Genomic DNA, 64403 nt, shown 5'->3' on the forward strand with positions numbered 1-64403 from the left:
AGCTTGATCCCCTGGTTGTCCTGCATGTACCATGTAATGGCACTCAGGATGATCTCTTCCATAACCTTGCCCAGAACTGAGGTCAGGCGGACAGGCCTGTAGCTCCTTGGATCATCCTTCTAACCCTTCTTGTAAGTGGGTTTTACATTTGCTAATTTCAAGTCATCTGGAACTTCTCCAGTAAGCCACAACTACTGGTAGATGACTGAGAGTGGTTTGGCAAGTTCTTTTGCTAGTCCTCTCATTACTCTGGGGTGGATCCCACCAGGGCCCATAGACTTGCACATGTCTAACTGGCATAGCAGATCACTAACCATCTCCTCCTGGACTGTGGGGGCTTCGTTCATCTCCCCATCACCTCTCTCCAACTGTGTGAGCTGGGTGTTATGAAGATAACTGGTCTTGATATTAGAGACCAAGGCAAAGTAGGCATTGAGTGCCTCTGCCTTTTCCTGATCCTGTCATTACACTGCCCTCTGCATTCAACAAATGAGGAAACTTTTCTTGACCCTCCTTTTGCTGACAATGTATTTAAAGAAGCTTTTTTTGTTTTATTTAACCGTAGCTACCAAATCAAGTTCTAGTTGGCCTTTGACCTTTCTAATCTGTTCCCTATATATAACCTCGAGACATCTTTATAGTCCTCCCAAGTTACCTAACCCTCCTTCCAAAGGTAATACATTCTCTTTTTTCATCTAAGTTCCAGCCTAAGTTTAACCAGGCTGGTCTTTTTCCCTGATGTCTTTCTACACATAGGGACTACCTGTTCCTGAATATTTAACAATTCCTTTTTAAAGCAGATCAAGCCTTCCTGGATTCCTTTGTCTCTCAGGACTGATTTTTGCTACTCTCCTCCTAGCTTGAGGGCCACGTGTCTGTGTAAGATTAACTAATCTGATTTTTCAAATAGTAGTACCAAATTAATATTCAGGCAGAGATTTTTTATAAACTTTTAAAACATTGTATTTTTGATGGAATTTTGTACTCTAGGCTCATTTCTTAGTGATGTGAACCTAACTGAAATCAGAAAACCCACTAGAGACTGAAGAGGAGCAAATATTTTTCTTTAAAAAAATATTTTAAATCTGTGTAAGAAACCATAAATATAAAGGAATTTTAAACAGAGAGCTGGAGATTGGCTGAAACAATACAAGAGAATAGGTGAGAAGCAGTGTCTTAAATGTAGTCCAGGAGAAGATAGGCTCTGGTCAGCTCTCTCCAACTCTATGAAAGTACACTGCTGTAAAATACTGCACTATATGGTGATAACTTAGTAGGTGACAGCCTTCTTTTGAGTCTAACCCGGTTGTCCAGCACATAGGTAGGAAGTACTGTGTTGTTCGAGGTACAGCATGTTACATGAGATGAGAGGAGAATTAGGGTTTAAATAACTTGCAGCCATTACATGTCTAGAACTGTTCAAGAAAGATAGGATGTTGGCCTTGGCGTAAAAGCCAAGTGATAATATGAATCAGTAACAACTATACCCATACAGATTTCCCTTTATAGTTGCGTCATACTTACTGATGCAAAAACTATTTATAACTTACTTCCTTGTCAAAATAATATATCTATCATGTATAAGCAAACAAACAGAATTTTGCAAGGCTGATACGCTGGTAGTATTTATAATTCACTTAATCTTCACCTATAGAAATAAATTCAAATTAATAAGTTAGCAGAATAGTGGTTTTAATTGTCCAACAATTACGTCCTGAAATGTCCTCAGTCTAAATTAAAGAATTTTTATATAGTCTAAACCAGACACAACTCTATATAAAGCTTTATTATACCTGTAAATGGTACTTAGATTTTCTGAGGGCTGCTAGCAATCTGATGGTCTGTGATTTCTCATCAAGATAATTCTGTGCTCCTGGCTCAGTTGTAGTTGTCCAAAATAGAAATTTGCTCTGAACTCTTTATCTTTTTTGGAGTATAAGGTATTGAATATTTTATTTTTCACATCAGTTCTTTTTTCTCTGGCTACTCACTCCAAGTGTGCATCTCTGTTAAGCCATTCTTTGAAACTCACTTTGTCCCAGCTAACAGGACATGATTATTCCATTGTTTTGTACTACCGTGCTGACAATTCCATTCCCACAATTTGACAATGGAGAGTGCCACAGCTGGTGGCCCTGCCATTTCAGGCTTTCAGTCAGTATGAACTACTTCCAAAACAGGAACTAAAGCACTAGCTACTTTAGTTGGCTGCCCAATTTAAAAGGAAAAGAACATTACTCCCAAATATTATTGCAGTTCATAGTCAAAGTGAAGTTATTATTTGTGAAGCAAAACTCATCTGTTTCAGCTAGATCTGCAAGGATGAGTAGCTAAATCTACAAGGACAAGATGGGAGAATTCTCAACAAGCAATATGAAGCAAGAAATGCTGGAGCACATAGTCTTGTACTAGTATAGCTGCCATGCTTTCACCTCATTTTAGGACAGGACGTGATGCTATGCATCTGTGGCTAAGTTTCGCTTCTTTTCTTGCATAAGGGAAAAACAGGTATAGAGACTGGAAAACTAGAAAAAAACTAAGCACTCAATGTTTGTCAGAGTAGGTGTCATTTTATGTCTAAGACAAGTGAATAAATTGCAGTTTCCCACAGCCTCCTCCTAGAGGATAACTGATATGTTATGGCCCTAGACAAGTGGTCCATGCAGTGGGTGGGTAACTGGCTGCCCAGTCGCACCGAGAGGGTGGTGGCAAATAGCTCCTTTTAAAATGTCAGCCTGTCACAAGTGAGGTCTCACAGGGATTGATATTGGGTCCAATGCTGTTTCATAGTTTTGTAAGTCATCTGGAAAATGGGATCAAGTGTACCCTGATAATGTTTGCTGATGATTCCAAACTGGGTGGGTGTGTGGACACTGTGGAAGAGAGAGCCACCCCTCAGGAGCCATAGAATTAAACAATATGCCGAGTTAGTTTATATTGTGGTGCCCAAAACTGCATGTAGTTCTCCAGAAGAAATGTAGAGGCTAGATTAGTAGGCTAACAAGAATCTTGTGAAGTTCAACAGAGACAAGTGTAAGGTCTTGCACCTAGGAAAGCATAATCCATGAGTACAGCATGGGCTGGGATCTACCTGGCTGGGACTTGGAGATCCTAGTGAACAACAAGCTCAATCTGAGTGAATTGTCCTGCTCTGGCAGAGAAAGCCAACAGAATGCTGGGCTGCATCAACAAGAATATCACGGGCAGAGATAGAGAAGTCCTTATCTCACTCAGCACTTGCCAGGCTACACCTGGAATACTGTATTCAATTTTTGTCCCCACTATACAAAAAAAAATGTGGGCAGGCTAGAGAGGGTCCAGTGAAGTGATACAAAGAACCAGGAAGCCTGCCAGTTGGGAAAAGGCTTTGGGGAGACCTGATAACCATGCTTCAGTATTTAAAGGATGGCTACAAAGAAAATAGAGACTCCCTTTTTAAAAGGAATCACATGGAAAAGATATTGGGTAATGGGAACAAGTTACTCCATGGGGAGATTCCATTCAGACACTAGAGGAAAAATTTTCACAATGAGAACAATCAGCTATTGGATTCATCTCCCCAGGAAAGTGGTGGATTCCCCAGCACTGGAGACTTTTAAGATTTGGCTGAACAGATTTGGGCTAGATGATCCTTGATGTCCCCTTCCAACCTTCTATGATCATTCTATGCAATAGCCAGTAATTCAGCTGCTAAGTAAAACTACTACTTAGTAATTTAATTATTTCTATGTATTTAGAAAGTATTTCTGTTATGATTTCAATAAATTGAAGGTACAAAAAATTCCTGACGTAAGGAATCATCACTGTATTTTAATAAAGAAATTATTTTGATTGTAAACATTCCGGAAAAACAGACAAATAGCAACTCTACTGCTATGAAATTTAACAGGTTGACAGCCATATAACTGTCCATATAACTACTCCAGAAGAATTCATAGCGGAGTCCTCTCCATGCTTAGTCAATTTGCCCCTGTCCTGACCTGAAGACACTCTGTAAACTGAATTAAAATACTTTGTACTTAATCTACTGCATCTCTCTTTGTGTGCCAATAAGTACTAAAAACAGGAGAGGTTTTATTTCATATATACGTTGAATGACCCAGTACAAATCACAAGTCAGCAGGAAACTGTCAGACAAGTTTCTTTAGGACAGCAACCCTTTCAAATATATTGGCTAAACATATCCCCTTTTCCTCTTTCAAAAATATCTTTTTCTCATTCCTCCTGTAAGTATCTTTTACTCTGCTTCTGTTTTGAGAAATATTGAGGATCTGAAAAGGCAAAAAGAAAGGAGACTAGGAAAAATAAATGTCTCCTAGAATCAAATATATGAGGACCAAAAACCTTTTCTTCTGAAAACATTAATGTACTTCAAAAAGGCAATTAAATTTGAAACATTTCCTTATTTACTTCATCATACTTCAGGATCCAGTGCAGCCAAAATGTGTTTGCATTGCATATGTTACTTTTCACTTTCAGAAGTTTCCAAATAGCAGATTTTTCTGTTTCCTTGCCCATGTGATACACTACATTTTACTGCTCACAATTTGTGTAAAGCTCAGGCCATTTAGTATTAAGGGGTTGATACAGGAATGATTATTGGTCATAAGAGTTAAGAATTTATTTTATAGTCTGCATTTTCTGTAGTTGCCTTCAGAATTCCTTTCTTTAAAATATTTGTTATAGGTGTAATATTAAACAGATGCTGATTTTTCTGTCATGTGTTGTAGCAGATTGGATCCAATGTGCTTTAGCCACCACTGTCCTCAACAGACTGCTTTTTTCAGCCAGGATTTGACACCACAAATCACCTTCCATGCCTGAAATCAGGTACTACTCCATTAATCGTTTTTATCTTAACTCTACATTCCCCACAGCTTTGGCACTCCAGCTGAAGAATGGAGGGATCTTTTATGGTTCAGATTTACTGGCTAAGTTACAGGCAGGTGAACACTGTCTGAGCCTAGTTCAGTCTGCACCAATGCATATATTTTCTTCTGCCATAAATAACTGCATCTGCAGCTGTTTGAATTGCCTCATAATGCCCGGAGTGTGTAAGTCCCCAAGTTCCCCTTCATCTTTCTCTCTCTTCTTACACACAAGCCCACATACAGAGGCACATCCATGCGTATCTGGTTCCTGTCTTTGTTTAGATTATTAAATTGCTGTAGATACAGTATTTGTTTTCCTTTATTTACATTTCTTTTCTGTTTACTTCTGTTAGTTCAATCTAACAGTGTTCATAAAGTTTTCTGGAAGGTGAGAGAAGGATACAGAGAAAAGAAATTTGCTAGAAAAAAAGGTCATGAAGAGTATATTTACAAATCTTCAACACTAGTAAACTTTAAGTTTCATACCACATTCCAATCACAAATTTTTGTCACTTTTGCATTACGTAATGTCACAGCACACAGTAATATGGCAAAGCAGACATTATCACAGGAACCTCTTTGAACAGCTAGGAAATATGATGTTCTCTATTTGAACTGTGACCATGGCAAGATTTGTGCAAGGGAGTAATCTCTGCAAAAAAAAAAAAAAAAATCAGAGGCTGCCCCATGCCAGCCACAGCCATTTGAGACAGCTCCAATGGGCCCACCACAGGACATGGCTGAGCCATTTAGCCATGTCGTTTTTGTGTCTGGGAACGCATATTTAAGAAAGGGCAGAAAATGCTATAAAAAGAGAAGGAGAGAAAAAAAAGAGTGAGAAGCAGCACAGGGAAACACCAAGGTCAGAGAATGAGAAGGAGGTGCTTCATGGCAGAACAGAAATTCCCTGAAGACCACAGAAAAGCCATTCTGGCATGTGTTTATCCTGAAGAACTGGAGCTCATGAAGAGGACCCATGCTAGAGCATGGGAACGGTGTGAGGAGGAAGGAGCAAAAGATGGACAACTTCTCTGTACTGACTGCAGCCCCTCTGTGCTACTCAGGGTGGGATAGAGGAGTCAGGAATGAAGGAGTCAATGTGGGCCTGGGAAAGGAGGGTGGACAGATGGTTTCACTGATTGTCTTTGTTTCTCACCATCTGAATCTATTTTAAATGGTAATAAAATAAATTTATTTTCCCAAAGTATATTTTGCCCATGATAGCAACTGGTAAGCAATTTCCCTATCTTTATCTCAACCCATGAACTTTCTCAACCTCCTTTCTCTCCCAGTCCTGATGGAGAGGGATAGTGGAGCTGCTGGATGGAAGTTCAGCTGTTAGCCAGGGCTAGCCCTCACAACGTGTTACTGTGTTATGTGGCTCGCAAAGGTCTCAGTTGTCATTAGACAAGGAATGACCCTTGACTGTAAAGATTATGCAGGAAGACCACCCTGAAGCAAGATCCAGAATTCCTCTGCCACGTACTTGTGAATTAGCTGCACAGTCACCAGTTTCTCTGTCTAAAATACACGCCACTGGGAAAAGATGAAACCTTGACATAAAGAAACATGCAAGCTTGATTGGTATCTCATATTGCAAGTAATTACTGATTTACATTGAAACTTTCAAAGACTTTGGACGCAGTGGACTTTTTGTGGTAAGACACCACAGCCAGGATAACTCTGGCAGCAATGAGCACTCATCCGTGTGTTTAAAATTCAGTGGTGGAAGAAGTGCCTTTCTTTTAAATTTTTTCTAGTCAATAGCAGCACATTGCAAGAAAATTTGACTCCACTGAGATCATGACAATGTGAGTGAAAGCTGGATTTGTTTTGAAGACTATTTCAGGGCTATATAACAAGTCAAATATGGTCTCTCCTCTGTATTGCCAACTTCTTTTTCGCTGTCTTTATGTCCTTAAGAAAAAAAAGGAAGAGGAACCTGAGCTGCTGAAACCAATCCATAAACAGGGGCACTCTTCCTTTGCCCACCCTGCCACTCAGCTTGTCCTCAGGAACAGGGTTTCCTTTCCTTAACGTCAAATGGAATCCAATGCAGCTTTAAACAGAATCTGCTTAAAGCACCAAAGAAAGAAGAATGGCTCATGCTGGGTTTGTTTCCTTGAATTTAATGTTTTTAATTAAAAAAAACCCAAAACACAAAAGTTTATGCTTAAAGCTTCATTCTAAGCATATTCCAAGTGCGTGCCCTCAACAGCTGGAGATGAAAACAGTTTTATCTTAGGGGGCACTGGGTACGCTGCCTGTGTTGCTACTTTTTTGGGAATAGTTGTGCACTCAGGAAATCTGTTCATCCACTTTTGTAACGATCTGTGTTTAATCTGCTGAAAAAGAAAACAAGCTAAGATATCTTATGCTGCTCATCTTTATGACAGGTGTATCAGCATGAGTAGTTTATCTTTTTTTTTTCAGCCGTATTTATTGTTTCAGAGATATCCCTACTGCCTACTAATGCCCTATTTTCATGTGAGGTTGCAAGCTCATTACACCAGAATGTTTTTCTTAGCTATTCTTGTGACAGTAAAAGCACCTACAGCTCAGTTTAAACATGCAAAATATTATTCATCTGAGTAGTGGCAAGAAGTGTTGCTTTAATATTTTACAATAAAAAAGGAAAAAATGCACAATGAAATATATGTAAAATCTTTTTGTTTACCCAGCTGGACAAGGCCTTTGTTAAAAATTGTTTGAAGTGGATGGGCACTGATGTAATTTTGGAAAATGCATTAAACAGGGAAAAAATGTTTTTCTTTTATTATAAGTCAATACCAGGAGGGAAGGAAATACAGTAAAATTTGCCGCAAGCAGTCTCTCAGGGGAACAACAAAAACTGACTGTTTAATGGACATGGCCTTTTAATAAATTCAGACAAGAATTTATTGGATTTTTTAGAGATATGCAGAGCCTTGTTTGTAGACAAAGCTGTCTGATGAAGTTAGTATTTTTTGTGTAGATCTTATGTGTAATTTTATATAAGGAGAATGTTTAGTCATAAAAGAAGTCTCTCTCTTAATAATCAACACTTTGATTTAGTAATTGTTCTGTAACAAAAAAACTTGTACAGAGCAACATGTTGAAATATGTGGTTTCCCATATGATATTACTGTTTTCTAAATATATTTGTTATTAAACCTTCAGTATACTTTTTTCTTGAGTACTCTTTTCACAATGAGACTGCTTGAAGATGTTACTAGGGTCTCTGCTTGTACTTTGAATAGACAAGTTTTCCAAAACAGAAAAAATGTTTTATTAAGCAATACTGAGGTCAGACATAAAATGGCAGTGGCTTCTGACTGACTGGCTTTATGTGGTTGAGGAAATCTGGACTCTATTCTTGATGAGAAGATACAGACATAACCTACACAAAAGTTTTCCTTGAGGAGTATTGCCAGGAACTATCATGCTGCGCTGTGTTGCATAAATGAGTCAAAGATACTGAGAATAACCAGTCTTTTGATCTGTTTATAACATAGAGTATGTTTGTACCTAAAACTCTCCATAGTGACACTGTATATGCCAGGTTACTCCATGATGCTTGGGAAGATGAAACTTCCAGAGGACCTCTGATGCATCAAAGTTACTCTGATCATAGGAGAGACAAAACTTGTCCTGCCAAGTTCACAGTTCAGGTGTGTGATCAGGGACGAAAGGTATGAGTGGAGAATTCTCATCAGACAGAGTTGTTGTTAAACCCCCAGCTATTAGAGTGTGTGAGGATCACTGCTTTTATTGAAAAGTCAAATAACTTTTGAACCCAGGACTGTTGAATCTGGCCTTTGGTTCACTATAGGCCTGCAAAATGCTGAAGCAATAGGGAGAATGAAATGCTGGCATTTGGTTGACTTCACACCCAGTGAATCTGAGACTCTTACTTCCCTTACTGGGCAGCAAGGAGTGCTTGTCCACTCAGAAGGCAAATAAGAAGAGCTCAACACTGATACTGTGCTAGAGTTAAATCCCTCAATTTTTAAACTACGCAGGGAACTCAACACACTGAGATAACAAAAATGACACTATCTAGAGTGAGAAGTTATTTTCAAATTCTTGCCTCCAGCAAGGAGTCTCTGTGAAAGCAATGAAGATGGGGTTTGTGCAGCTTATTCTATTAGGAGGTTTTTGTACAACTTATTCTATATGGAAGTCATCTGCTTAACATTTATTAAATGCGATGTTTAATGGCTTAAGAGAGCTGCTTTATCTCAGAGGGTACATGAAAGGAGGAAAACAAGAGCTGATTGAGAATGAAGGAGGTAGGAGATAGCAAGTGGCAGGAAGTTACGGTCCAATGTTGCTTTAGATATTAATACAACATGTTCATTACATTGTTTTTGACTTCAAGCAAGTTTTCTTGTATGCATTCCATTATTCTATTTGTAACCATCCAGCTATAGGATTACATATAGGAAAGACAGACTGTGAAAAGTCAGAAATCCACTGTGAAAAGATTATTAAAACTGGATGTAATATAGAACTGAAATAACATGGGAAAGAAACTCTTAAGAAGCTCCTATGAAAGCTGTAGTGCCATTAACTGCCTCCAGTGGAGTTGCAGCAGTTTGTCTTACTGAGGATATAGCCCACGACTTTTAACTTGGTAATTTCCCTTTAAGGATCAGATAAACAAAAATGTCAATGACCTTGGCAACATGACCTGAGTGTCTTAGTTTCACTAGGATGAACTGTTCTTGGAAAAAATTCTCCCCTGTCTGAGTCACAACCAGGTTTTTCCTTCTGGAGTAGGAATGTGTGCTGTTCTTCCTCTTCTCCCTTCCCAGTTAGCAACGCAGGCAAATTCCAGCTCACTAGTCTGGCATTTCAATTTCTGTAGGGTCTTCTCATGTTATGCCAGTGTAGAAGCTTTCACATTTTTTGTAACATTCTTTCGAAACAGAACTTCTCCAGAGGATCTTACTAGAGTCCAGTGACTAAATTTTGAAAAGGATGAGGTTTTGTCTTTGTTCACAAAATGGATGAAAGTAAATTCCATTGATTGTGGCATTTTAGAGAGGCCTGTAAGCAATGATTGCAGAAGTTACTCTATGTAAGCTTAAGAACAGTGGTAGGGATATTCATGTGAGAAACAAGGTGACAGCTTACCATGACACTTAAACAATCATTAGACTGTGAAAAATAGGTATTTTTACCTTCTGATGAACAAAATAAATAAAAATATATGTATTTTCAGACCAACTGCATTTAGTGACTTTTTTTTGTTGTTGTTTCTTTCCACAGGCATATAAACTCCCTATATAGGAAAGAAATCATGCAGGCAGTTCGTATGTTTTTGAGACAGGGAATGCTGATAGCAGTACTTTTAATCATTATTAAAGTCTTCAGAGCAGTTGGTGATATGGAGGATGTAGATCTGACACCTCCCCTCAGGTCACGGTAGTCGTGGTTTGAACACTGAAGCAAAGAGCTACTGCTCAGGATGGTAGGAAGTACTGAGATGAATCTGCTCTCAAATCCCTTGGCTTGACACTGCTTTGTCAGGGAAGATAATTATGTTTACCACTAGGCTGGAAAGTCCTTCTGTCTCAATAGCTGTCAATGCATTTTGAACAGAGTAGGTTAAGGCTTTCCTTTAAACTTGCCTTCCCCAGTGCTAGGACACTGATGTGACAGTGTAGTAGGTAACATTGGTCCAGTCCTTTTCCTGCATCAGGCTGATTTTTACAGGGGCTTCTGATCTCTTAGTCTGACCTTCAGTAACCATTTTCTCTAAAACAAAGGAACCGTATTCTGGCATGAACCCGTTCTGCATTACACCACTTTGAAATAGTTCTTAGCAGCAGTACTCTAGCCAAAAATAATTACAGTGATTTCTCCATTACCTGATGGAAAGAAACAAACTTAGCAGAAAAAAATGGATGATGCAAGTACTGGGAGCAGTCATGGAACCAGTTCGCATGAGACTAGCCAGACCTAGGAGTATTGCTGCACTGCATCCCCTGACACTCCGAACCGGAGGAGGACTTATTCAGACACAGCACCCGACCTGAACTGCTCTCTGAGTGCACCACATTTCATCAGAGCTAATGAGCTTTCTAGGAATCCAGAGTGCTCTGTAGCATAGTAGGAGCCAGATCATGCTTGATATGGCATGAACACAAGTACATAAAATCTGCTGGCGTCGAGCTGGCAAAGAAGAGCCCATTGGATGCTGCTCCAGAGGGTTCCACAGTATTGATTCACTGTGTGCGGTGCAGAGACAGCAAATTTGGCTCTCCACTGAGTTAATCCCAATCCAAGCCTGTGCTGTATTCTGCTTTAGAACTGCCACACTACTTTTTCATTTTGCCCCAAGGTAGCAATTCAAGGAGACTATATAGGTTCTTGCAGAGTCAGCACTGTCTTGTCTTCTGTGGCACAGTTAATCAGCTGTACAGACCATTACATGACAAGTAGCCATGTGAGGAAAATATGGAGAATATAGAGAATGTGTTATGCTTATTCCACTTGGCTTCTTGATGTTCACTGTCTTGCCACCTGTGAGGAGGATATGGGAGTCAAACAGCCCTGTGCTGTCTGTGAAACCTTGATACAATGTTGTTGCTCTCTTTTTACCTTGTACAACCTACTCAAGCATTTTAAAGTCAAATCTGCAAGAGTCTGCCTCTAGCAATCCATGCAAATAGAAATAGGGGAGATGAGAAGGAAAAAACAAATGTGAAAGGATGATAAAAGTAATCTACCTTGAGCATATATCCAAAACTGCCCAACTTATTGGTCAAGTTCTCTGATGTTTTATTAATAGACTCAAAACTTTTCATCATGGTATTGCACTGATAATATAACTGATCTCAAGCCAATAAGAACGAGCCCCACTCTTACTGCTAAAAAATACTGAAGCTGAAAATGCAAATTTGTCATAGTATTTTTACATCTACCTATTGCAAGGTGGTTGTTAATATTTCTGTTATTTGTAGTACAAGCAACATCAAGAAGATGTAATAATACTGAGTTACAGTGAGGCCTGAACTACACTGCATGTTTCTTCATTAACACAATTAAAAAATAAACAAATGGAGCATATGCCAATAAAAGCAATAAACAAACAAGCAAGCAAACAAAACCACTATGGAGATAGGATTTGTAAATTTTTCAGTGGGATTCTAAACATTGTAGAGTAAAACTTTCTAAATTATCTGGCTGTGCAAAGTTCTTTAAAAATAACCTCATATGCCCTGTTTAATTTGTATTGACAGCATTCAAATCACAGTACAGAGTGAAATTAAAGTGAAATGGATGAAAAAACCACTCATATTCTCAGTTCCCAGAAAACAATAGCACAGTCTTGAATTATATCTCCTTTAAAAAATAAGTTTCATGTATAGACAATATCTCTCTTTTTCTTTTCAAAACAGGTGACAAAAATTCCACTTTTCCAAAGGTTTGTGGAAGTGCTTGTTTAATTCTGGTAATACCAAAAAGTACTGTTCATACACAGTCAGAAGCAGAGCAAAGAAGTCTGCTGTAGAATTAAGGATGAGAAGAACAACAAGGGGATAAAGAGATACAGAAACATGCTGCCCATACCACTTGTGAACAATTCAACAAAAGGCAACTATAAATTCCTGCCTGGAGTGTCTAAATAATACACAGGTATCCTCAGCCAAGTACAGAAAAAAAATCAGAGCAAGTAAACAAAATACCCAAACCGCCTGCAAAATGAAGTGAAATACTGTTCTAAATCCTTTATTTTCTTGTTATTAATATTTCTGTTTGTGTCTCCCTCCTCCAACAGTTCAGTGTTGGCAAACACTGAACTTAAAATATTTGGAAAAGCATTTGGTTCTTCCCACCTCATCCATGCCTTTTCTTAACTCTCGAAATCATTAAGCATTGTGGTGCTTGCTGGAATTATGTTTACTAACATTGCTTTTTTACGTGAGTAATTTCAAGTTTTCAAAGGAACTTTTTGTTCCTACAAAGTGGTCTCCTCATGCTGCAGCCAAGTTAGCCAAGGTGCTGATAGCCCCCTGCAGTGAAAGAATATGAGGAGAGAGGAAAACTGGGGAAACAGAGCAGTCTTTTCAACCGTCAACATTTATTTAAATGTAATCATGAAATTTGGCTGTTCCTTGGGCCATGTGGTGTCTGCCCATTCTGCAGGGTGGGGCTGGAATTACTGCTGGCATGAATTTGTTTGGCCTCCTATTTTCATAACCCTTCAGAGCCACACAAGGGGAAAACAAGAGGCCACATAAGTACATTTGAGGGCTAAATGTTTGTCTGGCATGCTTGCATCATACAGGACTTGGAAGGGCTGAGGAAATCCTCTGACCTTAGGGAACGTGAAGTGAGCTGCTTAGTTGAATATGCAGACAGAGAGATGAGGAGGATAGAGAAAGAGAAAATACTCAAACAGGTACTGAAAGGGGTCAATATGTGGGGATCAACATCAGAGGAGAAAATGGGTAAAAGATTAACTCTGTTGTCTTCCATTATAATGGCTTTAAATCCACTTATCCACTGGTCAGATTATGTGACCAATACATCTGTCCTAGAACAAGCAGCAGTCACAAGCATTGAGGCCATGTTGCTGAGAACACAGCTGCACTGGGCAGGGCACGTCTCCAGGATGAAGGACCACCACCTCCCTAAGATCCTGCTTTATGGTGAACTTGCCACTGGCTGCCGCAAGAGAGGAGCCCCGAAGAGAAGATTCAAGGACTCCCTGAAACAACATCTCAGCCTTGGTCATATTGATCAACATAACTGGTCTACTCTGGCCTCCAATCAGGAGGTCTGGAGACACACCATCTATAACGCTGCTGATGCCTTTGAGAACACCTGCAGGATCACCCTTGAGGAGAAAAGGCAACGCAGAAAGAATCGTGCCTTGCAGAATTTACCACCTAAGGAGTCTTTCTGCTGTGCCTTTTGCAACCAGACATGCCTGTCTCGTATTGGCCTTTTTAGCCACCAGCGCGCTTGTGTCAAACGTGGGTAGAGACCTTTCCCTAATCTTCGTTTGCAAAGCCCAGCCATGATATGATATGATATGATATATGAAATCCACTTAATAGCAAGAAGATAGAAGGGGCTTCCCCTCCTACAGGAAAGGGATAAGCCCCTTTATTTCAGTCAGGCCTCTGATTTCCAGAAGCCTTTTGTGGCCATTTTTATTTCTCCACAGACCCTCTGGTTTCTCCTGTAGTACCTTGGCCCCTACCTTCTCAGAAACCTTGTGGTATATCACTCACCTCATCTCTTTGCTGTTCCCCTCCTCGTGCTTAACCAGATTGTTGTATTCCCCACTTTTCCTAATTAGGCTATAAGGAAGGGTGCAGCTGCTGCTCCTGCTTCTCACCAGACACAAAGGATGACTTAAGCAAGTGATGGCAGCTGGAAATGGCTCCTGTGGCAGTTTGAGCCACATTAGAAATCTAAAATCCAATTTCCAGGCTTCCCCCACCCCTTCCCACAATTTATCCTAACACCGGAAAGAAACTTTCAGACCAGAGCTTCTGTAGGGGAAGGGGGAAGTATATACATTTATTTACACAAATCAATATACTGTACAAACTAAAAGCATATATATATATATTACATTTCTATCAGTCAGTCCTTTCAAGCCCCTCCTTTAATTTTAGTCCAGGAGCAGCTTTTCAAGGCTGATATGTAACACAGTCTTTTGCTGTGGGAGTGTTCTGGGCTCCTGAACACTTCCCCCTCACCAAGTTTCAGTTGTTTGTTGCAGTCTCTCCTCCTCATGAAGTCCAAGAAGATAGCTTTGAGTCCTTGCTCTTCTGCTGCTGTGTGATTTCTCTCTCGTTGTCATACCTTGGTTCATAGGCTGCTGCAGTATAGTTCAGCTTATCAAGCGTACGCGTCCTGGAATGTTGATTTCTCCTCGGGTTTTTGGTTGTCCTTCGTTTTAGTTCACGGCAGAGACATCCTCCGGGCCCCCCTCTCTGTCTCTGGGGTCCATCTCCAATTTCACCTGGAACTCCTTTCCCGAGCACTGAGCTGATTTATCAGCCCGTCCACTTGGCTCTGCTTAAATGCTGAGCCTCCCATCCACTCTCACTAAACAGTGAGAGGGAAAACCAGCCCTCCTCTGCAGCTTGGCTGCAAAGGTGGGGGGGAAGGAAGAAGAGGGCCTGGCCGCAAGGCTGGCCTCTCTCTCTGTCTCCCACTTATTAGTTGTTTGTGAGTCGCATCCCTCACAAACATGCACTCATTCCAATGCTGTCTCTAACTCTGGCCTAGGCAGAGTTGGGGGGGGGCACAGGGCTCCCCTCTTCCCCCCATAGGGGGAGAGAAGGAGCCCAGCCACTCCCTGGCCTTCAACACCTACACACAGCAGACACCAACAGCAAAACAACCAAGACAGAACTGCCGACAGCTTCTGGTGCTGTGATATATGATTTTGAGCAGAAGCGAACAACATGGACAGTGCTTGGCTCTCCAGGGAACACTGCCCTGGCACCCAATCACCTCTGAGCCCCCTCAGCCTCTCAGGGGGGCCAATTTCAAACTATGACAGCTCCCATGCTATGTTTTTGATTCCTCAGTTCCTGCTTCTCTCCAGCAGCAAAAACTGTGTACAAAATAATGAGGAGGATGGAAAATCCTAGAGAACTTGTGGGCTGTGGTGGTATCTAGAAAGGCTGAGAGAAATCTAGAAGATGACTGAGAGGAAGTAGCAGAAATACTGAAGGACAGCTAGGAGTGTTTTTCACATAGGTGAATTAGGAGATCAACAAAGTGCTCCCAGTTACAGGTTACTCACACATATTGAATAGTAAGTAAATGGATATGGGCATGAAGAAAACAAGTGTCTAAAAGAGTATCCTTGACAAAGATGGATGGCAGGTGTAGATGTTTGGGGACCTGAACATATGACTGAAATAGGTGAGTCGATAAAAAGGAGAAAAAAACTGTTCAAACAGTGCAGCTGGGCAGTGAACACAAAATGGTGAGCATGCTGAAAAGTGAAATGAGAGGGAAAGCAAACTGTGGGAAGACAGAAAAGAGGATGAAGAAGGAAGCTGGCACTGACAGGTGTGCCACAGAAGAGAACATTAGAAAAGTCGAGTGTTAGGAGGATATAGAGTACAAAAACAAACAAAAAGTAAGAGACAAAGAAAGATTGCAAAATGGGAAAGGAAAGAGGAAGCAGAGAGAAGAAACAGAGATAGTGACCAATGTGACAATGACAGGTTCTTTCATTCATTATTAATTCAAAGGGACTGCTGATCTTGCAAAGTGGACACTCTCTGCTTCTCACATGAAGACTTTGTTTGTCCTCTTTCAGAATATAAATCCAGGTTCTCAGAAAAGACCTCGTTGGTTGTTTTACATATTTGGCATATGCGTACTCTGATACCTTGACAGATTGAACATTGGAGGGCCTTCAAGTGTTTTCAAACCCATCTGAAGACTGGAGAATCTCTGACTTTCTCCACTATTTGTTTGAGTGCAGAGAGATTTTAGAGTCCATGTTACATTTATAATATGCAGCTGTTGTTTTAGTGACATCCTGGCTTAGAAGTATGGGATGAAAACTTATCTAAGTGCAGTTCTTGACTTTTTTTGGCTGTAATTAAATTCTGGATCTTACTTGTGAGGGATTTTTAAGGAAGATCCGGAAATCAATCCTTTTTGCTGGCATTATTCATGGTTTATTTATTTCCAATGCAGTTAATGAATGGAAAAAGAGAGAGGATAGGATATCACTTGTAGCTATTCTGCTTGTAGACCCATTTTAGTGCGGGTGAAGAAACTGGAAGAGAAAGGCTGATAGACTAAAAATAAAAATCTTTAGCATGTAATTGCAGAAAGAAGTGGTAGGGATTTAAGTCACAGAGGCTCAAATCCCTTGGGGACCACTTAAGAAGAATTACTGGAGTCATAGATTTCAGAGCCAGAAGGGATCAACAGATTGTTAGTTTGACCTACTGGGTAACATGCTCCATAGTATTTCATCCAGCTAATTTTGCTGCTAGCCTAGAGCTTGTCTTTCCTGAAGTCAGGTGAGCTTCATATAGAGGCTTAAGGTGATGAGGTTCAATGCATTTTAACAGTTTGTCCTCTGGTAGTTCCTTCCTTGTTGCTCAAAATATGTTGATTCTATATTTAACTTCACTTTATGTAGCTTCAGCCTCCTTTTTCTTTTTGTTGTCGTTGCTGTTTTGTTAAGCTTTTTCTGCTCTATTAGAAGCCTTCATTACCTATTATTTTCATGATGTGAAAGATGCTTATGAACTGAAGAGTGTACGCTAGGTACAAAAGATGGATGAAACAAAGGGCATACTTCCAGATGGCAGTAATATGAGTGACTGGAAAGAAAAACATCTGTTGTCAAGAAAATTGCCTCATTCTAAAGTATAGTGTGTGTAGCTGGGCTTCTCTGCAGCTGATGGATTGCTGTTTCAGTTTGCCTGTAGGTATTGATGCCAGCATGCCAAGGGCACTGGTTCCCCTGTGGCTCGACACTGCAATATCAGGGTAAAGAGGGCTGCCCTGGAGACAATGTGATTCCAGCTCTTGGGACAGCTTTTGGCAATGGTGGCTGCCTATTTGGGATGTGATGCAAAGGGAGAAGGAGTGAATGTCAGACTGTGTGAGGCTGCAGTGAGTCAGCCCCTCCGAGAGGGCTGGAAGAAACGTATAGTCTGTATAGAGGAGCATTGGGCTGCCCTGAGCGGGAGGCGAGGAGTTCAGATTTCTGCAAATCCAATTCATCTGAAGTTCTTGGCAGTCAGGGGAGGAAACTTGCAGCAGAGTGCTCTGGTGTGTGTGGAGTGATGACTGTCAGCCTGCCTTCTGGGAAGGCAGGCCAATAAATGTGGTTACCATGTCCTGCAACAACAGTCCTGAAGAGGGAGCATAAACTAATCCTAGTGTTCAGGGCAATATAAACTGCCTCCTTTGTGATGGAGTGAGCAGTGTAAGACTAATGGCTGAAGTATTGCACAACCATTGACAAAAAAAAATTATATATAGATGTCTTTAATAACCAATGATTTTATCCCTTTTTGCCAAGAGAGAGAAATTTGATGCATCAATTAAAATTGTTCTTTCTGCAAGATTTTTTTGAGAAGTCAATCATCTTACAATCTTCATGCTGCTATTTGTTCTTCTGTTACTTCTAAATACTGGATTTGTTCTTTTTGTGTCCAAGAACAAGGATCCTTCCTGTCTCTTACTGTATTTTGGAGTTTCAAAATTCTTTCTCAGAATTTCCCTTCCTGTTGTTAATGATATTAATTCAGAGGATCTGACATTTCTCCCACAATTCTCTGTTACTGAGAAGTATTATCAGAGGTATCATAGAAGTATAATTGTGAGGTAAATATGGTTTTGCAGAAAAATAGCACAAGGTATTTTCAGGTGGTCACACAGGGGAATGTCATTAGCACTGTGTAATTTGCTCGGAATAGTCCAGCCTTGGAATGTGTGGCAGTATTTCACTGAATGAAAAATGATTGTTGCTTCAGCTGCAGCCATATCTATCTTCCTGGAAAACTTCCAGCTTCAAAGGGAAATCTGGTTGTACAAGTTTGAACTGTGTTTTTAGCTGCAACATCTTTTCTGTCTTCTGGTTATCCATTGGAAATGGTAATGAAAACATGGCACATGGTCCTTTCAGCCTCAGTGTAACCTTTCTGTTTTTCAGGAAAGAAAAGTTCCTGAACCCAGAGGGTAATTCATTTCCTGATATCCTTTCAGATGTCAGTTGAAGGTATGCTTTGATGCATACTAATCTGTAGAGTAAAGCAAAAGGATGGCACCTACCAGGGCAATGTCAAAAAATAAATACACTTGTCTCCTAAGTAATGCCTTCACAACAACTGAATTATATGAAGCACAGACTGATTTAATGGGTTGAATAGTCAAGTTCTTAAATTTTTAGTTAACAAAACATGTTGTCATAGGAAAATCTTCCGAGAACCTAACATTGCTGCTTTACACATAGGAGAAAAGAAAGACTGGTAATGGGAAAGACATATAACAAACATTTCCAAACTTTCAGAAAAGCAAGCCGGAAAGTAAAAAAAAAATGTATAACAAAATGGACTTTCCTCATTTGTTTTTTCTTCATGGGCAAATGAGCTATAATAAACAGTGAAAATAAAGAAGTCCTAGCAATCGATGACCTCTCACCTTCACCCCATCGAAGCTGCTCTTTAAGGCATTTTTCATACTCATAGTTTGTTTATTGTTCCTCTGCTGCTTCCAAGTTGACCTTCAGGATCCCACTCAGAGTTTTGCAGGAAAAAAAATAGGGCAACAGAAACAAAAGAGTTATTAATTTAAATGATGGTTACAAAAATATGTGCAAAGTAATTATATCAGAGCTGTTCCTGTCTTGCTGAGATACAAATATTTTTATTGATGTTTTCCTCAGACCCTTTGGGAAATTATCAGACACATTGATATCCTTTGATAAGTTTCCCATGGCTTCTGTATTACCCTCCCAGTGTTCCAGGATGCCCTAATTAAATATGGAGATGAAATGTAAATTATTTCATATAATAAAGCCTTTTCCAGGAGCATCTCGTCCACTATGTGATTGCGTTTGGCTTGAAGAAGATACGCAATGGAAAGCAATTCACTTATGCTGTTTTTCTTCCTCTGGTAAAAGTAATTCCTGTGTCTGTTGTTTGTATTCTATCTAGACAGCAAGAGTTGACAATGGAGTATTGAAAAGATACAAACAGAAAGAGATTAAAGGCAATTTTGTACCATAAGTGAATGTAGATGTTTACAAAATGCAAGCATACTTATATTTCTATTCATAAACTTTCTGTTAGATCTATGAGGCAAAGGGTAACTTTAATCTTCCTGAATTTCAATTCTGTAGCTACACTATTCTTTATTACTTATTTACCTGTCACGTACAGTGATCACAGTTTTGTATACCTCAAATAACTTGAAACCAACAGTCTTCGGTGATAGCATCAGTGCCAGAGGTGAAATAATTTTTTCATGTATTTTTTCTGGCATCAAAGCATTCTGCAAAGACTGGTAAAAAGACCATCTGCATTTTAATTGTGTTAAACGGTGTGACCTCTGTGTCATGCTGACAACAAATTTTGTGCAATACAAATTTTGTTTAACCCCTAAGGCCAAGTGGAGGTTAAATGGCATTTGCTTTTGATCCAAGTGCTAGTCATTTGATAAACACCTTTTGCCATACATGGCATAAAGGTGAATTAACTGTTGATCTTACTGGCATTGCAGTGTCAGAAGGCCTAGCCTACTATCACTTTCCTGCTTTGCATACTGGTTTTTTGCAGTGCAACTCATTCTGATCAGACAACACGATTTTACTTCTCTGAAAGCCTTCTGTAATTTTCCTTTTTGTGTCTCCAGCCTGGGAATTCACATGGTTGAAGGATGCAATGTTGTAGAAGCCCATTTGACAGGTTTGCTTCATATCTGCTTTAGCAGCATACCTGCCACACCAAAAGTTTCAGTCTGAAACAGGTACTAAAATTTGTTTGCAGTAGATCTCCGTTGCTTAGCAGAACACACGACACTGCTCTTGCCAGGACTGTAAGCAAATGATACATGTTCTGCATTTTAAGGGTTTCAGTGACAACTGAAGTTTGTTAAGCAGAAAGGGATAGCATGGAAACAGCACTGTTGGCTTGCTCTTAGCACCGCCATCAGAGAACACTTGCCATGGGAATGTTTGAACCAGTGGTGTTTTCTTGAAGCAATTATTTATCATTGTTTCTGTAGAATTAATTTCCATGGAAAATATGAGTCTTGCAGAAGTTAAATTTCAAAAAACGTGAAAGAGTCTGACCAAAAACTGATTTTTTGCATGAGAAATTTTGCCTCTGTCGAAGATGGAGTTCGGGCTCCTTATTCTCTTATTCTTCTCTGTTGCCTGAGCTTCACGGCGATGCCATTTGTCCCTTCTCACCTCGTCAAGAGCAGAAAAGGTTTGAGAGAGGGGACCCCACTCATGGATGCAGAGCTTGGCTGGGGACCCTTCCCACGGAACAGCTCGCAAGTGTTCGGTCGATCAGACTTTCCGTACACACATATTCCTGCTTCTCTGGCAGGAAAAGCCCCGTTTCCCCCAAAGCCGAGAGCTGCACGCATCCCTCCAGAAGGACGCCGAGGAGCGGGCGGCAGGATCCGAGGGCGGGGCCACCTCCCCTGCCGGTGAGCGACAGCCGCGCGGGCCAATCAACGGCGGCGCAGCCGGCACATATTTGCATATGTTTGCGCGTTGCCGTGGTAACGGCGCGGGCCCGGTTCCGGGGTGCGGGTACGGCGGGACCGGGGGTGGGTGTGGGGACCCTAAATGTGCCCCGCGCCGGGAAATGTGGGCCCGACTGTGCTGCTCAACTCTCTTCTTCCTTCCGTAAGGGGCAAACTGAGCCAAAGCACAACATCAGAGAAGCCCGGGTCTTGGGGACATGAGGGAATTTTGACCCGCCCTTTGGAGCGAAGGTAATGCGAGTTTAGGAGGACACTGAAAATGCGGTGCCTTCCACGGTCTCCTGCGCGTTGGAGCTGAATAAGCCTGTGGACTTTTTTCAGGCAGTGGTTGGGTGAGGAGGCACTGTAGTTTTCCTTCCCTCCCGAAGTTCAAGCACCTCTTGTCCCTGGCAAGTAGACACGGGCGGATCCTTGGGATCCTCAGCTCACAACCCAATTCTGCTAGTTTTCACCTCATTTCCCTGTAAAACTGTGCTGATGGTACTGGTAACAGTCCTGGCCTGAAGGTCAGTCAGCCAGGGCTCAAATAGTGCAGTCCTGTGTGTTGCCCTCATCCCACTGTACCAGTGCCTGCTCTGAATGCCAGATGACTGAACTCCCACAGAGATAAAGGACCCAGTTGTAAATAACTAGGTCTATCAACAACGATTTGGGTGACTTTCACCCCTCATACCAGCCAGCTGGTAATAAATGCATGTGTAACAGCGCTTTCTGCAAGGATAGTGCATTTATTCTCTGGATTTTTTTTTTTTTCTGCAGAGGTTTGCCTGGCAAAAAGTGTGTGAGCGTTTACCAGGTCAGATGTTCTGGCTGCCTAGTTCTGCGCTTTTCCAGGGAAGTGGATGGAGTTAATTTATAGGTGTGTTTTAAGGACAGGAGAATACAATTGGAATAATCATGGCCAACCATTTGGATATTGAGTGGTGCTCAACAGTAATGAAAAGGTTTACTAAAAAGCCAGTTTGTTTTGCTTTGTTTTGCTTTATTTTGTTTTGTTTGGAAAGCGCAAGTGAAACAGAAAACTTTTCTGTCATTTCCAAATGGTCTATCTTAAAGGTTATTACAAAATTCGTTTGTGAGGTACTGTCAGTGAACTGATTGCTCAAGTTACAAATTAACACCATTGCCTTCATAAAAAATTTATATATTTTACTTAAATTTACTTTTCTATTTACCAAATTCCTTAGGGCAGTGATCTATTATAGGATGCACTGGTTTCTGACCGGGTGAAATTATGGTTACACAGTAAGGAGCTCAGACATACATATCACTTCCTTTAAGCCACATTGTCTGAGGATATTTCAGGCTTATATTCCATATGTATTTCTACTGGCCCATGAAATTTAGTCCTGTTAACTAAAGATTTATAAAACAGAAAACAGGACTATATGGACAGATGTGTAGATAACAGCTGCAAATACAAAGTGGGAAAAAGATCATCATTAAACATAACAAATTATATAATCATCAGGACTGAGGGGTACCAGGTAAAACTTGACATTTTTCCACCATTTCCTCTCACACCAATTATAAATTACTGTTGATTTAATCTGGAGAGAACAATAATGTAAAAGAGTGATGTTTTTTGAGATTTGTTACAAATAAGAACCTTAAAAATGAGTGATATAATGCTGTCAGGTATCTTGCTGGACATGATGGGTGTTTTGATAACACTCCTAGCATGCTGTTGTCTCTAACAGATTCAGTATGTGGCCATTTCTTTTTTGTAATACTGTGTCATGACTGTTCTGCAAAGTTTTAAGATGTGCTGTACTGTTCATGCATAATACAATGAGCAAAATAATGTCTTGTTAGGTGTACCAACATTTCACAAAATAATTGCGTTGTCCAGAGTTTTGTTTTTCTAGACATTTTCCACTTTGGATAGTTTCATCTGCTTGTGTAGATTCCCTCTGATTCTTTCCTGCTGTTTTGGCTTTCCGTTCATCATTTAAGTTTCATATTTTAATAGCTGGTGTATCTTGCTGGGGATACTAATTGCCATGGTAATCAGATTATCTTTTGAATATCCTGTTCATAACAAAAGTAGCAAAAATCTTAGTTACAGAGTCATTTATCAGCTGGATCACTTTCTTTCTATTCAAAAATGATTAAGGTTGATTTACACCGTGAAAGATGAGAACATTTACCCTTACTGATTATTTTCTCCTGTATAATGTAACTGTGTTACTGCAGATAATTGAAAAAAGTGTCTTTCCAATACTGAATCACTTTACACTTCAAGTGATAGGCTCTCAGCACATGTGCAGTGTCATCCTTCTACTGATTTCCACTGACTTGTGTCAATTTGTACAAGCTGACATGCCTGGCTTCTATTCTTTTGTTTCAAACAGGCTGAGAACCAATTATGAATTTATCCATCCACCTATTTTTTCTCCCTAACAATTAGCATACTTTCTTGAAGTAATTGCATAGTCATCATCAAAATCACTGGGAACCAGCTTGATTCTGTACATATAAGTTCCAGAAGTGGAAATATTGAACAGAGACATGATCTAGAAAGTACAAGTAGCTCACTTTGAGCTGTGTAAACTCGCTTTCTTCAATGCCTGCTTTTTCTCATACTCCTGTGCTGTGTGCAAGTTGAACATACCCAATCTATTCATTGTTTGATCCATATCCAATATGCCATTTATGATTTCCAGAGTGTTAAGTATCACAGATATACCTCATTAACTGAAGATTGTTAAGAATATGATGCATAAGTATCCCTAGTGTCACACATATCGGGAATATGTCTGTGCTGAGTTTTGCAGAAGAGCAAGTGTGAAGGCAGAGTAACATTTGTTTAAAATATGAGATGTGTGTTAAAGAGTTAGGAGTCAGACAAAGGTAATCCTCACCCTGATGAGTTGTGATGCATCACTAAGTAAAATACAAAAAGCAACAACTTTATGTGTAGAGCATAAAGGAGATCTGAGAGAGAATGGTGTTATTGGAGCAGGTCCAGGATTTTGAATGTTGAAAGTCTGAAAAATTACATTTTTTTACTAAAAATGTTTCATTTTTCCCATATATTTTAATTAGTAGGAATCATAATTCCTTTATGTAAAGGATTTCAGTCAAATCAAAGGTATTATTTCTTATGTTTGGGCAGAAGACATAGTAACATGAAAGAATTTATGTGTCACTAGAAAAAGTCTCCAGCTTTCTCTGGTAACAGTGTCATCAACTGAAATCAAATAGAGCTAATTAAATAAAATAAATTTAATTACTGCATAATTATACATAGGGCCTTCTTAAATGCCAAGTATACAATGACTGCTGTTGATGTGATTTTTTGATTGATCCATAAAGTTTTAGGTAGGAATATTATCAGATCCAAAGAAAGACATGGTTATTTTCATAGGTCGGAGGAAAATTACAAAAAACTTTGACTAGGATGATTGTCTCATCACAAAAATCACCTTAAATATTTCTGTAGAAAACCTCTGGGATTTTTATTTTCCTTTTCTTACATTGTAATGAACCCACAGCTCACAGACACAAGCAGACTTCTCTCTTGTGTACTTCACAGAGGTACATCTTTGAAGAAAGTTTCAGTTTTGTCTAACCAACACTTCAAACAATGGGAAAAATGTTCACTAGAAAATTCCCAGACAGTTCTAGCCTGTTTGTATATGTCAGAAAACAGTGGCTTTTTAGCCTGGTATATTTGGGGTTGAGTGTTCTTACCTTGTCCTTGTAGCTGGCTGCATCCATGTTTAACGAAGGCGTAACCAACCAGCCTCTGGGCTGCAGATGGTATGGGGGAAAAGGTATTACTATATGTGCAGCTGATCCCCTGATGGAACGAGCTCCACACTTGGATGTTTCTGAGTGTGCATTACTCATAAGACATTTAAGCCAGGCTGCTGCAATGTTAGATTTTACAGACTTACAAAGTCTTGAAGCTGCCAGAAGTGGGGGTGCATGCCAATACTTGTATGTTCAGAGATTGCAAATAGTTTTTTAAGATAGGAGGATGCATAAAAGTATGGATCATGCTCAGCTGTGACAAGATGAAGCATCCTGACCTAAAAAACTATGGATTTCCTGCATCTCAGGGGTATTTATTTAAGTTCAATCAAATAATAGATTATTCTTTTCACATGACTGAAGGAAATGATTAGTCTCTAGGACTAATCAAAGGAGACTCCTCCAGCCAGAAACTGTGGAGAAAATGCAGTGCTGAGCTGGAAAAATGTGAGGTTTTTAATGTGTGGTTAATTTGCTAAAAATATTGTTGGAAACATGAGAATGTTTTTTTTCCTTTTATCTTTCAGTGAAAAACAAATCCAACAGTAAGATGCTACAAATTGTCCAATATTTTAGTCCAGCTTATGTTTGAGAACTGTGTCTTAACAGACTTCTAAGATGATTTATAATTGAGCAATACAAAACAATATTTAGTACAAGAAAAGGTAAAGCTTAAGATGTTGGTTTAATTTAATTTGCTTTCCCTTAAAGAATAACAGGAAGCCTCATAGAAGACATTTTATTTGGAAAGAGCCTGAAGCAAGGCTTTTTGGCGCTCAACACAGGATGTCAGTTTGGTCCTTTCTGACACCTCTTTTTTATGTAAATATAATGAAAACCCAGTAGAGTGGAGAAAAAAGACTTACCTTCATCTTGACTGTAAAGTTAGGAATCAGCCTTAGAAAATCCTGCAACTGGCCTGATTTAGTATTGGGGTGCTAGAAAATCTAGATTAATTTCCTTCTTTTTCAGACTTGCTCTGTTATGCTTAGCAGATCACTTACTTCATCTCTCTCTTTTTGTATCTCTCATCCTGAGTTGTTGTTTAGACTGAGTTGTTGTTCTCCCTTGTCTTTATAGACAGTCCATCCCAGACTGAGAAACCAGGATATTTGGGTACTATTGTAGGGCGGGAAGTTTTGCTTGTTGCTTCTTATATAAAGCTATTTGACATATTTCAAATTTATGTAACAGTAAAGTTAGGTATTACAACTGAAAAACTTTTCCTTTAGAATACTTGCAAATTTAGTCCAATATATATGAATCATCCTTATTAATTGACCCACATAACAACAACTGTGGTGTCACAAACAGAAAGCTTATGGCTCCAAGCAAGGCATGATGAACAGGCAGAATGAGTATACAACCTTAAGTGTAGTGTTGAAGAAAGGGAAAACAAAGGGAGAACTCAGAGTGAAGTGGGGCTTTGCTTAAACAAGGGTTTACACAGCCAAGAACTATTGAATCCAAGATACTGAATTAACCAGTATTTTTTTGCAAGCTAAAATTAGTTTCTTCTTTTTTTGGCACTGACAGCATGATCTATAGCTAGGCTTTCACCAGGCTGTTGTACTCAGATGGCACTATTTTGGAGCATTACATTTTCCACTTCATTTAATGTATCTCTTATGCCTTTCATACTCTTCCTCAGGCAGATCACCCAATGCTGACCTTCTCATAACTCTGTTACAGGAGTCCTGATTTTGTAAGTACTCTCTAACTATAGATGAACTCTTCAAAGAGCGTCCTGGATTAAAGCCACTGTAACCTCAAGCAAGTACTTCATATAAATCCTTCTCATAGCTTTTTCAAGAACTGTTTTTAAAAAAAGTAGTAAAGGAATCAGTTGTTCCCAATTTTTATTTTGCTTGTTTATGGTCTTCTCTGGAAATTGTCTCTGCTTTTAGATGGAGTCAAACATGGTTAAGAGGGGTTTGGGGTTTGTTATGGTTTGTTTTTTGACATGTATAAGCTTGAAAGCTGTGTGACCTTTGTTTTAGCTCTATTTTTATTTGGTGCAAGGATTTATCTCATTCCTTTCTGTGCTGGCAGATGAGAACAATGACGGTAAGCCAACCATATAGTTTAAACAGAGTTTACAGTCTGTTACAGCTACACATGGAAAGTCTGTGATATCAGTCAGCATCCATAAACTGTACGAAATTGTCACAACTGTTCTTTTATTTTGTCCATTTAATAAGCATGGTTATGTCCTGGTAGTAGGAGGCTTCATACAATGTGTTCTTCCATAAGTTAATCTCTGGTTTTTTCAGCTGAGAGGTCTCAATGTGGAATTCTAGCTAAGTCAAAAGCAGTAGTGTTGAGAATTCATTGGAAACAGCCAGTTTAATTCCCCAGCTAACACAAGTATGTTTTCTTCAATTCAGTCAAGGAATCCAGGCTTATAAAATGACCTTATAATGGGTTTTGAGGAATTGTTTACATGAGAGAATCAAGAGAGATGAAAAACAGAGAGGGTCGCTCTTCAGAAATGGGCTGCATACAGGAAATAGGAAACGTATGTGTCAACTTTGCTTCCAAGTTCCAACACTGACATAAAAGAAGACATAAAGAAGGCCATTTCAGGGAAGAAGTTTCCACTTACTTGTATAGGTTGAATCATACATGGCAGCTAAGAGCAGGCAGCATTAGTGAAGCATGGATAATAATGCTATTGCAATTTCTGGTTAGATGAAGCTTAAAAACAATGTGCAAGAGTTCCAGTTCCCTCTTCAGGACAAGAAGATTAGAGATGTACCGAGATATTTGCACTCTTGTCATTCTGTTCTATTTTGGTCAGAGTGAAGCTCTCAGCCTGGTGCTGAACTAACCATAGTATTTCACTTGTTTTTAATTAAATTTAACTTTACTAGTTGTAAATGACCTATCACTGCAGTTCATGAGATTGTTTTTAAGTATTGTCCTCAGTGGAACTGCAGAGGAGAGAAATGTTTTCCCACAGCTATATGCAGTGATCAACTGTACCTTCCCACTTCATTGAAAAACATATCGCAACATTTTTGAAAGGAAAACATAAGGAAGTTTTATGTTTTGAAATGTAAAATCACAGTCTGACTTACTTCCACAACTTTACCACTGAGCTCAAGAGAAAATTTGCACTGCTCATATTCCTTTTCATTTCACACTGAATTTATAGGAAGTTTCCAAATAATAACAGTCAACTTGGCAGGAATAAATGTAGACCAAATGGTGTAATCCCCACAAGGAAACATAATTCTCTTATGAAGTATTTACAATAGCAAGCTTGGAAATCCAACAATAAGTTATATTGTTAATAGATTGTTTATAGCATCTTTTATTGACTGATTCATTCCTAATGGCAACAGATTTAGTCACCTAACATTCTTCATGTGGCAGGCAGTTCAGTGTTCACTGTTGCTTTAAGAATCCTCTCAGGTAGCAGAAAGTTTCGGTCTGACATAAATCAATAAATAGGACATAAATAGGACCTTACAAAGTTCAGAAGTTCCCTGAAATGTGACTGAACTTTCTGATGCTCTCTTCCTGTGACCTGCCAATAACCCTTATCTCCCCTGCCTTCATGACCCTTTAATGTTTCCCTGGCTCTCCGTTCCCTTCATCCTCCTAAAGAGCTTGGCTACTTCCCAACTTGGATTCATCCAACAGGCCACCCTCCTTGGAAACTGTCCCAGTCTTTGAAACAGCATTGCAGTACAGTAGCCTCAATACTAGTTTGCAGATTTAAATTTCACATACTGCTGAACCTGTTATTTTGATATCTGAACTAAAAATTCCAGCGCTACAGTTTTGTGTAACCTTCAACATACATTGTATGTGTACCTGATAGCTTGAGACATCAGAGGATACTAAATCCTTGTACGTTACCATATTTTTCCCCAAAGTGCAGTTATCTAATAGAGTTTTAGATGAGGTGTTAACTTTGAGTGCAAAGTCCCTCAAGAATTTTATTTTTAACAGCTAAGTGCAACATATTTGTTCACAGAGATTCATTCCAGTACAAATCACACATTGGGTCTGATGGTCTTCACATTTTCCAATTTGCCTTACAAATAAATCTGAGCTTCACAGAAGATTTTTTTTTTTTTTTAAGTAAGAAAGTATCCCAGGAATATGTAGCTTTGTGAGTATTTAAGCAAACAGTGTCAATGCAGCAATCTAAACACTTTTTATGTGCCTGGCAAGAGGATGACTATGCACATGAACCTGTGTGATGACTTTTTTCACTATTGCCCATGTCCTTAAGACATCCCCTAGAATATTTATGAGAGACTAGAATGAGCTGAGTGCGTCTCTGTGGCACAGATTAAGTTTGTCATCTGAAAAACTGCGTCATTTCCCTTGCCGATAGTAAAATTCAGCCCATGGGTTCAGAGGTGGGAGTGATAAGGGTGAAAAGGCTGTTGAGTGGAAACAAAGTCTTCCATGGTGACATAACAGTACAGCAGTAAAGAGCAGATCCAGGTTGGTTGGTTGCAGCTGAGAAAGTGAACCGAGACAGGTCAATGGAATCTCTGGATAAGTTTGTGAGTTAGAAACCCCCTAAAAATTTGGAAGGAATGAGATGAAGTTTGGAATATTTGGTAAGGACAAGGTGACCATTTAGCCAACCGTTTCTTCTGTTACAGAAAAAGTAGACTGTCCTTGGCAGTTGCCTACCCATGCAACGTGCTAGCTACTTTTTTTTCTTGCAATAAAGCAGTAGCCTCTACCATACATGTGTACAGTCTGAATTTTATTTTCTGATCCTTAGAGGATCAGGTTAAAATATTATAAGAAATGAACTTTTAAGGGATACAGCATGGATTTATCTGTATACAGGGATAGACTGCACAGTGACAAATTGAAATATGTTTAGTACTGTGTTGAGACTAAACAAATGCAGTGGCCTTACCTTCTCCTCATATTGCATGTGCTTCAGCCCCCAAAGCATGTCACTAGGTCTTACTAATAAACCTGCTCAATTTTATTAGTAGCTCTCCTGTACTGGGAGAATCAAGACTGGTTAGAGAATTTGAGCCACCACCTCACAAGTGCTGAATAAAGGGACCTAATAATTTCCTTCAACCTACAGACTGGAAACATTTTCCTTTCTGACAGTCCCCTTGTAGATTGGACACTAACATCCCTCTGCTAAGGGACTTTTTCTTATTTCTCTGGAGAAAGGGAAATTATGTTTAACTATCAACATAAAAGGCTTATTTTTATAAAATTAAGGACTGTGCTAGAAATACCAGTTCTATCAATAACTCAAAATAAATCCTATTGAGTATACTCCAAACCACTTGCATTTCATCAGCTTCACTTTGTGCAAATCCATCTTCTTTCATGTCCTTCACAACTTTCTGTCCTCTGAGACTAGAATTTTAGATTTACATTGTTCAACTGCGTGTTAAGGGTAAGGATATATTTGATGTTATTTATCTGCTATTTAAAAGTACAAGAGTATTAAGGTTCCTTGTGGTAAACCACTGGTTGGTAACCTTAACAAGGAAGAAGACATTTATTAATATGTACTAATTTCATTTGTTTCAGGATCATGTAAGAACAAAAGACAAACAGAAAACACACAGAAACCCTCCTTCTCTACTGAAACAGCTATTAGGTGTAGTGTTCCAGCTTTAAAGTCCCTAATATATGTTGGCTCATGAAAATGGATTAAGAAGATGTAGGATCATTCTGAATAGCAGACTTTCCCAAGACCTTTATGTGCAGGAGAGGGAGAAATTTCCCAAAATGTCATACCCTTCATGGAAACAAATGCCAGGAAAAAGAATGTGAACAAAACTTGTAGTGCTCTGTCAAGTCCTGGAGAAGCCCCTACTAGTATCTCTAGTACCTTGTCCTCAGAGTATCATCTGGCACCATCTAACGTGCAGATCTTCCCAGAAATTTTCCCAAAGTAGTACATCTAGAAGCTGGACCCCAGTAAAGGTGACCAGGCACTACGATAGAATCAAAACTGTCAGATTTTTCAAACATGTCTCAAACACCCTTCCCACCAAGGAGACCTGGCTTGAAGGTATGCTATATCTGTGGCAGAGAATTTGGGACACAGTCTATTTCTATACATGAATCCCAGTGCCTAAAGAAGTGGCATATTGAAAACGATCAACTACCAAAGCACCTTAGAAGACCAGAGCCCAGGAAACCTGAGGTCCTTCCTGGTGGTTCCTATACACTTACAGATGAAAATGAGGCGGCTTATCAGAGTGCTCAAGCTCAGCTCGTGCCCTGTGGAAACTGTGGCCGAACCTTTTTTCCTGAGCGTCTTCCTGTGCATGAAAGGTGTTGCAGAGGAGGTAGCAGCACTCATAAATCTGGTAAAGGACCAAGATCTGGAGCTGGCTCAGAAAGATATGATCAATCTGAGAACCATCAAGGAATGAGTGGGGCTGCATCAGCTGCGCAGGTAAATTGCTAAGCATGTGCTGCATGAAAGGGTGTGGATGCATCTTGATGCTTGGATCTCCAGGGGAGACTGGTTTCCCATCAAATTTAAAATCACTTCCCTTCAGAAAGACCTTTTGGCTCCATGAAAAAGTTTATCTGCTGAATAGTAGAAAAAAAAAGTGGAATACTTGGTGCATGGGGAAACTACTTATTCTTATTTGTTTCAACTTTCTTTTTGAAAGGGAGTAGTTGGGTTCTCCTTCTTTGTGGTCCTGTAAGAGTTATGCCCCAAGAGGGACCATTGTTTGCTATAGCTCCCTAGACAATTCTATTGAGTAGCTTAGGCAAGGTTTGGATGTTATTTTTTTAGCAGATATTAGGTATTTTTATTTAATTAACATGAAAAGCAGTGTTTCATTGTCCCGTAAGCACTCCAAAATATGATTTTCATATTTTACCATTTTTCTTAGTCTTGGCATGGAACATGAGTTTACTGAGGACTGCATGTTCAAAGGCAGCAGCTCTGGGTCTAACAACAACAAAATAAGTAGGACTGCACATTTCTTTCCACTGAATTTGATTCAAGATCCAAGAATAAAGAAGCTGATTCACATTATCCAAAAACTATACAGAGTTTTGGAAAATGGCTTATTTTTTTCTGCATTTTTTTCTGCACAAGCTGTCTTTTGGCCAGGAGTTTTGTAAGATAGTTGTCTAAATTTAGGCCCAGTGTCTAAATTAAACAGCTCTTTTTATTTTTTTTTTAAATGGGGATTGAAATCCTGTTTGCCTACCTTACTTTTGAAAATGAGATTTAGCTCTTTCAGTCACCAAAGGAATGCAATGGTATGCAGAGCATTTCTAAAGATGCTTTAGAAATCAAAGGGTGTTACCTGTTAGTTTCCCAGCTGCTGAATAAAATAAAGATAGTAGCATTACCCTAGCTCACATGAGACTAAGACAACAGGAACTATTTTTTTATTATGCTATATGAGGCCACTAACTGATAGATACTGGCAAATTAAGGTTCACTCCTTAGGTCTTCTATCAGCAAATTTCAAATAATACCAAAGAGTTCAAAGTGCTGCACAGCTGCATCTATAGCTGTAGGAAGGGCGATGTTATTGTTTTACACTACATTGTACCCTTTACCAAAGAACTGGCTTTGCTCTAAAGGTGATTGTTCACTGAAAGGCATGGGTGTGAAACAGAGAATTTAATCCATCGCACATAATTCTGTAGTTTAAAAAAAAAAAAAGGGCGTGGGGGAATTGGCTATAGTTATAATGCCATCAAAAAGAAAAAAAAGAAAAAAGTTTAGAATGTGGTTTGGCATTGACAGTGATTCTGTAAAAACGTTACCCTCTTGCACAACATATCTGCTCCCTGTGTGGATTCAGTCACATCTGCTGACTTGTTGAACAACAACATTATTACCACTTTTTAGTTCTGTGAACTCTGCAGAGCCAGAGTGAAATCTGTTCAAATCTGTTCTTCCTTCTGTGTGAACGGCAGGTTTCCTCATTTACTTCCAAGCAGTTACAGTTCATCAATTGCAACAGAACTAATGAGGCTGTACAGCTTGCAGTTTGTAATAGACTCTAAGGGACTTTATTATTAACAATGACTTTCAAGAAGGGGTGATTGATTTTACCTCTCTGAGGTCTTTCATTTTAATATTTTTAGAGCTGTTCTTTTGTGCAGAGGCTCACCTTAAAGGCAGAGAGCAGAACAGAAAGACTGAAAGAAATATCCTGTGATCCAAGTAGTTCTTCAGGACTGGCAGACAGCTTATAGGAAGTGGTCAAAGGAAGCCTCTTTTCCATAGGTTTAAATTCTCTGCATGAGGCTCTCTATTTACAGTTGAAAATTTTGAAAGGTCCACAGATGGAAGGATGTGGAAAAGCACTAAGCTTATGGAAAAACTGCAGATTTGCTATGAACAGGGACAAGATCTGTGTCCCCTCTACAGTCTTCATCTTTTTCCAACATATGTTTTTAGTTTTGTTCACCTTACCAGCTCCTCAGCTACTTATTAGTTCTGTTAAAAAATAGTACTCCATTAGTGCTGGAGTGAAATGGCAATATGTTTTGGTCCTGTCTGGAAAGCATTTGGGGCAGCTATTGTCTCATTTAACAGACTTACTTGCTGTGATCGTGAATTATTTAAGTACTTTTTTAAAGTCCTGATTCAGCAAAACATCAGAGGAAAAGACTAACTGAAAAAAACATCCAACTCTTGTATAAGTGTATTTAAGAGAAGTAATGCTGCAGTCAAATTAATTTATGCAATGAAAGATGCCCTAAATGAAAAAGCTGGATTTTCTTCATTTGCAAAATAAAAGTTTTGACTGATTTAGTAGTACACCATGTGAAGGGCATTTTAACTTTACAACTGCAAGCACTTCTGTCTGTGTGCCTCTGTCCTGGAGCTCCCTTCCCTTTAGCAAGTGAAGGGCCAATTAGACCAGTATCATTACTGACAAACTCTTTCACAGTTCTGCGTTAAATGTCTTTAGAACTGGAGGCACAATAGCCTCTGTAAACCATCTCTTTCACTTACTGCTCTTACTCTCAGAATCAGTGAACACATCTGAGTTGATCGTGTGTGGCTTTGTAAACCAAACCACTGCCTATGCTTAGACTCAGAAATTCTACTGTGATACCCCAAAAAATAGAAGTGATGTCTGGAGCTACTGAAACTGAGACTTGCACTAGAACAGAGTCTGTGTTTTATTCTTTCATAGAAAAAAATGTGTGGTACGTGTAAGTGAGCACCAGTGACTTGCTGTGTGTATATGAGTTACAGGGTTTTTGACAATAGATAACGCTGATCTTGGAAGCCTATTGATGTATCGCTAGCATCTGGTGCTGCCATCTGCTGTTTTCTTCTTATCAGGTGAATTACCTAAAAAGATTTCACTGATCTTCCTTTGCTGTATTGCAATGCATTTTAACGCAGCGTAAACCTTGAAAATTCATGTAGCAACAATGTTGATGTTGTATTTTGCTCTAGCATAAAGCCGTCCAGGCATTTGGTAAAAGGAAGACTCCTTCAGATGCTGTGTAATTCTAATGAAGGTGGAAAGTCAATGAAAAGCTTTGTGTGCCTCGATTGCAGTGGTTTTGAACACCTTTCTAGGAGAATACTGACAAACAAATTTTCAAATATGGAAAGTTAGTTGAGAATGGATAGTGAACAGATGGTTTGAATGAAACTTATCATTGGGAGTGATTGAGTTTCTTGCCTTTCTTTTTGTACACAAAAGCCATGTTCATTATGCCGATGTATTTCAATTAAAATAAAACACATCAGAAGCAAAATGGGATATTCTAGTGCTCCCAGTGCAGTAATATCTTTAATTAGCAGCATCATCTGGCAAAATTACCTTGCTTTTCAAAGAAATTTTATACACAGGCATATAGGACACCAGTCCTAACATTTGAGCTGTTGTGTTGTGGCTGAAAGTGCTCCAGTGGGGTGTGAAATGCAACTTTGGATAGTCATGAGCCCCATGCCACAGCTTGTCCCTGTTCCTTATGCAAAATGCTTTCTACTTTCCAGAGAGGAGTGTATGAAAAGGGCTGCTTTCATACAACAGAATGGTGCTGCTAAGTGTTTGCATCAATCTTGTCTTGAGCCTCTGTTCCCTGGGCACTTCAAGTCTATGATGAGAGCTCTGTCCTAGAGCAAGATGCTTCCCCTCTTCCCATTAAAATACATGGATAACTAAACAAATAGGAGAGGCAGAGGTGTGTGCAGTCCTGGATGATAAATATTTATGTAGTGGAGTTTGGGAGACAGTCTTATTGTGTGTACTTAAGAAGAAATTAAAAGCTTTGTGCAGTATAGAAGGATTTGACCTCATGTAACACCATAACAAGCAGCCTGGGGCTAACCTCAAGTAATGTCAGGTCTATTGAAAATACATAGTTGCATAGCCCTCTGAGCTAAATAACTTCATTCATGGTCACGCAGACATACTTAGCAGTCTAGGAGAAAAAAAGAAAATACTGAGACACCAGAGGAAAGCCTAACTACACTGTTAGGTATTTGTAGGTATTTTTATAATAACACATATCCTCAGGAACAGACCTTCCCTACAACCCTTTTTAAAAGTTAAAAACAAAGCAGTGAGCAGACAGCCTAGCCACTGGCCTGTGAGTAGTTTGGGTTGGAAAATTGTGGTGTTTCCAAAAATAGTTTCATTTCAAACTGCAGGCCTCCAGATGTGACATTTGGGATAAGCACACTCTGAAGAGAAAAATAAATGAAGGGTAAATATCATCAGCTGTAGAAATTCCAAGTAAAGCTTATCATATCTTGGATTCCACAGTTAAAAAATGAAAAACCTGTTACTACCAATTGTAAGGCTAATCTCCTTCAGGTTTTATTTTTCAGGTTTTTAACATGTGTGCAGAGAAGGATTTGTGAGTATAATTTTATGTGTGGTGATGATTCAAAGTCACTATTTTTCTGGAAAAAAAAATAATTCTATCCTTAGAGTGACCTGATTCCTTTTAATTAATTCTGGTCTCTGCTATTGTTTCTGTACAGTTTTTTATTGTGGAAGTTACAAAAGACAGACATATCTACTTGAACTGAGTTCTACAACATTTGTACCAGGATTCCTTTTTCCCTTCCTGGTGGTATATAAAGAGTACCTACAGACCGAATGCAAATCAAATTGCTCTTTCCTAGTTTTCAGCCAATAGATAACCTATTTTAGTGAATGGCAGGAACCTAGCTAATGACACTAGTGAGGAAAATGTGTTCCCAGTGATTTTACACATAGCATTTTTTAAGGAAACCATTTCTAAAATGCTGTAACATGCCCAAAACAGGAATGCACACTGAATTGAGTCCCCTGACCTCAAGAATTCAGATTATAGTATCCTTATCTAAACCTCTCCAGAGCCTCCAAGAAACATATAGTGCCGTCAAACAACTCTATCTGGACCCAGAGTCTTATCTCCACATCAGACAAGATTTAGCTCAAGACTTGAAGCAAAGAAGTAGGTGAAAATTGATAGTGAAAAATCAGAAGGTGTTCTTACAATAGCTGTTGATATATTCACCTACAAATAGGAGAAGGATATGTTTTTATATTTATTTGTGTTATCAAAGGTAGCTAAGAAAATTCCATTTGAAAGTCAAGAGGCTGAAAATCTCCTTGAAGAGACTGTCTTTGGATGTTGTATTTCAAGTCACTGTGAGAACTTTCTAGATTAAGTCCACCTTTTCCCAGCAAAAATACACTTTATAGAGTAGTATTCTTGTAATTGAGATTACATGTGTGATACAGGAAAGCAAGCTTATGCAGATTGTTCACTAATGACATTTTCAGACTGTAACGTAAATGTGAGAAGAAATGCCCAGAATTTCTTGAACACACTGATGGGCTGACAGAGAGAGTCATAAATACTGGAACAGGTTACTCTTTGTCTTAAACAGCAGCAGAGGAAAAAATTAAATCCCCACCTCCCTTGTTTGAGTGAGAAAGGCTTCCCGTGTTTGGTCTGGCATGGCTGTCCTCTAAGTTTAGGAGGGCAGGGGATAGCTCATCTCTTACTGGTATTCTGCAGTCAGAAGTGTAGGAAGCACTGGCAGTTGTGAGACCCATCTGTGTGCCTCCAAGTTCTGTCTCTAGAGTGTGTTTTTACTCTACTTCCTGGAACAGGGCTGGTATTGACACCACACCTAGTCCGGGACATGCCTAAGGACACAGCCGAGTCCATAATCTGCCATTCCACAGTAATTATATATTTTTCAGCCTTAGAATATGTATTTGTGAGGTCTGGGGCTGAGGAATCTTTTTCTTCCATTGTTGGGCTGGTTTTTTTCTGAGAACAATAGCATATTTGAAGTGTGAAAACAATAACTTGCTTAGAGTCCAGTTCTGCACTCGCTACAGTCACTGGCAAAGTTCACACTGAGGCCTTCGGGATAAACAAACAGCAATTCCTATTTTGCCCCTCATCCTGAAATATCCTGGGTTGATTTTAGTCCTTAAAGGCCAAGAATTCCATCAACTAACTGACCTGTGGCAAAAGTAACATAGGGTAAGGGACCACAGTCACTGCTTGGGACAGCTGCCCTCATTGTCCAACTTTAGAGAGACACTAAGGCTGGACACAGTGGTTTGAGCTGTGTTCTGCCAGAAGATGGAGTCTTTCTGTTACTGCAGCTGTGTTCAGCTGAGGAAGCTTTTGTTGCTGCTTTACATGTTGCTTCTGCTTGGTCCGTAAAAAAGGGCTTCAACCATTTAAGATGGATGCTGCTCCTCAGCAACTTGATGAAGCAGAGTTGTTTCGGCATGTGAAGACTGAGCATTTCCATGAATTTGAAGGTGTGAAAATAGGAGATGAAACTTACATAGCTAAGTATTAGTCACACACATGAATTTTCAGTCCAGTATCTGCAGAATGAACCCACCTGTTAATGAGGCGATATCTCTTACAAGCTTCAAGACTGAATCCAAACAAAATGAAATTGATAGAAACAGTTACACTGATTTCACAAGTATCAAGTTCCTTATCTACATGACTGTTTTCATCCACAATCATTCTGATTCAAAATTAATGTTGAAAACAGTATTTATTCTTCTTCACCATTGTTACTTGCAGGCAAAAGTGATAAAACGACCACCAACAGTGATTTGTTACATATGTGGTCGTGAGTATGGAACAAAATCTATTAGTATTCATGAACCACAATGCCTGAAAAAATGGCACCAGGAGAATGACAACCTACCCAAGCACTTGAGAAGGCCAGAACCTAAAAAGCCTGAAGTAAGAATTGTGCAAGGTAAGATACATATTAAATTAAGATATGGGATGAAGAAAGTGGGAGGAACAAAAAAAAAAGAAAAAGTAATTTAAAGTAGTAGATAAACAGTTTGCAAGAACTGCTTTCTTCGGTTTTCTTGTTTTAAGCTTTTTATTAAGTATCCAGTTATTCTGTAAAGCATCCGTGAGAAGTAAGAGTAGTCACTGACTCTGGAACATGGCTTCTGGGGCAGTCCCCTTTATGCGTCAGTATGTTCTGAACCAAAACACTACATCACTACTTTTTGACTCCTTTCAACACTGTAGATAGGTATATTTTGAAATAAGCAAAAACATCCAAGAATAATGTGCAGACTTGACACATACAGTCATTAAAATAAAATACCCTCAGGCAACATAGGTATAGATGCTTCAGCTATGTTCTTCTACAGTCAACATCCAGTGGATGTTATTGATCCCTTTTATTTAAAAGTATTAGAAGCTTTCATTGTGAGATATTATAATATAAACACAGTGAAGAAAAAATACAGGTAGTAAAAAAAAAAATTAATTCTGCCAATTTGGCATGTTTGTGTTGTGGATTCTGTTTTGTAAGATTCCACTTCTTCAAATCAACAAACACCGATGATCCCCAGCACCCACAGAGATAGGTTCTGGTATGTATTCCAGGGGGGGTGTGCTCACTGTAGGACCAAAACCAAATCCTTATCTGTGCATTGCCTGGAAGCTGTTCCCAGGACTTCCCTTTTCCCACGTAAAGTTATTTCACCTTTTCTTCTGGATGCTTTCCCTGGCTCTGCCAGCTGGTCTGAGCTACTTTGGGCCCAGTTTGGACCACTTCCTCACAGGCATTTAATCCACACATGCTTTTTTTTATAGTCCCCATAATTTCCCTCAGCTTCCCCTAATGTCTGGAAAAGTAGACAAAGTCTGCTACAACTCACTGTGAACGAGTCATACGCTAGGTCAGTTTACAGCAGTATAAAGAAATATGTCCTCAGAAGACACACAGAGGAGAGCAGGATCACGAAGAACACTAAACAGCTGTTCAAAATATTAATCAAAGATCAAATAATATCAAATCAGAACTTGGTTAACAGATGCCAAGTGGCAGAATTGAATCTGCATTAAAAGATATGTTCAAAAGATGTTTTCATTGTATTTGCTGTTTTAGATGTTAAACACTTTTTAGTTATTACACATTTTGGGGTAAAACAGATTGGAGAAAATGAGAATTCCATGTGAAAGAGAAGGATGCAAAAGGACAAATCTGTTTGTTTTTTTTTTTAAATACACTGTTCTTATTTTGAAGGAGTGGAAGCAGAAAGACAGCAACTCTTTGAGAAAACAGTCTAGCAGAAAGCTCCCAGATATGAATCAGAAAGTTGTCTTATGCAGTGAGTCATATCAGGCGCCTCTCATCTCCTGTGAAGTGTTGTGTGCCCATGGTTCCCCAGGGGACATTGACCTGCTTCCAGCATATGTCCCTAAATGCCTGCTGATGCAAGCCTGATCAGTTCTGTACCTTGAGCTAAAATTGTTGTTCTCCCTGCGGTTGCCTCATACTTCTGGCCTCAAGAAAATAATCTCAGTGTTGTTCTTTTTCCGTAAGAGTTACTCTCGATCATCTGGTAAATGCTATAACTGACCTTGAGACCACATGCATGTACTGCATGTCTCACAGTTTCTCAGCTCAGGGAGAAGGGATTACCCCTGTTGTTGAATGAAACAAATGTTGTTGAATGTTCAAAAAAAGCTCAGAAATATTAACTGCTTACATAAAACTTTTTATAACTTACATAAATCTTTTTCTGAAAACTCAAGTGTCACGAGAAGACAACCACTGCCCTCATTACACAGTGTTTTGTTTGTGGAATGCCTAACACATGCCTGCAAGGAGAAAGTCATCTCTCTTTCTCCCCCTCCCTTTTTTTTTGTATTCCATGAACTCATCAAAGTACAGAAAATACACATTCATTTCCTGCAAGCAAAGGGGATATTTGTCTCAGCCAAGAAAAGAAACACTACTTGGTTGCTCTTCTAACAAAAAGAACATTAGGAACAGGCATATTAAGAGATCTAAGGCTTATTGTGGTTATGTGAACCACTGGATATGAATCATATTAAAATTGTATGGGCCTTTAATGAAGGGCTCTATCATGTGCCAGTGACAGAAACCATGGAATTTTTTTTAAATGCACAAATGCCTTTCTTTTAAAAATTGTCCACTGCTAAAAGTTCAAAGAAAAAACTAGATTTTTAAATCTTTCTCTATATTGTCATACTATTTGAGAAGGGTGAAGCAAGTACATCTTCAAGCCATGTGGATTTTTTTCTGCATGTACTTCAAATGAAAACTCTTAAGAACTAAATCCAGGTATTAAGCAACCTGCCTGGCCTTTTTGCAAATCAGTTTGAGACAATAGTATGTGAAAAAAAAGTCAATTTCAAGATGAAAGTAAACAAGACTTTTTTTTATACCCAAATAAAATCTTGAAAATACATCTGAGTGTTTGAAGAATGCTCCCGTGTTTTCGAAGCAGTCATTCTTCCCACAGTGGAAAATAACTGAGGGTAAGACTGGATTAGTGTTTAAATCACAATAGATGCATCAGTGCAATGACCTCACAGGAAGTTGTGGCTTAAAAGTACTGTAGGTTTTGTCTGTAAGGTTTTGGCCTTATCTAAGATTTACTCCAATTTTTAGCAAAACTTGCATAAACTTCAATGGGAAGAAAATTGAGCCCCTTGTCCAGAGCAGTGCAAAGAGCATATTCTCAAATATGATACATTCCCGCCCATAGCCATGGTCAGATAACACATGCTCATTAAACAGAACTTGAAATGAAGCCAAAAAGTGAATTTGCTGATAATAGTATGTGTGTAAAGATGTTAGCAATTAACTTAGAATGCACATCATAACACACAGCATGATGTTTTCTCTGTACTCTCATACAATACAAAATTATTCAGTTTGAAGTTAATTTAATTCAACCCCTGGGACAAAAAACAGAGTCTTTTTTATGTATTTTTTACTCTTTTGCTTCTTTCTTTTCTTTTACATTTGCAAAAGCAATATGGTTTGGTTAAACTGAAAGGCTCAGTCAACAGGTATTTCCTGAAAATATTTTCCATAAAGAGTTGAATGTGGGTCTCCAGAATGAAAGCTGATACTTTCTTTTTCTAATTTTCCAGCCAAAGGTTTCTATGATCTTGATTCTTTAAATGAGGCAGCCTGGAGCAGCGCCCAGACCCAGCTAGTTCCATGTGATATTTGTGGGCGTACTTTTCTTCCAGACAGACTGATCGTCCACCAGAGGTCCTGTAAACCAAAACCTGCAAAGTGAAGTGGATGCAACACACATACATACAAATACACGCCTGCTAACACACAAACACGCATCAATAAAATGTGTGTGTGTGTGTGTGTGTGTGTGTGTGTGTGTGCATGAAGGCACACACATGCACCCATACCTTTTAGACAAACCACCAGAGAAATAAAATTCAGCTGAGAGGCGTGACCATCAAAACTGTAGTGTGTAATCATATCATGTGCTCCAGAAATCTCTAGAGTGAAAATCAGCAGTTGCTACCAAAGGATAAGATCAAATACAGAAAATTATTTCCTTGATAATTTTGTTTCCCCTCTACCAAAGACTTCTCTGGTTAGTGTAAGGAACTGTAGCTGAACTTGACTAATCAGAGAAACCAAGTAGCTCCTTTAATTAAGTTTGTTCATTTTTGTTAAAGTTTTTGGGGTTTTATGGGAGGGAGGTGGTGTCTTTGTCCATTTTCAGCACAAGACTATTCAAGGACTCCCACTCAGAACTTAAATCCAATGAGCACTCCAGGGTTCATATCCTTGTGTGACAGTGTATCGTGAAGACCTTGACTGCTACGAGTGAAACATTCCCATATAAAGGGACCCAGTTGTGGGCCATAGAAGCAGAAATTGGCTGCTTTTAGAAAAGACCCCAGAAGTGCCCTCTTCTTGGAGCATTTTGTGCTTAAGAACGATGCTGACCATTTGATTTATCCTCAGCTCAGTAAACTGATCATGCCAAAAATATTATAAGTCAGAGAAGCATATCTTTGTCATGAACATTGTAAAAGGAAACATATTTTTATGTCAAGATAAAACATGCATAGTGTCTCAGATGGTTGGCATAAAATACCACCCTGCCCTCTGTACCAAATGTGGCCATAGCAGAGTGCCAGTATTGGCAAGAAGGGTAGGTATACTACAGTAAAGCTGTGGGGAAGGTGTTTGATGGTGCTATTTTGTTATGTAGAAGAATCAGTGCCAAAACACATCAGTGAATAGGCTAAAAACATAGAAGAAGTAATACTCACTTTTACAAGGTACAGCAGAGAGCAATTATTATTATTTTACTTACTCTGTAGCATTTTATTAAGTGGTGAGGTTATTCAAAAGGTATGACAAAATCCAATACAAGTTGTGGAACAGCAATCTATGCTTCCTGATATTATGAAAGAAAGTGTATATCATGTATGTTTTTGTCTGCAGGCTTAAGGCCCATAATTGTCTGTTATGTATTTTGTGATCAGTGTGACTTTTCTCAGAGCATTCACACTTGCTATTGTACTTAAAAATCAGATGAAGTGGATGCCTTCATACACACTAAAATGAAATATGAGTACCAGCAACTTTTCCAAGCTATCAAGCTGTGTGATTTGTGAAATAAGTGAAATACGAAGTAATATCATTGTTCTGTTATTAGAGAAATGCTCCTGGCTCCAGCCCTGGCGGTCTGTTAATTCAGATTGGAGTGGTACCAGCATTCTTTGGTGAAAATAATTTCCAAAACAATCAATGGTACCTCAGTAGCCCTTTCATCTTCAGAATGAGGATTGTATAGTCTGAAGATAGATATCTTCAGGAGTCAAAGGTTCAGTTTCTGTTCTACAGAACAAAGCTGTATAAACCCTGCAGATCTGTCCTTGCTAGTGTCTCCAACCATGAGAGGTGCTGGCAGAGCTGGACCAGTGCCATCTCTCCTCCTTTTGGCTGGGAGAAGGCATGTGGCCTGAGGAAGGAAGAACTAGGGCACTGTTTTGTGATTGTTAAACTGGCTCCTTGGAGCTGTTGGCAGGCAACATACACCATGAGACCCTGAGGCTGTTCTAAGTCACACCAACTGCTGGCCTGCTGACAAGTGGTTTGGTAATTGGAGGATTATGGGTGTCATACAATCTCACCTTTATGTCCCCTCTTCCACTTCTTGGAACCCACTTTCATTTCTCAGACATGATAAGCATTTTTTGGCTACATCTCCCTCAGTGGGTCATCAAAGTTCACTAGAGTCACTTCAAGAGAAAAAGCATGTTTTAAAGAAACTAAGCCTTTGCAGAGTCACTGCAGTCCTTGGCATTAAAAATTTAGCCCTTCCTTTTGGTGGGATTCAGATGTCAGTCTGTGTCATTCTAAGAGTTGGACTCAGTGATGATTTTAAATCTGTCAGAAATTTCACCCAGAACAGTTTTTCTGTGTTTCATTGTTAGCTCTACATGTGTATATTTTTTATTTTCTAGAATTTTATCCCAGAAAGCAATAAAATCTGCCTGATGAGCTGAGCTGAATGTTTATAAACAACAGAGAAAGTACCAATATTAACTGTACTTTTAATGCACTGTTGTTACCCAGAAATACCACTGTATGGGAGCTTCTGAAACCATAAGCCTAGAGTATGGTTTCCAGGTCAGCTTTTACAAAAGTCAAATGAGGAATTGGTAAATTAAGAGCTGTCTCTGCTAATACATGATTGCTGCTGAGCTCTGAATTTAACATGGGATTTGAGAAATGGTGAGTCAAGTCAGCACTGGGCTGTGAGGGCTGATGGTGAGACAGGAGCACACAAAAACTCAGGAGGAGGCAACAGCCCTCAGAAGGATCTCAAAGATTGTACAGTCCTCTTCCCTCCACAAGTTTGTGGGTACAATGATTTTCAAAATATGTAGAAATATAAAAAGCACTGACATAGAAGTGCATATTGTTCCATTTCAAAGACTCTCACTCACATCCCTAGGTTACTCTGTCACATGCTTCTCTGCTGAGCTCAGCAGCCCCAGTGTTAGTTTGTGCCAATGGTGATGGTGAGTTCTATTGCAAACTTTGTTCACTGGGAGAAGCACTGATAGTACCTTCGTGGTTTGCTCTCAACATAGCTAAAATGAGATCTTATGAGCATTTTGCATTATTGCTTGGCATGTATCATTCAGACTTTTTTGCAGGACAGGAAAAGGAAATGAGAAATTGAGCTACGTTGCCTCCTTTGTTTCTGTACTTGAGTGATTTGTCACTTTAACCTTATCTCATCCACTGTTGGCTCAATGTTATTTCCAGCTGAATCCCATGTTTCCTACTGCCACAACACATTTAAAGAGCTGAAAAATGTCTTCCGGTACTTCAAAACCAATGATATTCCATCTAGTTTGCCACAAATGTGCTGGTAGCAGCCAGAACTATTCCTGGACAAAATATACAGAAAGTGAGAACATGGATTGACAAGAAAAGTTCGATCACATTAAACAAATGACCATGCAGTTTCAGATTATAAATAAAAGCCTCGACTCATCTTTTAGTTCAGCCATTTAAACCTACCAGTTCCAAATAAAAAATGGGATATTTTATAAAAGCAATTCTGAAGATTGTAGTCAGTTTAACTGCAGACATCAAAGAACTCGTACCTGCAGAAAAGTATTATGCGTAAAGTTGAAAGTCACAGTCCTTTAGTTACCATACAAACTTCAAAAAGTCCTCCATCTTTAAGGGCAGTAGCAAAAAATTCCTGGTAGGCCTTAGCAAAAAAGTTTCTTGAATTGTTTTTCTTAAGGGCTACCAGTACTTAGTAGACTACAGCTTGAGGAACAAAAAATTTGTAAATGCAATGTCAGTTTCTATCTAAAAGATAGTGAGAACATACATGGATCTGTGAATTCTCTCTGCATGGCACAGACCTGGAAAGCATATAGCACTATATAGAAATTATATTTTTGGCATTGCCTCTTGACAATGACAATTTAAATGCTTAAGCTTTAGTTCAGAATCTGTAAACATAATTTGATTCTGTACTCACTGAAGCCAAATCCTACAGTAGCAGATGGGTACAGGATGGAGCCAGAAAATCTAAGAGATTAATCAGATGTTGACACGTATATGTCTTAATCAAATTAAGTCCTGCAGTTTTTTATGATGGTGCACAAGCTTTCATAGCCTATGTTCATTTAACAATAGAATTTCATAGTTGAGAATTTTGGTTTTAATACCCAGGGAGGTGGTCTATGCACAGAAATTCTAGGTGGGCTTTTGTGTGGATCAGTATTTGCTTTGAGGGTCCTGTCTGCCCAAGTGATTAGTTTGGCTTCACTGTTGAAGGTTTCTGAATTCTGTATTTCTGAGCTGTATCAACCACAGTGGGTTCAAATGAGTTTGCTCTGCCTGGAGACATGCCACCCTCAGCTACACAGTAGCTACATCATGCAAAGGCAGGATTCAGCAGAGGCATGAAGTACACCAAAAAACAAAACCTACTGGCCTGGAAAACCCTCCAAGAAGTTGCCTGATGGACCATCTAAATTCTTGCATGCTGTTGCACATTTATTCTTTGGTCAATGTCATAACACACATATCCAGAGTATTGTTGACTCTGGAACATGCAAGGGTAAGGGACTCATCCTAAATCTATATTTCTTAAAAAACTTCTGTCATTCAAAAAAAAAATTATAATTTTCATAGAATTCGGAAGAAAGAATTGACAACAGAACTGGAAAATTTACCTGAAAAGTTAGATTCCAGGAGTCCAGACTGTTTAACTTTTCCAAAAAAAAAGATGAAGTGCCTCACTGATAGCCTGTACACATCCAGATTACAGAGCCTTCTTTCCAGAAGAAAAGATTAAATAATTTCCAAAGTAGGAATTTGTTGCTAGTCAAACTCAGAAGTAAGAAACTCAGATCATTAAAACAGTGGAGCAGTTTACTGAGATTTTTGGGGGATTGTCTATGATGGGATTTTTACAAACACGAACTTCTTTTTAAAAAAATAATGCATAGGCATAGGTCTAATATGAATAAATTTAGGCCAGCCTTGTATTACAGTACAGCCTGTAGGACATTGGACTAGAAGACTCTAAAATATTATCATGAAATATAATAATTGACACATAATTTTCAGGATAAAAAATTGCTTTAAAAAGTTATGAAAAATATTGCAAGTAGCCAGTGCTATCTCTGAATTAGGTACTTCAAAGGTAGCAGTTAAAAAGAAGAAACTGAAAGATGCATATTTTTTAAAAGTAGTCCCATCTCTCCAAGAATGTGGGCCTAATAAAACAAATAAATAACAAGAGTAAACTGCTTCTTAAGGTAAGAGTATTTGACTTGGGTTATGATCTGTACCTGTATTTGGAAGTTGAATCAGATGCCAAGTCAGGTTGTAATAACGAGATCTTCAGAGCAGCAGTGAGAGATCTCTTGACAAAAAAGTTTTGAGATACAGTCTCAAATGGAATATAAGTTGCCAGTCTCATCAGAAAGAGGAGATTGATTTCAAAACAAGTACCGGGTTTGCCTTTTTTGCTTTCTCTGGCACCTTAAGGGGAAAAAGATTTACCTAGGTTAGCTCATAGGGCTTGTAAATCTAAATGGTTAGGAAACTGGCTGTTCATGTTTCACACTTTATTTTTGTAATACATCCAATTGAAAACGAGTTATACTCACTGCTGTCTATTTAAAGGCTGTTTAAAGGCTGGAAAAAAGTAAAACAAAGGTCCTGCCAAATATAGCTTTTGATAAAAGCAGATATCCAAGATCTCCTTCTCCAGTCTACTCTCTCTTTGCACAAGTGCTGGTTTATTAGCCACCATAGCCTTCCCTGTACTTCTTTTCCTCCCTGTGTCCCCTCCTCCACCATTTAGCCTTTTCTGATGTATTTGGACAGAGGTATCTTCTCTAAATACCTCTTGGAGAAGTTACACTTCTCAGTATATGGCCATGACATATGTGCAGCATGGAAGAAGCTCGAGTCAGAAACATGGATCACACTGCACACTCCCCGTTACAAAATGATAACCTGGATGCACTCAAATAATATAGCAGAGCCACATGGAGGGTTTTTAATCCCCTAATATGTAATATTTACATTGTATCACAGAGAAGATAAGATGTAAAAGGAATACATTTCTTGAAAAACATACTTGTGGCTGTGAGAATAAAGAGACAGTCTGTTCAGATCTTTGGTCTGTCATGCATGCCATATTTCAGCTCTGAATTTTCAAAAAACAAACCAAGTTCAAGGGTAGAAATGAGTATTTACAGAATTTCAGTTCTGCATGCTTAACTGTGACATGCCCAGGATCTTGTGCATGTTTTACAAACTTATCTCAATTAGGTAACATAGCAGACTAGATACCAAAGTCCTCATTCATGTGGCATTAAAAATACCCAGTACAATTTCCAGAATATCTGCTTTAGCAAAATTTAGATTTCTAAAAAGACAAGGCAGGACACCCAGGTCAGCTTATCTCAGCTCTTCTGAAAAAGTCAGTGAAAAGTACCTGCAGGTCCTTTAGTTTTCCATGCAGTATGGTCTGTGAAGTTGACCTGAATACCAGAGAGACTAGACAGTTGTCAGAAATGTGACTATGGTAAGGAGTGGTCTGGTAAGGCAATTTGGTTTCAAGAGGACTTTCTACTTCCCCTGTGAGTCTGTGGTCAAAGGACTTAGGTGCTTTCCTACCTCAAGAGATCCAGCTGTGTTAACTAGAGAACTGTAAGCTGTCTAAATGCTGGAACAAGATGTTGGCTTGCGCAGAAGTTTGGCAAGTATTAGGAAGGATCTGAAGAAGATCTGTGGGCTTGATGATGAATACATGACAAGTATAATGTTAGGCAGCATAGTATTTCTAAGACTGAAGAATGAAGAGAGCTCTATCAAGTAGAGTTCCAGGAATAATATATATGTGTTAAAAATGTCTTGAGGTTTTTTTATTAGAACTAAAAGGTTTCTGGAGCGTTATCAGATCTATAGTTTAATTTCTTCCTGAATGTGGTCCTCTCAAATATTGGTAGATTCTGCTATTCCAAGGAAAAACCTGTGTGTGGAGAAGAGCAGGTGGTAGCATACATCCCAAGGCCCTTGATAAGTGACCCCAGACTAACTAACTTCCAAGTCTAGGGTGCACACAATGTCAGCATGTTCCAGGAAAGCCTTGGAGTTTCACAGCTTAACACTGATGGGTTTGTTGTTGTTTTTTTTTTCTCTGTGACTCTATTGGTTCATTGAAATGATTGACGACCCCATACCTGCAAGAGGCATTTAAAAAACCACACATTTGTGGAAGACCTTGCTGATCTGCCTTGTATGCTCGTGAAGCGATGAAGCCCAGCAGGTGGCAATATAAGCACTTCTCGTAATTTGAAATCCTTAAACTCTTGTCATCCAATAGCATTATGATGATTTAGTCATTTATAGCTCTGACTTGCATAGAAAATAAGCCTCAACACTGATAATGATTTTATTCACTAAAATAATGCAAATTCCATGTGTGACAGTCTGGCATTCTTTCCATCTCTGGATCCTTCTCATGTCTTTGGTATTACCAAGTACTATTGCATTCATCTGAGGTGGAACAATGTCTTGTAGCTTCTGAGAGCAGATTACATCTAGAAACACACATCAGATATTTTATTTATTTCTGTAAGTTGACAGAGTAAGCTCTGAATAGATGTTTCTCCTAAAATGCTGTTCTAAGCAGGTTTTACATATGAGTCACATGAAGTAAAAGTTCTCATCTGGTTAAGGTTTCAAAAGGTTTGCTCTATCTGCAATTGATCAGCTTCCTTCAAAACTATGAATCCTTCCTCAGTATGACTTCAAGATTACATCTCCTGGTAGGCAACTGATTTCCAGCTACATTTGTATATGAATGTATATCGTTTAGGGAGGAGTGAAAATACTTGAGATTGGATTAGGACTCAGGAGTCCTAAGGAAAGAGAGGAAAGAAACTCAGAAAAAGAGCTTATGGGAAAAGGCATGTGTAGGTTGCAAAGGCTATATTTAAAGAAGATGTTTCTAGCTTTAAACTACTTTTCCTGAAGAGTCCTGAATATCAGTATATGCTTAGAGAAATATATTAAGAAACTGAGTCTAGTGGACATCCAGTTTTCTTCTGGGCTTCTGGGTACTGAAGTAACTGGAAAGTCCCCCAGGGTGAAATTAAGAACTATAAGTGCTGGAGAGCCTCTAAGAACTCTACACGGACTGCTAAGGGTTCTGACAGACTCTAATAACTGTAATACTTTGCACTTCTACTGCATCTTCCATTCAGAGCTCTCCAAGTACTTTAAAACCAGTCAGTAGTTAAGGCTTACAGCCTTTGCTGGGCAAGGCTCATTAGCACCATTTTAAAGTTGGTGAACTGGTTGCTGGAGTGCAACGTTACAAATCACTCCTGTTTTCCTCTGCCCGCCATGACCTCCAAAAAGTGGACCCTGACTCTGTTGTTTGCTAGGAACTTGAGGTTTGCCAAGAAGCATGATCTTCTGAACTATAGCAGTCAATCTAGAAGTAAAAATTAATCTTTAATATTGCAAACCAGTTTTAGAATGTCAGATGCAGATAGATCAATCGGACTACGTAAAATCTTTGGCCTTTTCTGAGGAGAAACAGATCTTTGCAAATGCAGTCCCAAACAGGGATTATGGAGAACAGAACTGGTTGCTTCTGCTCACAATAGTACAGTTGCTTGACAAATCTGTTGAGTAACCTGCTCAATTAGAGGTCCTTTATTCCTCAGTTATACTTATGTAGTACCTTCTACTTACACTCATGTCATGCATCTGGAGGAAAGATGCCTGCACCACAGACCAGCAATGTATGAATGACAGGCTAGTTCACTGCAAGCTTTCCTCGAGATGCCCCTACATCTCAAGAAGGAATCTTTCAATAATTTTCCAAACTGTGATGTGCCAGGGAAGCCTGATGCTTATACAGCTGCCCTTATGCTGCATGAGAACAGTTCCAAGGATGCTTGGCATAAATACACTCAGCATTTTCTTAACATTTAGACACTTAGCTTTCTGGTATGCTATTTGATCTTTTGGGCCAAATTATGGGTATTTTTTTCCCTCTTTTGCTCTTTCCTTTAAAAAAAAAAAAAAAAAAAAGAGGGGGAAGGAAAAGCAGAATATAACACCCCCCCAAAAAAGGTGCACTCTCAGGCCCAGTCACAGTCCTAATCACACATGAGGTTCAGAGGAGATCACTGTCTGCGTTCTGGCCAGGCTATACCAGGAGAGGAATAATGGTTTTCTAGTTAAGAGTTCTTTCTAGAGGCAGCACCAGGAACCTTAGCAGGTCACTTCTGCTGTTTGTGACAGGCCCTGTCAGTGAGCAAGATGAAGAGCTAAGTCAGACTGTCTGATAGGTCTCTCATGAGAAGAGACCACAGTCTGACAAGCCAGAATCTCCTGCCAGCACTTTGTCATAATGCTACTCGTGGTCTGTGACACCCTGGCCTTGGGGCCTAGTCTTCAGAGGCAGACCCATGTGGAAGAAAAGCAGCAGGACTCTGGCACACATCACCATCTGGGTTTGATGAAAACAAGTTGGAGGCAAGGCCACCCATTAAGCTCTGGGCATGGGCACCACCCTTTCCCCAGTTATTCAACACTACATCGACCCTCAGCTGGCAGGGCAGGAGCCCCATGCCAGGCAGGATGCAGCTTGGCTGGCATGTTTCAACATGGGGAAGGAGAGGTGGGAGGTGCCTGGGAGAAGGAGCACATTTGGGGGTTGCTGGGTGGAACATGGGAATATGTCAGCAGCTTCCAGAGGAAGCACAGAGGAGCTTACTGGCTCAGTGGCAGCTCTCCATGCCCAGACCTGCCACCACTGTGTCGCCACTTGGCTGCCCCCAGCCCTGAGTAATGGACACAGGGAGTGTGGTGATTTCCATTGTATGCATGTCTCCCTGACATTCCTGACAGTTGTCCACAGCCTGACACAGACTGGGCACCACTCCTACACTCAGGAGATTGCACAGTGAGCAGCCACAAGGGGTTGGATGAGCATCTCTAAGAGAGATTTGGATTCCCAAGTTTTGAAATATATTGAAGGATCACAAAGTCCATAGATCACTTTTCCAAAGAAGGGGAAATGCTCATCAGGGTAATGTCAGTAAGACTCAAATCTCTTGGTGCCCAACCTACATTTGTTTAGAAACCTGTATGTCTGTATAAAACTTAAGACACACAAGTAATGCAGGCAAGGAGGTGAAGCTTTTGCATTCTAGTAGGTATTGATTTTATCTTCTTGCTACATTCTTTGAGCCCTTTCTGTTTCATCTTTTCTTTCCTCCCTTCTATTTTCATTTATTATCTATGTGTCTGACCATGTCTATGTTATTCTGCTGTAAGTTTCAGCAGACATACTTTAAATGTTGCCAAATCTTGATGAAGAGAGTTTCATTGTGTATGCTCCACTACAGACTTGGAATGTTTATGATCAGAAACTTGGTGGAATATCATATTTTGAAAAAAAAAAAAAAAAAAAAAAAACCAACAAAAAATAAAAAGAAACTGAAGCCTGAACCTTGGTCTTGCTTACATCAGAGAATACAGTGAAATTATTTTTGATTTCTGTGTGTGTAACTGAGATCAGACTTTGGCTGTAGCCATGTATTCTGTCAAAGGCAGAAGACCACAGTCACCTTTGGGATAATGATTAATTATAACCACCGGGCTGTCCTTCCTGTGCAGGTGGTGCAATGTCATATTACATGTTTGTTCTCTCCAAGAGATCTGCAAACTTCACAGTCTATGAATGTTCTGTAGTGAGGAAGAAATTAATGGTCAAAATCAGCAATGAGCCACAGAGCTCAAGTCCAGACTGGACCATTGTAAGATTTGGGGCAGGGCAGGAAGGTATGGTTATAAGGTTTCAGCTCATCAAATTACTATGGAGAAGAAATGGATTGGGGGAAGGTGTTTGGCACCTGCAGTTGTCTGCAGGTGCTCGGCACTGATTTAGGTAGGGTCCAGAGTGAGTACCCACAAGTGTGAAAAAGAAATTGGAATATTCCCTACACATGCACACAGGATTACAGAGAACAGCAGGAATAGTGTTTACAGAATCCTCCTGACCTTGAATTCACCTCATCCTTTTTCAGTACATAAACTACTGTAAATATCAGATGTGACATACTGCAGTTTGATGCAAGCCAGTACAAAATTGAATTTAAAGAAATATCTCCTCTTTTAGCAACTGGATAGAATCAAAGATGACCCCATTTCCACTGTTTCTTGCATGCACCAGCTATTTGCTTCTACAAGGTCTCAGTTACTACTAGAAACAAAGCATATTTTTTGTAGTAATGACAGAGAAGAAAATGCTTGCATTGTACTGAAGCACAGAGATGGTTAATTTTTATCCTGGTAATACAGTTCACCTCAATACCTACGGGAAACCTGAAACTGAATATTATTTTAAAGGGTGGTGTGAGCTACATTTAAAGGTAAAAGGCAGCCTTCCTGATTTCTGCCCCATTTCTTTACTGAAGAGAGGAGTGGAAGACGTGGTTCCTGTGGTGTATAGAAGGAAGGCAAGGCCGGTGAACATCCCCACTGACACTGCTTGCAAGTGTATAGACACAGACTTCTAAAAATGCTGACCACGTACAGTGGAACCCCTGAACCTGGCTTTGGAGAAGAACATGCTAGACACTGGATGAATATCTAGATAGAAGAAGTATCTGCTACAAAGTGCATTAGTTGTAATTCTCCAGAGTCATCCTGTATTTCCTTCCTGTGCAGTATCTCAGGGTGCCAGGAAGAGCAGCTGCAGCTGTTGGAGGCAGGCATGCGATAACCAGGTTCACTTCTGAGACCTGTCCCCAGTTTTCAACAGCAAGAACGGCCAGCCTCTCTCTGTGCCAGAGTCTCCTCTAGAGGGATAATATTTCTTTTACCAGGTGTCCAAAGAACTAACACCTCCTTGATCTGCTGCATCAACCTTGTCCAGATGCTAAAACCAGTAGTCAGTTTCAGCTGGTTTGGGGGTTTTTTTCTCACCACACACATCAGTCAGGCTCTGTCTCCCAACAGTCAGACACTCTCCATGTGCTCTTTTGATGGCCCAGCACTGGAACAGAGCCTTTGGGTCAGATGTCTGAGTTGGAGACAAAAGAAAGGTCCATAAAATTTGAAAGTGATTCCAAAAAAAACCCCTAATAGATATTTTAATATAACATGCATCCTCTTCCTCCTCAAGAATGTTGACTATATGTGACCTAACCAGTGAAAAATACATTTAAGAACCAAACTTATCCTCTCACAGGAGTTCCTGAAAAAAGAACATGTCCACAAATATAATGGCCAGTGTCAGGGTTTTACAAGTGATAACCAGTTAAATATTTTGCAAAGAATCAACCGAGAAGGAGACCGGATATTAAGAATACTGAATTACCGGTTAGCTTTTGCCAAATCCTTGCCTTTTATCTTTGTCCATATCACAAGCTCTGAATTCCAGTCTCCATATCTATAAAATGTTCTAGGAACAATAATACTTTAAAAAGTGCAGGTACTGTGCATCACTAATGTAATTAATATCTGCCAGGCATATGGAAAACTTTACATGAGATGCTTTCAAGTTTACAAAAGTATTATTTTCTGTTCTCTATCTCATGCCTGAAAAATATTTTTAATTTGCAGTTATACAACTTCTTTCTCTAAAATATATATTTTTATTAATCAATTATTACTAAAAGCCAGTAAATATCTAAAGAGAAAATCAAACAACTGCCAGATTTAATAGATATACCCCTGCAAACAAGTAAACACGCAGCAGTACTGTGCCTCTGTGTATTTGTGTAAGAAAATTCAGCAAAGAACAGGAAGAACCAAAGATTACTTTAGAAATTACTATGGAGATGAAATATGTATGGTAGGCTTTTTTGTTTCAGCATCTCCAAGTGGTTTAACGTAAAGTTAATTTACTACATTTTCACAAGGTAAGAAATGTGATCACAATTATAGTGCAACACAAATGTGTCATTTTTTAAAAAGTTGATACTAAGTATCAGGAAACACCACAAGGGTGGATTTTACCAAAAAACAAGGACTGGGCGAATCTGGCAAGTTGAAAAGCGTCAGTAGCCAAAAGATTATCATTCCCTGGTGGATTAATTTTTACAATACCAGCTCCATTTTATTTTTGCTCTGCTGGAACATGAGCTGTATGCTGTTGCTGGAAAAGGATACTCTAGTGTAAAAACAAGGACAAAATCTCCGTGACAAGCAGCAAAAGACTGTTTGTTGATGCTTGGAGCACTCCAGGAGAATCTGATCTCAGCTCCTTCACTAGTGTGCCATGTAAATTTACAGAGATGTAGTGCTTCAGTTTCTAATTGGGATATTGCTACTTAGCCTTCCCAGTGATGTTATTTCGCTGTCTCAGGCCTGTCTTTTAATGAGGGGATTGCAGAAGTTCAGTTTACAGTGCTGCTGTTGTTAGTCACAAAGCATAACAAACTAAAGTCCAATGGTTTTCTGGTGCCAGTGAAACGACCTTTTCCATTCTTCAGGGCCTTGGATTTTATCTTTGTATCTGTTGTGCCTTTGTGTAAATTTGTTTAAAGTCTCTGTAGCAAAGAAACCCAAAAGCTAAAATCCTGACCCTGGAAGCCAATAAAAAAAATTTCCATTGATTTTGTTGCAGGGAAAAGATTCTGGGGCATTTACCAAATGTAGTTTTTTAAATAAGATGAATTGTATTAATCAATTATCCTGTGATGGTTAAAATAATATTCTGTGTTTCTATCAGGGAAGTAGCCATTATTTTCTTCTGTTGCAAAACAGTCTTTGTTCATTACACCAAAGAAAATTTATGATGTGTTAGCAATAAATGCTTAAGGGAAGCAACTCTAGATTTGCAAAACAGTACTCATAATCTGTGTTTTTGGAAGCTCAAATTCTGCTTTTTCCTGTAGACCCAAATTTCTCACCATATAATTTCAACAAGTTTTTTTAAAATTTGTGTATTTATATCACCTCTAAAAGTCAATTAATTTAGATTGGTGGATGGCTTGATATAAAATTTTTTTACTTAAGTGAATACTTTGTTCCTTTAAGCCAAAATTCAAATCCTAGCAGCATCAATTCACCTACACTTTTCAAATCAAATGCAATTTCATGCCTTTTTCTTTGTTAGAAAATGATGAGTTGCATTATTCATTCTCTGGCATTTTATGCAAGAGATTTTTCAGTACCTTTGAGCACTCTTCATTTCTTCTCTTTATTGCCTAATGTATTTCGTGTGGATTAGTTTTCTCTCCTTCATGGCAGAGTAATAAAAGAACTGAGGATGCTGCACAGTTATAATCCCTAAAGTGCTTTGTAATAAAACACAAACCAAAGAGTTACTGCTATGTGAAATTAATTTAAAATATTGGTCTGTATAAAAATTGTTTTGTGGCACAATAAGAAGCTTCAAAAAGAACATTTTTAAAAGGCAAAATAAGGAAGGAGGTGGTGAAGGATTATCTCATAATTCTTCCCATGCACTAGTGCCCTATATAACTCATGCCAGCCTTTAAAGTACAGTTCTGTTTTGATCCTTTTTTATTAGGCCTTGTTATATTCCTAATTTACCAGTGCATATAGAAGCTGTATTCCAAGGCTTGGAAAAGAATAAGACTTGTTTTCTTTTTATGCTTATACAGTGTTTATGCTGTCCTGGAATGTTTCTCCAAAGCATACTTGTTTCTAAAGGATAATGATACTTGGCCTTTCCCTTAGTTAAGTGGGCAAGCTAAACAACATCATTTCTCAAGGAAGCAGCATAAAAAACCCCCAAACACAAAAAGCCAAACCAAACCAAACCAAAACCAACAACAACAAAAACAAACAAACAAACAAACCACACACAAAAAAACCAAAAACAAAAACAACCAAACAAAAAAAAACAAACCCAAACAAAAACCCAACCAACCAAGCAACCAAAAAACCAAACCAAAACCAACCAAAAAACAAACAAACAAACAAAAACAACCAAAAAAACCCAACAACAAAACAAAAACAAAACACCAAACCCCAAACAATCAAACCACAACGTTATGTGGAAATTACCTGATTTTTCTATTCAGCAATCCTGACTAAATATTTCTCCTGATTTGATGATATGCCCACTGAGACCTCAGTTCTACAGTCTTCTCTCTGGTTTAGATACCAACTGACAAGCAAACGTCAGCACAGCAGAAGTCATAACATCCTTTTTCTCTATATGCAGCATTGTTCTCCTACATTAGTCCATCACATTTGAAACACTTCATTTACAGTATATGAATAAGCAGTTTTGTAATTGTGACTAATGTCTGCATGTTGAAAACTTTCAATAAGAATGATATGGAAAATAATTCACAAAAATAAACTAAGGCTTTTTTCATCTGCATTTTTAAACTATTTCCAAGATTGCTAGATGAGAATTTATATTATTGCCATGATACTCATGTAAGCTACAAGACATACACAGTTATCTTTACCCCAGCTAGTGGCTTATCCTGGAGTGTCATGGTTTGAGAGCTCCAAAATCCAATTCCCTAGTCCAAACCCCCTCCCACATCTCAACCCAGTGTGAGATGGGTTTTCCAGACACCACATGAGACTCAGAATGGGGGAAAGGGAATATATATTACAATGACTGTACAAATAAATACTACAATACATTATATACAATCTTAACTATTTCTACCATGACATAAAAGTATTTACAATGGATCAAATCTCTTCTCCCCTCCAAATAAAAGTCCAGGAGGGAAGAAGGAAAAGATCTTTTCTACTTTCAGAGCAGCAATCTCTATGGGAGCAGGTTCTCTGTCTCTCTCTTCCATGCAGCAGCTGTAGCTGGATCTCTGCCAGTACACACGAGAGGGTATCCAAGCCCTCGTGGCCCATCGTCTAAAGCGAGGGTCTGCTCTTCCGTGGGCCACGTTTCCCAGGACAAGGTCACCTCACCATGGTCATATCACAAAGTACAGGGGTCTTCGTGATGGTCCTTATCTTCAGGGGATTCAAGTCCCTTTGCAGAGCTCTGTGCTCTGTCTCAAGCAGCAGGGGGGGCCAAGGTCACCCTCTCCACATTCCTTCTCGGAGCTTTTCAACTCCTTTCTGCAGTGCTGTAGCACTTTAAGACTCTTTCAAGTAAGAGTTCATCATCATCCTCCTTTCTTGGAGGTCTCCAAGGAGTTTGGGGGGTTTTTGGTTTCAGTTCTTACCCAAACTTTCTCTGTAGAACCCAGTTCTCTCTCTGCTGCTGGCTCTCTCTCTCAGACAACGCTGTGTCTTCCTTGGCTGCATGCTGTTTGCTGCTTCTTCAGTTCTTATCTGTTGGCTCTTTGCCACTGTCCTCTGTCCGCTGCTGCCTCTGCCGCTGCTCCATTTGCCCACTCACGGTGGAGAAAACTCCTTCAGCTTTCTAGCTACAGGCACTTAGCTCAGTTTAACACTGTTCCAAGTTCCTGCAGCCCCCCGCAGCTGGGGCTGGGGGGCCCAGCCCCCAGTGGGGCTGCTGCTGCTTCTCCTCATGGCTTTACAACATGGCTACCTCTTCTACAGCAACTACAACTACCTTCTCTTCCGTTCTGCTTGTGATTTATATTTTGCAGAAGTGCTCATTGGGTAAAACCTCAAGGGGTTTTACCATTTTATAACTTCAGGGGGAAAAGTGTTTCCCCCCACCACAAGGAGTGACAATGGAATTTTGCTTGAACAGGTAATACTTACTATTTAAGAAAGTAAAACCTGTTCTGCAGCTTCTTTGTGTCAAAGTACTGAAACAAAATAGCTCTATAGCTGCTATAGCTTATTACAGAAGCCCAAACTCTAGTTGTACAGAACAATAGTCCAGACTTCATGTTGTTACAGCCTGAATGGGCCTAAAATTAATACACAAAAAAAAAAAAAAAAACCAACAATAACAAACAAACAAAAACAAACAAACAAACAAACAAACAAACAAAAAGAAAACCAGAGTTTGAGTTTTCTTGGAAAAAAAACCCCTTCATACCTCAATGTGTTTTGTGGTTAAAACCAAACCAAACCAAACCCCACATTTTTCAGAAACAATGTACTTTCATTTTAGAGTATTTCTAAAAAATAATAAAACAGGAAAAGATATGACAGGCTGGGCTGGCTGATAGCATCCCTTTTCCATGCCAGTACAATTATCAGAAAAGCCACCAAGGCTTGGCAGCTCCATATTCACTCACATCATCTGCTTGTGGGGATGAAAACAGTTCCCGTTAGTGTATTCCAGCCACTGTGCAATCCAATACCTGGGAAGGCTGAAAATGGGTTTGTGAACAGTTTTATTTTAAAATCTTCCACTTTGTATAAAGCACAAAATACTTGTTGGAAGACAAAAATTCTTCCTCTCAAGAGAATGTCAAAGGCATTCATCAATGCAAAGAGCATCTGCAACCTCCCTTCGCAAAGGAAGCATTTCATACCACATGAATGATCTCTCTTAGGAGCAGAGGAACTTTCTTATTTGTCTAATCCTTTCTGAAGCAGCACCAAATTCAAATCTATTTGCTGCCTGAATAGTGTCAAGCTGAACTTGTTGATCATTTCAGGAAGAGCTATATCATACTTGAGGAAAAAGGATAGTACTATCACTGCCACACCATTTAAATTGTGATGCTGCAACCACTGACAAAATCTCCACAATTTGGCCTACTAGTCAATAACATCAGCAGGACTCTGAAAAGGCATAAGAAAGCTTGAAAATGGGGAGCGAACAAAGGATAGAAAAATACTCTGCTTTTTTTTTTTTTTGTTTTTCCTTCTGATTTTGCATGACCTCAGACATAGTTGAAAAACTATGATTTTCCCTTTTTATTATTATATCATTAAATGTGCACTGAATAGATAAAATGGATGTTTAAAATCTCAAGATCCATCTTTTCCTTCATTTCCTGAGTTCAGGGCTTCAGTAAGTTCTAACATAAGAGCCAGAACATCAGCTCAGTGCTTCTTCCTTTCAACGTAAAGGAAACCATTTAGAGTCTTGATTAAGCCCTGCCTGCCATCCATGCCCATCTGGGAGGTTGTCTTATACTGTGATTAATGGGGCAGCTAAAGGCGTGGGTGACACACAGAAGAGCACAGCACAGACCTTCTGGGCAAGGGAGCAGCCAGAGTGTCAGAAAGAGCTGCACTGAGGATCCTGAGCCCTTATTAAGTTGGTGGGCACGATAAGCACCTTCCACCCTTCCGTCCCCACAGCTGCATCTGACAGAGACAGGCAAGCCAGAAAAAGTCCTCCTTGTGGACTCCTATACCTGCTTTAGGAGGTAAGAGATCTCAAGGCAAAGGAAAGTCTCACTGCACCACCAGGAATTTGTTGCTCTTGTTGCATGCTTCCCATATCCTCCATCTGATACACATGATAATTGATGTACTTTTGAACATAACGCATACAGTAAAGAAATCCAACTCTTATTGCCTTTGTACAACTCCCCAAATCCAAAAAGATCAATTACATCCATAGGAAGCTAAACCTCTGCCATTGACACTGTATGGTGCCTGCAGCTTCTTTTGATCTGATACGTTTGAATCTGATATGTCTGTGGAGCAGTGAGTGAGGCCTTTTATGAGTCATTGCCTCTGATATTATTATCATAGTCTCCAGACATAGTATCATGACAGCACTGTCAGTGTGGTGGTGTGATACAGTATATCACTGAATTTTTCCATAATGTAGCTGAAGCTGTCACAAGAAATAGCTTAGCATGGGTGGTATGTGACTGCATGCAGCTTGTATGCTGGGGCAGTTGTTTAAAGTAGTGAAAAGTGGAATTCTGTAGTAAGAGCTAAGAGTCTTAGTCTGCATTTCTTTTATTGTTGCCAGTGGCAGCTTCTTTTATCCAAAGAGATTAAAATATGCTCTTAAGTGCTTGCAAAGCCCTGGAATGTGTGGTTTACAGCAGTATTAAGAGCTGATCTATAATTACAAATAGACACGGCATTAGTAATTTATTTGGTAAGCTTCTGAAATGCTGACTGTTTCATTCCTTCTTATAGATTGAATTTAGGTTGTACAAAACCAGGCAAATCAGGAGGTCATAGTTTCCCCCCATCTCCCCTTCCCCCAGGAACTCAAACAAAGTGTGTTATTTCTGGATGCAGTCTGGATCTGAATGTTTCCTTTCCTTCAGGACCCACAGTACCAAAGCATCCCTGGCTCTGTCCAACCCAAGCTGATGTTCATCAATTGTTTTTTATATGATACTCTAACTGACAAGGGTTGTCCACTTTATAAATGGTCTCTGCAGATAAAGCAAGAGGTCAACAAGGAAACTTTACAATGATCGGGAATAGTTTATAGACACTACCTTGCTGTGCAAGCCTTGTAGAAAGCCTTGCCACCTTTGCAGACAAATTCCAGACACTGATTGCTTATCCTGCGCCATGTGAAAAGACTTTGGCAGAGACTAGGAATGAGAGAGACAGGAAAGAATGAGAGTTAAATTAGAATTCTTAATGTCAATTCTAAATAATGAAAGAGATGATTTAAGGATTGACATTATGGAAAGAGGTGGATTTGTTGCTCTTATGCTTTTCCACCACTTCCTTCATCATGGTCCTCATAATTAATGAAATTATGAAACTCTGACTCCTTCAAAATAATTTTTCTTTAAATGTGCACATTTGTCTTTATCAACTATTATGACAGAGAACATAGTAGTTAAATTGCATGATCTGTTTTAATTAGTGTTTACTCTAAGGTTACAGAGTCATAATGTGGTATGTTAAAAGTAGCATCTGGAAATGGAAGATGCTCTTAACGCTTACTAGAAAGAAATCTAGAACTGTGTCTTCTTATGCAGGTGCAAACCCCCACTGCCTGTGCCCCAACACAGACAGACAGTGATGGGCCTATTCCAATATGGAATTGATTTTAGTAGTGACAGTCAAGTGCTGTAAATAATTCGCTTGGGTCTGCTAAGAATTTTGCTGAAAGGCAAAGATTTTTGTTTTATGGAAATGATTTTTGCTTTTACAGTAGAAGAGCAAACACAAGTATTTGTACTCTATGATAAGCTGAAATACTTGAAGACCCTAATGGCCTGGGTGCATTGCATACTACAGTTGCCCACCTCAATGCTAAGACATTGTAGCTTCCACCATCTCCTTGCAGCTTCTCTCAGAGTCAAATTCAGAAATTTAGTCCTGCCTATCCATTTGGTGTCTTTAAGAAATTGCAGCTAATTCCATCACAGATTTTTCCATATAGGGTTCTTAAAGGGAAATTAACAGTTACCAAAAAAAGGAGCTACATTTGATGGTACTTGGTATAAATGGAGAGTATCCAGCATCAGCAGAAGACAAACTTAATCATCTTTTCCTCATGGATATAGAGGAGGTAGCATGACAATCTTTACAGGAAAAAAATATCACATTAAATTTGCAGTCGTAAATGGGGAAGTAACAGAAGAGATTTAACTTACAAAGAAACCGTGTTGTCAAACACTCCAACAAGAAAAAAGCTTTAGGTTCTGAAATATAGAAAAGCTTTATTTGTTCCAGATACAGCATGAAGCATAGCTGGGTGACAGGAAAAGAGAATAAACCTTCATGCCTTGATCTGGACTTATTCCTCATGCCAGAGGGTACTATACAAACAGCAAAATGGATATTTTTATCTCCATAGTGTCCAGCCTTGGTTTGAGTTCTTCTATAATGCATTTCTTATATGATATCTTTTCCTTCATTTTGCTGTCCATTTTGCCTGTGGCCTGCTTACTTCAGCTGGTTATCCCTTTAGTTTCCTCTTCCATCCAGTGCACAGAGAGCCCTTCTTCTCTAGTCTATAGTAACCTATTTGTGACCGCATGGATCTCACTTTGAATCAAATTTCACCAAGAACAGAGTGAAAGATAAAATTAGTGACTTTTTGGCTAACGTTACTGGATATTTACACTTCAGAAAAGGTGAATGTGAAGGATAGGTGAACTTTCCATGCTATTTGCATAGTGTTTTTGTTTTCCAGAGGCATACCAGTTTGCTGTAGTTGCTACAGTTGACCAGAAAGTATGAAAATCCTTTTGTGCTTGCAACCTCTTAATACACTCAGGCATATCAATGTTTCAGGAGAGGAGCTGGGGGAAGAAGTAAATGTGTTCCTTTTGCCACTTCTAGTCACCTCCAGTAACAACATGTGCAATGCATGGAACCATGAGGGTCTTCAAATATTTCAGCTTATCGTAGACTAAAAGTACTTGTATTTGCTCTTCATATCTAAAAGCAAAAATCATTGCAGTAAAAGATTAATCTTAAATTCTGTCCTTTATTTACCACAAAACTTTCTTTTTAAAGCAAATGAATGTGCTTGCATGTTCAAAAATGAGCTGATAGATCTAACTCGTGCCCTACTTTTCAGACTGCTAGTCTCCTTGAGAGAAAATCTTACATGATAAACTTTTCATGAATTAGACTTCAAGGATTATAACTGAGAAAAACACTGACTTCTAAAGGTGTTCTTTCATGCATAAGGAGAAAGGTTTATCCAGCTTGATCCTGTTATAGACTCTCTTTGCACAGCTTATAGTATTACCATGGCAGGGTTCCCTAACACTTCTGCAGCTAAAAATCGGTCATCATTTCTCCAACATTCGCCTCTTTGAACAGCAGCCACCTATTCTTTTATCTCTCCTAAATTTCATGTTTCTGTCTCACAGGATATATAGAAAGCAAACATAGGTAAAGCGGCAAATGAGTTGACTTTTGCAATATGGAAACACAATGTCTTTCAAGTAAAATTCCAACCCCAGTGAAGATAGTGGAAATTTTGTCTTTTTCTTTTTACTAGGACCAGAATTACACTATGCATGGGATCTTACAACACTTCAACAAACTACTTTGAATACTGTAAAATAATCCTTAAAAAATAAGAATGAGAGAAGTCTACTGAAAATGATTGTTTTAGCTTAGTTGATCCACTTTTCTTCATCATGGGTTTAGTGACAGTGTGAAGTTTACTCTGAAGAGCAAAATAACCATTAGCAACACCAAATTACCTTGAGAGGTTGAATTGGTCCCATACATTATTGAGGTTGGAGCTGTGCTACTGTATATTTCATCCACACACACACACATACAAAAAGTCTTCCATTATCTTAAAGCATGAAAATCTTCCAAAATGGTGAACTAAAGTTCATGAACTGCAGATGTAGATGAAGAGAACACAAAGAAACTTTCTATTATCTTTGTATACTTACTTTTTTCTTGAAATCCTAAAAATAGCAAGGTCTCTGTATCCAATCATTAGTTTGACCTTAAGCGTTCATTCACCAACCTAATGGGATAGTTTTTCAGTGTATCATAATTTCACAATGTATGTGCTACCTTCTGTATTCCTGACTACTTATGTTGGAAATCTAGTTTGACCCTGACTCAGAGAGAAATGTGATACGGACAGTGCTTTCCAATGGAATGAGTATCAACATCCATACGATGAATTTGCCTTGTCTGTTGTTGATGGAATAGCTGATGGTATAATTGAAGTAGGTTAGAAATTAAATTTTGAGCAGGATGCTCAAAAAACACTCTATGCTTCCCTAACTTGTTTAGCCTAAGTCAGACTGCAATCAGAATGAAGTAGAGATTAGAGATTCAGCTCTAAGTGGTTTGTGTATATTGTCATTTCTTGCCATAGTGTTGTGATCTGACCATGAGGAAAAATACAGGATAAATATGGAGTGAAATACAGGATTCCACAAATTATATATCAAAATGCAAGGAGCTAAAGTAGGAGGAGGAGATACAATGGGTGATTAATAAGTCATATCTACCCCAGGGAAATTAGGTGTGGCAGGTAAATTTTCATTTCTTTTGGACAACTACCTGTGTAGTTATGTTCAGGATTTTGGATCAGATGAGGTTATTCTGCATTTTCCTGATAATACTCTTTTCGAAGTTTGGGGGTTTTTTATTATATACAGCAGAATGACCTGGGGGAAGCAGGGAGAAGGAAACAGAAAGAAAAAGAAAAAAAAAAAAAAAAAGAAAAAGGAGGGGGAAAAAAAAGAAAAAAAAAAAGAAAATAGAGCAAGCAGAAGGGATATATCAAGTCAAGGATATTGAATTTAAAATAGCAGCTGGCTGAGACAACATTTGGCAAGGGGAAGAACAATGCCAGAGATATGCATTTCACTGCTGGGTTATGATTACTTCATATTCAACTGCATGAAATGTTTTACTATTTCCTTTAAGTCAGTAAGGCATTGAAAAGCCATCCAGCAGTGCAGGGACATGTGCTATTTCTTTGCAGTGACAGAGAAGATGATTAACAACAATCT

General features: G+C 39.1%; 1 protein-coding gene across 3 annotated transcripts; it reads left to right on the forward strand.

Moving 5' to 3' along the window:
* Window positions 1-21082: 21082 nt before the first annotated feature.
* Window positions 21083-41557, forward strand: ZNF475 (zinc finger protein 475). Of its 3 annotated transcripts, none has more exons than XM_064643154.1 (5): window positions 21083-21132; window positions 21234-21317; window positions 30381-31257; window positions 37866-38046; window positions 41223-41557. In XM_064643154.1, the coding sequence occupies exons 3-5, from the start codon at window positions 30826-30828 to the stop codon at window positions 41372-41374; spliced, it is 765 nt and encodes a 254-aa protein (XP_064499224.1). In that variant the 5' UTR covers window positions 21083-21132; window positions 21234-21317; window positions 30381-30825; the 3' UTR covers window positions 41375-41557. The 3 variants fall into 3 exon arrangements, with proteins under 3 accessions (XP_064499224.1, XP_064499225.1, XP_064499223.1); XM_064643155.1 differs by having other exon boundaries at window positions 21131-21149; XM_064643153.1 differs by lacking the exon at window positions 21083-21132 and having other exon boundaries at window positions 21156-21317.
* The last annotated feature ends 22846 nt before the right edge of the window (window positions 41558-64403 follow it).

This window comes from Pseudopipra pipra, chromosome Z (genome assembly GCF_036250125.1).
Source record: "Pseudopipra pipra isolate bDixPip1 chromosome Z, bDixPip1.hap1, whole genome shotgun sequence".
Classification (NCBI taxonomy): domain Eukaryota; kingdom Metazoa; phylum Chordata; class Aves; order Passeriformes; family Pipridae; genus Pseudopipra; species Pseudopipra pipra.

Bases quoted from the DNA above. Each gene is read 5' to 3' on its own strand.
- ZNF475 (XM_064643154.1), top strand. From the start codon at position 30,826: ATGTCTCAAACACCCTTCCCACCAAGGAGACCTGGCTTGAAGGTATGC. The intron at 31,258-37,865 runs GTAAATTGCTAA...TGTTACTTGCAG, and splicing joins GGGCTGCATCAGCTGCGCAG to GCAAAAGTGATAAAACGACC. The intron at 38,047-41,222 runs GTAAGATACATA...CTAATTTTCCAG, and splicing joins TGAAGTAAGAATTGTGCAAG to CCAAAGGTTTCTATGATCTT.